The 72,089-nt window shown below is 39.3% G+C and overlaps 2 protein-coding genes and 1 pseudogene across 2 annotated transcripts; all 3 read right to left on the reverse strand.

The window, feature by feature from the left end:
- Nucleotides 1-17,325: 17,325 nt before the first annotated feature.
- Nucleotides 17,326-17,970, reverse strand: LOC110312124 (keratin-associated protein 26-1). Its single transcript, XM_021185675.2, has one exon. It carries the CDS (start codon nucleotides 17,968-17,970, stop codon nucleotides 17,326-17,328), a length of 645 nt encoding a protein of 214 aa, XP_021041334.1.
- Nucleotides 17,971-40,896: 22,926 nt separating this feature from the next.
- Krtap27-1 (keratin associated protein 27-1) lies at nucleotides 40,897-41,505 on the reverse strand. The gene has a single exon (XM_021184422.3). It carries the CDS (start codon nucleotides 41,503-41,505, stop codon nucleotides 40,897-40,899), a length of 609 nt encoding a protein of 202 aa, XP_021040081.1.
- A 10,342-nt stretch (nucleotides 41,506-51,847) lies between these two features.
- On the reverse strand, nucleotides 51,848-52,482 carry LOC110311937 (large ribosomal subunit protein eL13 pseudogene; annotated as a pseudogene).
- Between the last annotated feature and the right edge of the window lie 19,607 nt (nucleotides 52,483-72,089).

Here is a 72,089-nt window from a genome sequence, read left to right on the forward strand (position 1 = left end):
TTTTCTTTTTTTCCACTCCAGTGATCAACTGTTTAATCTAGAAAACAGTCATCATAAACAGTACATATTTTCCTGATTCTATAACATTGTCTAATATGTAAACCACAAATAAGTTAAATCTCCAGATGGTGGTTTCTCCATGTGTGCTGTGGGTTTGCTTACTAAATTTATCAGTAATTAATTAAACATGAAGTTATGCTGCTGTCACATTGGATGAGAAATGTCTTGGATTGTCACACCCCATAGCTACATCCACCATCAGAGACTCATGGCATAATTAGCTGGGCACTACTGTTAATAAGATAAACTTATCCCTTTTGTCATTCACTGAGTACACAGGTGTATGTTTGATAGAGTAAATAATGGGGATTTACCTATGATGTGCTGTAAATGTAAGTACGTCATATTTGTATAGAAAGACCTGTTTCCTAAATACCAAAAGAGGAAGAATGTTACTACCTCTGTCCCCTGAACCCAGCATAAGTGCTGGAATCTGAAAACAGAAAACAAACAGAAGCTCCTCTTAGTTCTCACTGCCTTCTAAGGATCAGTCCACTTGCATGGAGATGAACTTGCTTTGTGTGCATTGATCAGAACAGATGTAGAAGTTAATGTATAAGATTTGGAGAGGCTACATTTCCTGTTCTTTGGCATGAGAACATTCGGGGTTTTAGAAACAAAATAAGAAGAGTGGAGAAGCAAGACAGGGGCTGCTGTGGGAAAGGCCCACATGGTTCACTTGACTCTATGGCTTTAATAACCTTGAAAGTCTGGTGCCATTAACTCTTTTAGTGGGAGGGCCATGGTATGCTACACATAGCCTCTGGGTAGATGGTTAGTGAGCAAGTAACAGCAGGAATAGCAGTCACACAGGGTCTTAATTCCCAGAGCATCAGAAGAAACAGGATGGCATGGTTTTTATAGGATGGAGTGGTGGGGCAGGGTGTGTGTGTGTGTGTGTGTGTGTGTGTGTGTGTGTTGTGTCAGGAATCATAGTCAGTGGGAGCCAGGTGAGAGGAATACAGTATTCTACCTCCCACTGCAGTCTTATTTGGATTTTACGTCACAAATCTGAAAAGCTAGTAGGTTCCTGTATTAATGAATTTATCCTTTCCTGTTATTTTTCTGTCTGGATATAATGTTTCTATGACTGTCATTTGTGAGTCCTTTCCTCCCCAGTGTCTGGTCTGGTGAAATGACCTACCCTGTTCTCTATCTCAGTCATTGTAGTTTTATTCATGAAAGTTTGATCTAGGTCTCTCTTTTTACCTTCTATACCTTTACGTCCTATGAATATATTTCTTCTAACTCTGTAGGCAGAGTTAATCTTGCTGTTTTAATGGTTTTCCTACAGAGCGTTAGCATCCTCGTACTTTCTGCTTTGGCTTTGATAGACTCATGTTTAGGTGTAGTATGAACCTTATCTCCATGTTCCTTTGCATGCTTTGTAAATGTCAGTTTTACGCCAGGTGTTATTATTTAACATTTTGTCTGGTGCATATTTTTTGTCTTCCTATAACATTTCCAGCTTTGTTCTGGGGTAAGTGTGTTTTACACAGACACAATTTGATGCTTTTGAGTGTTGCTCTCATGGAACAGTAACAGAAACTCTATCAGTCTTGCATCTCTGACTATTTTTGCCTCAGCAAAACGTCCCTTTAATTTTCTGCTGTATCTGGAGGGAAACTAAATGATTCCCAGACACTTGAGCTCTGAGTTCCCTGGCTAATTCTATCAGGTGGCTTCTCTCCAACTTCATGAGGTTCCCTCTCCTGTGTGACTAATCATTAAGTTGTAATGAAGGCTTTGGTGAACTCTACAGATCCTTGTAGCTCTCGGCACTTGCTGCTTGCTCTCCAGGATCCACCCTTACCTCCTTTCTTTTGGTGTGCACCTTGAAAAGATCCATGTGACTCCTAACCTTTGTCCAGTACTGTGATTATTTCAACACACAAATGCTCCTACTATACCACTTTCTAGAGGCAGGAATCCAAATCAATTCATTAGAATCTCTACTTTCATAGGGGTAAATATCTGTTTGAGAAAAAGATATTTCTCCCTTTTTTGGAAGACAATTAAATACAAGCTCCATAATTATAGTCACATTTCTTTTAAAATGAAGAGCTAGTTTGTGCCCCAAAATTACTACTCTTATTTTATTTTAAACCTCTTTTCTCAGTTATATACATGTGTAGAACAGTTTATCAGAGTACACTTAAAGGAAAATAAACCATTTTAAAGCAAACAATCTCACTATTTTAAGTTTACTTACATAGATATATGCATATATATATATATATATATATATATATATACAAATAATTCTTTCAGTGGTTGATAAATTCAGCAGAATACTCATGAATTCAGCACAACATATAAAGGCCAGCTCACAGGAAATCTACATTGGTTCACTAATTATGACCAGTCTAAGTATCAATATAAGCTATTACTAATAGAGGCAGATTAAATTAAAATCTATATTACTTTTATAAGCTTCCTATAAATCTGAAAGAGTTCTAAAATATGTAAATGTGGACAATGGGCTACCTTTTAAGTATTAACAAATCAAAAAGATTTGTTTATTTAATGTCTTTATTAGTTTATTCAACTAATACTTAAGTAAGTTACAGGTTTCTACATTTTTGTTGTTGTTGTTTTGCTTTTGTTCTGTTTTGAGTCAGGGCCTGATATAGCCCAGACTGGACCAAAATGCACTATCTACCCAAGGCTGACCTTGAACTTGTGCTGCCTTGCCCAGCTTCCATGAACCTGGGATTATAGGCGTTGCAGCACCATGCTTGCTTATATGTGCACTCCACAAAAGCACACTTCCAACCAAGCCACGCCGCCATCATCTCAGCCAGAATCCAGTAACAATCTGTTTTAGCACCACCAAGCACTTTTCCATGTTTAACCTTATTTTATTTAGGGGAACTTACTGATGCAGATGCAGCTAGTTTTGTTTGTTTCTTCATCTATTTTGCTTTGTCATATGTTTTTAAATATGTTTCCCTATTGGAAAAATATTTAAATATTGGAAACATATTAAAAACTCTATTCATTCAAGTAACGGAATCTTTAAGAAGTAAACCCTGTCAGGACTGTAGAGATGGCTCACTCACTTGTTAAGTTCCCTGACGGTGAGCCTGACAGTCTCATCTCTAACCTTAGGGCCCATAAGTGGAAGGAGGGGACAGATTCCTATAAACATTTCTCTGACCTCCACATGTACATCCTGGCACAAGCACATGTAAGCACACACACATACACACACACACACACACACACACACACACACACACACACACACCCTACAAGAAGTAAAACAAATTCAGAGAAAAACAGAAAAGAACACACACCTTGAAAAATTAAAACATCTGTCTCTATCATGGTAGTTAAAGGATAAAATGCATGCCACTATGTTTATCAATATAAACAGTACCTTTATAGTTTATGAAAATGATGATACAATACCTTCTGACTTGATCACCCATTCTGCATATAACTCCATTCTCCCGGTTGTCTGGAGAATTTCTTCTGTTTTGTTATCAGGAAATGAAGGGAATTCAATATATTTCATGATGAGAAACCTTGTTACTACTTCTCTGTCTATCATCAGGCAGTAATCCAGGCGAAGGGTAGAAGGTATGGGGCAGTTCCGTGGTTCTATTTGCAAATCAGAAATGAAAGCCATACACTGTATTTGTGACTGTTTTCAATGTTTTCGTGACTTTTGTCATCTATTTCTTAAAAATAACATTTCCCTGATCTTAATAAGTTACAGAAAACCCATTCTGATCACAGTCACTAAAGGGGAGTGTAGGATTACTCTGAGTCCACTCATTCAGCTCATGCTTGCCGTAGTAGTCAATAAAATATTCCTAAGAACACAGCCATCACATTATATTTAAAATTAGAATGTAAGCATATTTATAATTGGAACAATTAAATCTTCTATATAAGTTTATCATAATTTCCCCAGCAGTAGTGAAGCTGATGGACTTCCATAGACCTTTGACTTCTGAGAAATTTGCACATGCCTTTTAGTGACCCATCTCTGATGACTCCACACCCAGACACACTGTAAGCTTACAGTCATAGCAACGGCTCAGATTTTAAGCAACAGAGCCAGGGGACTGGGATCAGCTGCCATCTTTAGGAACTATGAAAGGGTGGAGTTACATACAATTCTCTTCATTCACACTGGACTACCCTGGGGTAAGATTCAGCCACATTCAGTTCTGCCCACCTTGGTCTCAGAGAAGCATTGGAGACTGGTTCTCACCAGAATATTTTTTTAAAGGGAAAATGGTGTTAGGAGGATCAACACCCACAGGAACCTACACAAAATAGTACAGTATCTGGCATGATTTTGGAGATTAATTGGAAAATGGAGAGAAGTCTCTGTGGTTAAGAACACTGGCTGTTCTCCCAGAAGACTTGGGTTTGGCTCCTAGCATCCACAGAGGGAATCTCAGTCATTTAAACCTCCAATTGTGAGCTGCAATGTGGGTTGTGAGAATTGAACCTGGGTGCTCTGAAATAGCCACAGGTTCCCTTAATCACAGAATTATCTCTCCAGCCCAGTGGACATATGTGGCCAACTGCTTCATGTTCCTGCTGTCCTGACTTATCCACAATAATGGACTGTAACCTGGAACTGTGACTCCAATGAATCCACTCTGTCTTAAGTTGCTTTTGTCCTGGCATTTTCACACAACAATGGAAAATAAGACAAAGACATCAACTAGACACAGTTCTCTCTTTAATTAAAAACACCACAGATTTACTAAAATTATCAAATGGAAGTTATCAAAGGACACACATGTACAGCTCAAGAATGTACACTTACTGGCAGCTGGAAAAAAAAATTCTTACATGCCAGAAGGCATGCAAACAACAACGTGAACTAGAGACTAGGTTCTCCTGGAAAATTTCTTTCACTACTGGTACAAAGTAAAATATTTCTTTAGGGAACACTTTTACATTTTATTATACTAGATTACAGAAGACCACTTTAATATAAGCATAAATTGTACTAGGAGCATATTCCTCCCATAAATCTCACAGTCCATCTGCTTTGTGCCCTTCCCCACCACGTGTGCCCTCAGTATTTGAGAGTTCGTGATGTGATGCATAGCAAGACATTCTAGTATGAATCACAAATCCTATATCGATTTTGCTTAACTAAAAATTATTGTAACATAAATTTTATGCACTCCAAAAAGAAAAGAGAATGTGAGCTTTAGATCCCCCAGATGCCAGTCCCTCCACTTTAAAGGCATAGGGCAATGAAGGTTAGTGGTTGGACTCTGCTATTCAAATGGACAGTGTCACATTAGGGGACATAGATCAAAGGGAAGCCACTATGAGACATGTAATTCACAGGCTAGAAGACCTGGGAGTGGTACTGAAGGGTAGGAAGCTATTAACTGGGACCCTTAGGCATCTGGAGTAGACTGATGGGCAGACTGAACTGGGGCACAGGGAATAGCAGGAACAAAGTGAGCTCTTGACAGGATCTGGAAAAGGTTAGCAAGAGGTTACATGGCTGCTAGGTCCATGCTGCCCAGCTGGCGGCTGGCAGGTTCAACATAGTTCTCTGGGCAGCAATCCAAAACCTAGGCAAAAAGACACTATTGAATAAACCAAGATCCCATCTTTGGTACAGGGATCAGGACAGAGGGTAACACAAAGACAAGAAATTAGTGATAACTCCCAGAGTACTCCATGCCCTGGCCAGAGATGGGGTGGCCAAAAGATTCGAGATTAACAACATGAGCTTCCAAAAAGTCGAAGGCATTTTCCCAATGTGATTAGTGCTTGGTTGGTGCGCTTCCAGTTTTAATTCTCTGCTTCCAGGCATTCTGTGCATTCATTAATTTATTTGTTAAGTGTTTATTGTACCTGCAGTGACCCTTGATAGACATCCAGATATCAGGGAAAATGCCCTACAACCTTCTCATAGTCGAATATTGTTCTTATTCTAGTTACTAACCGGTAAACATAAAGGTTTTCTCTAATAACGTTCTGGAACCACAATTAATTAAAATCGAATTTCAAAGTTGATCCTGTTATCCCAGGCCTGAAAAGAAGGCTGAGACAGGAGATGCCAAGTTCAAAGCCAGCCTGGGCTACAGAGTACACAGCCAGCCTAAGTGAATTAGTAAGGACCAGTTGTATTAGTTTCTTGTCTAGATACTGTGATTCAAGTACCCTATAAAAACAACTTCAGGAAGCTTTATCTTGCTTCTCGGTTCAGGAAACATTCTCTCATTGGAGGGCATGCTTGAAGGATCAAGAGGCAGCTCTTCATATTGAGTCCAGTTAACAAGCCTTTATGGAAACTGGTGCTCAGTAACCTTTACCCTTTCATTCCTTCCAGGACTCAGTCAAGGAAATGGTGTTGCCCACAAATCTTATTCTTGTTTTGTCAATCAACCAAATCAAAAAAACAAAACAAACAAACAAACAAAAAAACACACACAGATATGCCTAGAGGAAAACCACATCTGCACGATACCTCTCAGGCATGCCTAGAGGATAACCAGGTCTACATGATGCCTCTCAGGCATACCTAGAGGATAACCAGGTCTACATGATGCCTCTCAGGCATACCTAGAGGATAACCAGGTCTACATGATGCCTCTCAGGCATGCCTAGAGGATAACCACATCTGCACGATGCCTCTCAGGCATACCTAGAGGATAACCACATGTACCTGATGCCTCTCAGGCATACCTAGAGGATAACCACATCTGCACGATGCCTCTCAGGCATGCCTAGAGGATAACCACATGTACCTGATGCCTCTCAGGCATACCTAGAGGATAACCAGGTCTACATGATGCCTCTCAGGCATACCTAGAGGATAACCACATCTGCACGATGCCTCTCAGGCATGCCTAGAGGATAACCAGGTCTACATGATGCCTCTCAGGCATACCTAGAGGATAACCACATCTGCACGATGCCTCTCAGGCATGCCTAGAGGATAACCACATGTACCTGATGCCTCTCAGGCATGCCTAGAGGATAACCAGGTCTACATGATGCTTCCCAGTCAGTCCTAGAGGTTCCTTTACTAGATGAGTCTAAGCCTCACATAGTTGCTGCTACAAGCTATCACACATCTTCAGTCGGCAATACTGTTTGTTCTACAGCCTGCTAATTTGAGCTTCGTTCCCAGATCCCATGGCAAAAGAGAACTCACTCTTAAACGCTGTCTTCTGACTTCTGCTTGCACACTAAGGCGTGCTTATACCCACACCCACATGGCTAACCTGTTAACATGCTGAGCCATCACCTTGATCAGTTCTCCATGATTGCTTAGCTTTCCAGTTTCTGTTTTATTGTTGGCCTTGTTTTTTTTAGCACAAGGGCTTGTTCCGTAGACGCCACATATGTTCCACAAGTACTTGACCACCGGGCTACGTCTATTTCCCTAGCTTTTATATCTTGACTTGTAAATTTTAAAACCATGTCTTAAATACCTCCTCTATAAAAAGAAGCATTTTTTCAAGTACCCAAAAGGAAATGAGCATTTTACGAAGGATAGTTTTAAAGGATTCCTTATTGTTGTGCCATATGTTGTTTTGAAAGACGACATAAAGACTTGATGAAGAGCAATGATGCACATAAGTGTGCCTATCAGTTAGTGGCTCACTCACACAGTTCTAATCGGATCCAACAAGCCAATTTAAAATGAGGATGTGTCTACAGAGCATAGTCCAGAGTATGCTGGATAAGAAAATTTGCATCTCACATTCCCAAGTATAAGATTACATAAAACATAAAAAAAATAACTATTTGTATTCTGAAAGGTAGTACTAATGGAAATTGTTTTTCCTTGGAATTTCTTCTGAAAGTCTATAAATATTTCATTTTACAGGAAAACGCCTCCTTTTCCTATCAAACTCGTTGTCACATACCAGGAAGAGATTCCAGCGGAGCACATTGTGTCCAAACTTCACTCATTTGCTGCTACATCGAAAGCACAAGCAGACTGGGACTTGCAAAGTGACTTTAGAAACACAAAGGATCCAGAGAATAGATGTGGAAATGTGCTTTGTTGGACTGTAGAAATGGTGTTCTGTGTTTAGCAGACATTCAAAAGTACTTTCTGAACAAATGATGCTGAATGAGAATTCTGGGGATTCAATTTTAAACAAAAGTATCAAATGTTTTACCAATGTACTTTCAGGCTCTGAGGCGCTGGGGTTTTGTTTTGTTTTTATTATATGGTTGTTGTTCTTTCTGTTCAAGCCCTAGTCTTTTCTTCTTTTTCAATATACATATCTTTTGTCATGGGTGTTGTTTAGAGATCTTTTACTTCCCGTATTCTTCCATAAGGAATTCAGCAAGAAAAGATAGGATGTTTTCTTCATACTCAGATTTCTGCCAGTATGATGCTTTGAGGAATTTCCTTGTTTCCTGTGCTTCAAAGCTGTGTTTCATTCTAATGATAAGGAAAGTGATGGAGAAGGGACTTCTCTATAGTAAACGAGACAGCAGGCTGGCTTTAACATATAGCCTGTTCACCCTGCAGTTGGTGAGGTTCGGGAAGGAATCAAGAGGTCCGTGTTACAGGTGTTTCTTGAAAGCCATCACCACCACCCCAGAGAACTGAAGGCATCTAGTGCTTCTCAACCCATAATAATTTCATAAGGAAAATACAAAGCATTTTTCTATTGCTATGAACAATGATGGCTGAGTTGCAGTTTGTGTGTGTTTGTAACACTTTCTTGTGTGCTCTTTTTTTCCCTACTGTGGAACTGGGTCTGACAGTAGAGCAATTTCCCTGGGATGTATAAAGGGATGTTTGATAGAATATGTGACAGCCAGAGGGATGCCTTGGGGTATAGGCATCTGCCTTTGAAATTATTAATCTTAAGTATCTAGACAAGGGCTCCTTACTAAGAAAATTTAATTTCTTCAGATCATGGAAATAAAATCATTTCAATGTTTTCCAGAGAGTTACTATGGAATTTAGTAGAGAACCTGGTTGGTTATCCTTCCTAAAAAATGATACATATTGAAGACCCTATTATTATTTTTTAAATAATGGATAAGGGATGGAAGCAGAGAATACAATGTTTATTTTAGAATACTCTAAGAAATTGCTAGTCTATTTTGGGTTTGGATGAGAATAAAATGAGTTAATGGGAATTCCAAGGTAAAGTCGCTGTGATCCTTCAGTCTCTTTGAGCAGAAACTAAGTTAATGGCTGTAGTAGCCACTGATTATGGTCAAACCAGACACCACAGAAATTAGTGGACCGACCCAATGAGTTCCCATTTTTATTTCTAGATCTTAATGAAGAGGTGTTTTCTATAATTAGTGAGTGTGAGTGTTTCCTGTGTCAAGGGACATGTTTCATATTGCTATGCAATTTCCCATGTATGTTATGATAGAGCTTGTCAGCATTGCTATAATTAGCTTAACACCTAACATAGCTAATTTGACATTTGTCGATGAGTATCATTTAGAAGGCTTGACGTTCTAGTGTTCTTTGGGGAAGGGTGAAATAATGATACAGTACCAACAATTTACCTTATAAGTCTTTAAGGCTTTAAGAAACTTACTAAGCAGGGTTGTAGAAGTCACTGGTATCGAGGCTATATTAAGCACCATACAAAATAGGTTTGTATTCGTCTGCTACTGAAATGGCTGTTGAACATGAGTTGAAATAAATGTATATCAAATGTTCATTTGCAGCACTGTTGCCCTGCACTCAAGTGGAGGGTCTTTATAAGACTGATGATAGGTTTGATGCTGTATCCGAGGTGCCCAGTGCTGATGGGCTGGTTCTCAGTCCACCCTTGTAGTGACAGGACATTTGTAAGTTTTATGATTTCTCATTAGCAGTATTTTTAATGCATGGTACATTTTGTCTGTACCTTATGCTCACTAACCTGTAGGTTCTTGCTGTTCTGGAGGCGTTGGTGTCACATAAAGGATGTTCACTTGTTAGAAAAGGTCAGCCTTCCAGAATATAAAAAATATTACAGTATGAACATAACGTACAGAATATAAAAATATTACAGTATGAACATAACGTAGACACACACTTTCACTAATACAGGGGGATTTTGTCTAATTATGTGTGTTTATAAAGGCATTTGATAGGACCCTCAGAGAATACGCAACTGTGTGCTTTGTAATAGACTTTTAGTTTCATTGCCAGGCATATCTTTCAACACAATTAAGATTAGAGGGAAGGAACATCAGTTTCTTGGTTCAGTGTACTCCCGAAACTTTGAATATTGTATTTTCCCAAGAAGGACAGAGAAATATTCTTTGTTAACATATCACCAATAATTAATATCAATTAATTATATAATTATTTATTAATTATTTATTAAATGTAGTAATTCTTTACTAAAAGAGTAAGGAACTCAGTTTAAAAATTGGAAATATATTATTAACTTTAAAGAGAATAAATGGCTGGATATTGAAGAAGATGAAGGAAATATTTAAAAACTACCATGGCAAATGTATCAGAAATATTTCAAAATTAAGAATCCAGTTTTAAATTTCATATGGATCTTATAATCAGGGTAACTTTCACATCCCAATGTATAGTTTAATGATTTTCTTACATTCAAATTGTAAGCAAGGCCTTTGCACGTTATTGTATGGATAGTTTTGTGCTTAAGTATGTTCCTCTGAAAATCTTCAGTCGAAATGTACACAAACTCCCAAAAGCCACCACTGTGTGACTGATGAATACATCTAAAATATTATCATTTCAAGTTGATCTCTGGAAGACCCAGTCTTTTTGTGTTTATGGACTCTGAATTTTATTATCTCAGCTAGATGCTATGATTTACAAGTCTCCAAGAAATTCTCACCCCTAATCTGACAAAGTTTACTCTATTTTTGGAAAATCACCAATGCTTACTACACACATTGTAGACGTACCCAATGGGGCCGACCCTGCTGTTGGCTACAGGATATGATACACTGAACACAGTGAGCAAGGTCTCCAGCAATATTCTTCTCTCTCACTTCCCTCTGGATGTACCAGCCTCAGATTGTTATGCATTGTCTGCAAGTTTCTGCATTTGACCTTGTTCTCCAAGCCCAAGCCTTGGCCTTTAAAGGTTTCTTGCCCTTACCTTGGACCGTTAATCACATGGTATTCTTTTTGAATTCTGTATACAATTCATTGTCAGTATATATCTATATCTATCTATCTATATATATATATATACACACACACACATACACACACACACACTATACATACTGTATAGTGTGTGTGTGTGTGTATGTGTGTATGTGTTTGTGTGTTGTGTGAGAGAGAGAGGGAGAGAGGGAAAGAGGGAGAGAGGGAGAGAAGGGGGAAGGGGGAAGGGGAGAAAAAAGAATAAACAAAAAAAACTGGGGGAAGAGGTGAGGCTGTGATAGGGATGTAACGTGAATAAATTAATTGGGAAAAAAGAAAAAACTGTAGGGTGAAAAGAAGAAAAGAACAAGTAATAAGTAAAAGTAAAAATAAAAACTAAAAAAGATATTGTAAAAAGATAAGAAAAAAAGAAAAGACCCTAATTTGAGTGTATGATGTGATTATGAGGTAAGGAATCCTCAAAGAGGCCTTTGCATTGGCTTTCTATTGGCCATCTACTGCTGGGCCTGCAGCCTACCCTTAAGGGTAGTTTGTTTAGCAGTGAGACTCTTGAGGAGAAAAATAAAGTTTTGTTGACAAGCATTTATCATTTGGAGATAGCCCCTGGGTTAGGAATGTGTCTTGTCTCCTTTTAGTTCTAGCATGCCATATGATACAGACTCCCACAGACCCTGTGGACACTTCCTCCAGCTCTGTGAGTTTGCCTGTGCCTTGATCCTCTTCCTGTTCTCCATTGCCTCTGTCTCTTAAAGATGTTTCTGCCTCCTCTTCCTTGGGGTTGCTTGAGCCCTGAGGGTCAGGATTTGAGGGTGTCATCCAGGCTGTTCCAGGTACTCTCTCTGTGTCTGTGTGTCTGTGTGTGTGTATGTTTGTGTGTGTGTGTGTGTGTCTGCATAATGTGTGCTGTGGGTCTCTATTTGTTCCCATCTGCTTCAGTGAATCTAAATTAGAAGACTTCTTTCCCTTTCTCTCTTGTGGAATAATTTGAGGAGCTCTGGCATTAATTCTTCTATGAAGGTCTGGTAGAATTCTGTGCTAAAATCATCTGGCCTTGGTTTTGTTTTTGGTTTTGTTTTTTGTTTGTTTGTTTTTGTTTTGTTTTTTGCTGGGGAGACTTTTAAATACTGTTTCTTTTCACCAGGGGTTATAGATATGTTTAAATTGCTTATCTTTCTAATCTTCATCTTAACTTTGATAAGTAGTATGTATGCTGAAAATTTCTTCTTTTTTAGATTTTCTAATTTTCTGGAATACAGGTTTTCAAAGTATATTTCTATGATTCTCTGGATTTCCTCAGGTATATTGTTATACCCCGTTCCCTCTCCCTTCCTCCCTCCCTCCATCCCTCCCCCCACTCTGGTTTTTGAGACAGGGTTTCTCTGGGTACCCTTGGCTGTTCTAGAACTCACTCTGTAGACCAGGCTGGCCTCGAACTCAGAAATTTGCCTGCCTCTGCCTCCCAAGTGCTGGGATTAAAGGTGTGCATCACCACACCCAGCTCTTTCTCTAATTTTGTTAATTTGGATATTCTCTCTGTCTTCTAGTTAATTTGGATAAGGACTGGTCAATCATATTGATTTTCTCCAAGAACCAACTATTCATTTTATTGATTCTTTGCTGCTGCTGTTGTTTGTTTTGATTTCGGCCCTGAGTTTGATTATTTCTTCCCATCTACTCCTTCTAGGTGTGATTTATTCCTTTTGTCCTACAGCTTTCAGGTGTGCTGTCAAGCTACTAGTATGAGATCTAATTTTTTATGTATGGACTTGGTACTTGAAATGAACTTGCCTCTTACAACTACCTTCATTGCATCCCATGTGCTGGGGTTAATGTTTGCTTTTCATTTTCACTAAATTCTAGAATCTTTAACTTCTCTGTGTCTCTGTTTGTCTCTGTTTCTCTCTCTGTGTCTCTCTCTGTCTCTGTCTCTGTCTCTGTCTCTGTCTCTCTCTCTCTCTCTCTCTCTCGACAGAGTTTCTCTGTGTACCCATGGATGTCCTGAACTCACTGTGTAGACTAGGCTGCCCTCAAAATCAGAGATCTACTTACTTTTGCCTCCCAAGTGCTGGAAATAAAGGCATGCACCACCACCTCCCAGCTTTGACCCAGATTCATTCAGTAGTTGGTCACTCAGTTTCCATGAGTTTGTAGCTTGCTATTGTTTCTGTTATTATTGATGTTGAGATCCAGCTTTGATCCATGATGGTCAGATAAGATGCAGAGAGTTATTGCAATTTGTCTGCATCTCTTTTATTTATTCCTTTTTATTGTTTGTGTTTTCAAAGATTTATTTAAGGAATCTATTCATTTTCTCTTTAAGAACTTCTGTAATATTTACAGGGGATGCTTTAAGGTCTTTTTCTTGTGTGTCAGCTATCTTGGGATAATCAAGGTAGGGTTGCTGGTCTCTACCGGAGACATCCTGTCCTGGCTGTTATTATCTTTTTACGCTGGCATTTAGGCATCTGGGATGATTATCATTCTAGGTGCTGATTTCTAGTATTGTCTTGGTTGGTTGTGTTTTTTCTCCCTTGTTTTATGTTGCCCATTCTGGTTCTTGAAGGTTTTGGTGGCTATGTGTTCGCTAGTAGGAAATTCTGGGAACTTGCCAGGTGTGGCCGTTCAGGTTCTATGTACAATGTGTTCCTAGGCATTGGGAACTGACACTTGGGAATTGGGGTGTGCTGGTGGGGGGTAAAGAAGTTCCCAGGAGGGAGGAAAGCCGGGTGTACCACCAGGATATGTTTAGTTTTCTGGAAATAAGGGCAAAGGCTGAGAAGAGGCCTTAGTATATAGTCTGCTACCGAGCTGGGGATGAGACTGGGGCATTGAATTTATAGAAGAGGAGGGAGCATCGAGATCCGAAGCTTGCCTATCTATTGCTTCACTGGCCTAATTGTTGCTCTGGCAGGCCTAGCTGGCAGGTTCCCAGGGAATGCCTTTTAGAATTAGGGGTTAGGACAGAGAACAGGGTTGGGAGGGATGTTGGCGAAGAAGATCCTTTTGATCTGCTGGAGATAGCAGCAGAGGGGAAAGGGGAGGTCAAAACAGATGACCTGGTGCAGAGCTCGGGGTGAGATTCAGAGGAGAAGTGACCTCTGCAGTAAGCCTGCCTGCTCCTCTCAGTCATCAGTCTTAACAACTTAGTACTTGTGACTTTTCTAAATGGAATCAGCTCTCTTTGTTATAGCATTTCTCACTGCCTCTTTGTACGACATAATACACCCTTACGTCATTATGTTTGTGTCAGTATTTACCATTTATTTTCTAGCCCTCTCTATGATGGAACTGTTTATTCTAAAATCCTAGCACCCAGAAGAGAGTTTGGCATGATGCGAGGATCTCTTGTGTGCTTGGAAATTTATCATGCTGAAATACTTTCAAAATATACAACTGTATTAATTAAATGAAGCCTTAACACACTATGTTATCAGGCTGAACAGTTAATCTTCTTAAAAAGACTTCTCTGGCTATTTCAGGGATCAGAGTCCGGCAAAGTAAAATAATTTAATGATTTAAATATGAATGTGACTATGATGGGCTATGATGGGGCTGGAGAGTTAGCCCAGTGGTTAAGAACACTGGATTGTCTTTCTGGAGGACCAGAGTTTGATTCTCAACATCTGTGTTGTAGCTCAAAACCATGTGTAACTCTGGTTCCAAGGGATACAAGGCCTTCTCCTGGCTTCAGGGCCTATCAGAGACGCACGTCATATGAAGACTCATTAATACGCATAAAATAAACTTATATAAAGAGAATGGAACAACATGAATCATATTAGCACACCCAATTAAAATGTTCTGTTGTAGTTGTAATTTCTGTAAGGAAGTTTGTAGTAGGTTATACCCTAGTTCCTTTGAAGAGAAGAATTTCTGTCTGGTTTCTGTAGTGTGGAATGGTATACTCAATCTCACGTCCTTTTTCTTAATGTTTTTATTTTCGGTTATTAGTGCCGACCCACTGTATGAGCTTGCAGAATTTCTGGTCTCATGTTTTTGTTTGTTTATTTTTGTTTTACTTCCGTTTTGAAAGTTCTTGGCTAACACTTATGTTTTTCTTTTTTTCTTTTTTTTTTTCTTATTTTCAGTATACCAGAGGCTTTCTATCTTCATGCTATTTCACCTTCAGCCTGTAGCAATTTCTTGAAAGTATTTTTTTTTCTTAGCCATTATAAGTTCAGCATCGTTTGCTCAAGGGGAAAAAAATCAAAGAAATAGTTTATAGAAGTTGGAAGAATGTCACAGGATTCTTAGTAAAATGATCACATGATGTGTTTTGAGATGATACTTTATAATTTCTTCTTGAAATTCAGAAACAGGTGAGATGAGGATGTCGACCAGTCATCAGAAGGACAGCGCCATCTTTAGTACAGAACAGCCTATGTATTATAGATCTGTAGTCTAATTTTGAAATGACATCTTTGTAAGAAATTTAACCAAATCAACTCCTGCTGCATGTCTCACTTAGAGACAGATGGCTTTTTTTTTGTGATGTGGTCTGGAATTTGTCTAGGACAGGGTTCAGATACTGAAGATGTGGATTCCATCTCCTCAAAAAAATCTAGCAAGTGGAGTTTATGACAGCACTGGGAACATGATAGAAGCTGTGCTGTTGTTCTGGAGCTAAGGCTGTAGTGCAAAGGCAGAGCTTTTACATCACACACAGGACACTTTAGTTGAACACCCAACATTGCAAAATAAATAAATACTTGTTTTTTAAGGAAATCCCTCATTTTCTGTCAGTTCTGGAAACTTTCTAGGTAGGATTGTAACTGTGAAGCAGAGGAACGCGCCTCAGCTAGGAGAAAAGGCTACAAGTTAGCCTCTGCTTTTCATTATTTACCAGGCCAAGTTTCTCTGCATAAATATGGCAGAGAAGGTGGAAATGTTCTGTCATCTCAGAATTTAGCTGGGACTTGTAAAGGATCTATGTCCTTGGTCTGCTAACTCACAAGTGCTTTTAGTATTTTAAAAATCCTTCCATTGAATCTCCATCCCTCTGTTTTACTCAGTTGATTTCTGATCATATCTCTGAGAACGCACATGAGAGTAATTTAGAATCCTTTTCCGATTATCCTAACCTCTATGTCACACTTGAGTCTGATTTTATTGTTCTTCTTCCTCTTTTAATTTTTGCATTTGAAGGTGGCCATTTCCAGTATCTGAAAAAGATGAGCATTGACATACTTAAAGAGTTCAGCTTTATTTAATTAATGGGATTTAATTAAGACGTATTCCATAGTGTATGACTTCTGGCAAGCTCTGATAGTACATATCAGACTTCCTTACATCTCTGTCTCTTCCGTCCAACACACACGACTCTACAATCCGTGAGTGTTCAATCGTTTCTTAGTTTGTTTACATCTAAAGTTAATTAACGAATTTGAACTGTGTTGTGATATTTCCAGCAGATGGAGAAGGTCGAAGTGTTCTTGACAATGGCATAAATAAAATGGCGATGATTATTTTTAAAAGGATACATTTATGAGACACCATATGTCAGACAAGGGTGTGGGTATACAGTACTTGCAATACTAAGTAGAAGGGGATAAATTGAGAGACGAAGCCAGGGCAGCGGCATCAAAGGAAGCACTTATGTCTTATGGGATCAGATCAAAGGGAACAACCTAGGCTCACAAGGAAGATTACTGCAGGGTTTGTAGTTAGAGAATAGTCTGGAGGATGTGTGTGCAATAGGAATCAGAGGTCAGAGATGAGAGTTGAGCTCTCCTTTTGACCCTAACTTTGAGAAAGGTCATAGTTTGCTCCCCCATATTGTTCTGAAGCCATTATCCTCCTAAATAATAAACCATTGCCTAGGTTATCAGGTAGCAAATACAATAGAACATCCCCTGGCAACCAGGTGAGGCTGCTCGTTCCTGCATTACAATGAAGTCATGAACGAAAAATCAACGCACTAGATTCTTAATTCTGAATTAATCTCATTTATTATAGCGTGGATCACATCAGGTACACAGTTCTCCTGCCTAAGCAACACTAGCAGCAATAGAAGCAGGGATTTTTACAACAAGGGAAAGATAAAAGCAAGTCACAGCGTGAAAGGAACAGTTTGCATTAACATAGACACAGTGCGAACAAGAAAACGCAATCGCTACTCAGAAAGAAGCAAACTGCCAGAGTGTTGCAATTTTTATCCTGAGTCTTCATCATTGCTTTTCACTGGAACAAGGAAGCTACTGGCCTCCTTGTGCAGAGCAAGAAGGACGACAAGTGCCAAACACAGGGATCGATGGTTGGCAACCACCGCAGGCAGGCTGCAGAGGTCTCAGGCTGTTTGACACAATGTGAATGGTCTGAGGGCCGTAGGTCACACAACCTGAAGGCCTGCATCCATAAGTGACAATGCCCAGGGGTCGGCAGCTATTGGAGGCACAAGGGAGTGGGCGGTATCCACCGGACACACAGCTTACAGGACGGCAGTTGTTCATGAAAGGACTCACTGGCCGGCAACTGCTAGATACATAGCTCACGGGCCTGTAGGATGCTGGGAAGCAAGAGCCAGAGATGAAGGAAGACGCAGGAATATAGCCAGATCCTTGGCAGTGTCTGGGCACACAGTATGCCGAAGAGCAACAAGAGTTTTCAAAGCCGCTGGCTTCACGGCTGGGTGGCTGGCCACTGAGAGGTTCTGCAAAGGTCTCTGGGCAGTTGTCCATGAACCAGGTGTGATCTTGACAGCTGCTGGGGACGCAGAAGACCTCGCCACAGCCCATGTTTGTAGAGCAGAGGGCAACGGAGTTGCTGGCTGGGATGTGGCAGGTATTTCTGAGCGATCCAGAGCTGCAGTTGCCGGAGGAGCAGTTGTTACGGCTAGCCATAGTGAACTTGAGAGAGTGGTAGTGGTCTAAGAGCAGCTGGGAGCACGTCAGGAGTGAGTCTGACCCTCATTCGTCTTGTCCCTTTATATATTCTCAGAGAGTGGCAGTTCTTTCTACAGACTCATCTTCCTTGTTGTCTGAGGCTGCATCTGAACTCTCTCATACCCAGGAAGTAGCGCTCCTGCCTCCCATAAAACTGGATGATCCCTAAAATACCTTCCATCGATTGAGTATAACCATAAATCAGTGTGTCTGGGTTTTCATAAGGCCCCTGGTAAAGTTATCCAACCCAAACAGACACTTTGTAAAGTTATGGACTCAGTACAGTTCTAGTCACCAGAGCACAAATATTTTTCTTAGAATTCTCCCTTGGAATTGTCTTTGAAATTTGAAGCAAACTACTTTGAATAGTGGCAAACTACACATAACTAGCTGAGAAGTAATTTTATTCTCTTTGTAAAATGGGTATATATATATATATATATATATATATATATATCTCAAGAGGTTTGCAGACGAAGATAAAAAAATCTTACAACTTTTATGATGAAAAGAATTTTAAAGGCCATCCTGGGAAAGACTCCTGCATGTTTCCCTTTATTTCACCATCTGAATAGAAAATGGTTTCCCATGAAAATATGTTTATTCAGAAAATGAGTGCTCGCTTCATTAAATTCTATAGATGAATAAACAGTCATTTGAGATTGTGCTTTGCCTGTGATGGTTTAGAAATGTAGGTAATGAGATGTCATTCAGTTAAAACGATCGACTCCAGGTTGAACAAGAGCAAATTCATAAAGAGGGTTGGACAAAATGGCACTTATCATGAGTCCAGCAAACATATATTTCAGTGTCATTCATATTACCACTGAAATCCATCATTCTAGGTAAGAAGAAGAAAACCTTTTATGATGAGCATGGCAGTATTTATTTCCTACATCTGATCTCAATTTCCAAAAGGGATTCCAGGCCTTGGTTGGTATAAGTTCTTACATTAGAGTATATGCAAACTTTCGCTAAGTTTGAATACTTTGAAGGCTATTTAAAAACTTGTATGTCTATGTCTCTACTTATGTGGTTTAAATACATGGAAGTGGCCAGTCTCCACGATCCACTGCCGTTTTCACAGACTGGCATATCCAGTACCTCCAGTGGCTATTTTAATGGGAATTTAAATTATCTGTCAAATCTCAATTCCATTCCCTTTGGCTAGAAATGCAATTTAAATCACAGCACTTTCTTCTATTTTAATGTTCAATGGTCATGGCCACACTTATCAAGTCTCTCTCTGCCCAGGAGAGTAGAAAATATGAACTAGCACATTGGTTTCTCTGCAGCAATGCAGGTCTCTTTTACCAGGAGGGATATGCGTGAAGATAAAGCCATATAGGCTCTGAGGTCTTAAGCTTATGTGCTAAATTGAGCTCAGAATATGAGGTAGGAGCCATTACTCTTTGACAGTCTGTGCCTGCTGTAATTAAGGAACCCATTCTAGGACCTCATCCCCAGATAATACTTTGTGTGCAGTAGTTGGAGTCTTCTTGTGCAATCTTGGACACATCTGCTGAGTGGCATTAGTAATAGGTACAGCCATATTTAGGTTAATGTTTATCAAATTTATGTGTTGACGCTCTTTATGTGTGCTTATCTCTAATATAACCAAGAGCCCAGCACCTGTGTCATGAGTCCACCACTGAGGCATATACATGCTCATGGGTTCGGTATGTGTTCTATGTATGGGTATTTTTTTACCTAAAGGGGAATGTTACAGAATTATAAATAATTAGAACTTAGTCAGTACTTCATGAAATATCTGGTGGCATGGTCATGCATATCTCTGATGTCAATTCATAATATAATTTTAGAAGGCAAAATATTACTCTTTTAAGTATTTGTATCTGAAATACAGAACATTAACATAATAGACATAAAGAAAAGGGTATAAACACAAATTCCTCCATATCTCCAAACATTTTTATTTAATATTCTAAAATGGAATCACAGAGAGATGAATACACACACACATTATATATATATATATATATATATATATATATACACATACACACACACATATATATATGCTTTCATCTAACAACTACATAAATCTGGGAATTAATTAATTTATGTATCCCCTGCCACTGTCAGTATCACTTTTACCTACAAATATACACACAAAATACCAGACATTCAGAAAATATGAGTCCTGAAGGTTATTCCTATGTCCTAACAGCTATGTTACTATCAGAGTGTATTTGGTCCAAATATCAAGCACCTTACCTGCAGGCTCCTATAACTTACAGATAAGCAGGCTTATATCACCCTAGATTCCAGAGAGTCCACAATAATGAGAAATCATGTACTCCACCAAATTAACACATATTGTAGCTTTTTATCCAATGATCAGGGCCTTACCACTCCAGGGAAGATTGTGAATATTTCTATCTTAGATGAACAATCCTTGCCACACTCAACCATGAAAGTGTGCCAAGACAAGAGACACCCCGATTATTTCACACATTTGTTAGTTTAGAAAATATCAAGTATTTCAGACATATACCACAGAATAAGAGAAACAATAACAAAAGATAAAAATGGTTCTTGTCCCAGGGACCCTTCATCAGTGGACAAGACAGAGCCCTATAAGTCTATAAGTCCCCCACAAGGTCTATAAGTGATGTGATGTACAGAGAAGGCAAGGAGAATCCATTATGCTTGATTAAAGTTGACACATTGTACCAACTTTTATGGATAGAAAGACAGGGCATAGGAATCTGGAAAACAAGGAAACAAGTCAGACAGTAGAAATACACATAAACACCAAAAAAATTGACAACAGGATTTTTTGACTGGAAGATTCCAATGGTGTCTCTAAATTTCAACTGGCTTGCTAGGTGTCTTTGTGTTAGTAGGTAATGAAGTAATGTTCTTTACTAAAGGAATAACTACCAAGTATCTGTTTTTAGAAAAGGGTGATAATAGTAAAGGAAAGGGTAGACTGGAAAGTGACCTATGATGTCTTTCCGTTTTCAGGCCTCTATGATCATGCATTTCATCTATTCCTAATTCTATAATCCATGCCATCATTTACATTGCCCTTTGTGAATCCCGTATCTGTGACTCCTAGCCCACTGTCTCCCATGCTACCTGAATGTTGGATTTAGAATTGGACCCTGACGTTAATTACATCATGAAACTCTACCCAAAACAAAACTGGTTTCCAGTTGCCTGCACAGAACAAGCCAGGCACTTGGCCAACCTCTTCCTGCTTCCCAAAGACTTGCAGAGACATTCTTGGTTTGCCTGCTCCTGTCTAGAATCACATCGCTTCCTCTTTCCATGTCAACTGCTGGATGATTACCACTCCCATCCTGTACTTGGGGATAACTGCAATTTTATTGACTCTAAGTAATTTAGCTCCTTTTTCATAATTACTTTTCTCAGACCATTCCTGCCAAACTGGATTTCTCTGGTCTTTAACTACACATAATCACCATCCCTTTAACTTCCTTTTCAAGCTGGATTGCTCAACTCCCTGCCGCCTGTGTCTACCTGGTTTCCTCTGTTGTATGCACTGCTCTCTGTCCTAACAAATACACACACACACACACACACACACACACACACACACACACACACACACACAATGCAGCTACTTCTCAAGTAAAACACTGCCCATCTTATTTCTTAACTGTAATATAGGACCTGCAGTGACTACCACTTACTGTGGCCTTCCTATTATTATCACATACCAGACACTATTTTATATGTTGTACACTTATTATTTAATTTAATTCTCACCACATTCCTACTTGAATAGGCATGATCACTATGGGGGAACTTAGTCTATTGGCAATAAATATTTCTAATGAGCATCATAGAAATCACGAAATATGACCTTGGTTTTCTTTAGCAAATAAAAGTTAACATTTACTTGTGTAACAATCTCTTTCATGTACTCCATTTTTATATATACCTGGGAAATTAATTTACTAAGAATATAACGAACTTGAAAACAGGAAGAAAGTGTCTCCCTGTTTGAGAAACTTATACGTATCATAAGCACTGTTTGTTCCTTAAGTCCACCTATTATATCTCTGTCTCTTTCTCCTCTCTCTCTCTCTCTCTCTCTCTCTCTCTCTCTCCTGTCCTCATTAACACCCATGCTTAAATTGTTATTAAAACTGTTCCTTGGTGAACTTCAACTTGCCTTAAAAAAATAATAAAACACAGAAAGAAAGCAGGAGGGATTCATAGTTTTTGTCCTGTTTCTCATCTGCATATTCTAATATTTCTGCCAATAGTCACCTTAAGCTTGGCTTAGAGAAGCATCACATGACCTACTTAAAGCACCTCCTGTTCTGTGTCATGTATAAAAATCACTGAACTGTGTCCGGTCACACAGTGCACACCCTACCCAGCACTTTGTCAGAATTTGGAGTCAGTTTTTCAGGATATAGTGTATTATTAACTGAATTTTTGTTGTACTTACTATAGCACTATTAAGTACAAAAGCTAGAGTTTACACCAAATATGGTGGAGATTCATACTTTTGTTTCTAATTCCTCCACATACACTAATGTGTTCCACAGGATATACAAAGCCTGCTCGGCTTAAATCACACATTCTCTCATAATTTATTAAAGACACTAAAGGTAGAGTAACTATTTTTTCCATTCTCATAAGTAAACCCTTGAACTGTGTTCTTTGGTCGAGAATAGGTCTTGAATTTTTTTATTTACTTATATGCTGATTATATTAAATGTAAAGGGCTTTTATTTAAAATTTTCAGTTTTTTCCCAAGACAAACCTGAGAAATAGGAACTGTATGTGGTTAACATTTACAATCTGTTTTTTTTTTATTCCACATATCCACTGTAAAGATGCAACAGCAATCAAGCAAACCATTCCTATTACCCAGTAAGCATTTTTGTTTTTTAAAGGTTATGCTTTAAGAATTTAATAGATGTCTTTTAATCATTCCTCCCTAGTTTCCCATGCTAGTCCCCACAAACTCTCTCATGGTGTCCCCCTCCTAACCTCATGTGCTCTTTTTGTGTCTTCCTGTGCCCAACCTCACTGTGACTGCATAAGAGATCCTGAACACATTCTAACTAACATCTATGCATTTTACCAACCACCTAGGCCTGTACAACCAATACTCTGAAAATTACTACTTTGAAGGAGACAGTTTTGATTCATGTATGTGATATTATTCAGTGTACATATTTCTGCAAGGTCATATGATCCCACTATAGGAAAAGCTTAGTAAGGGCAGGGAGCTTTCTATAGTGTTTGCTCTAACTAGCATTATGAGTCTTCAATTAGTTCAAACTCAAATTCTATTTCCTAAGGAACTCTGTTTCCTACTGGGTAGCTTCCATGTATTTATTATGTCAATTTAATCTCTAGTAGTTTTAATCGATTTGCTCTTATTGGTTTCCATCTGGCTAACCTCTCCAGTGGTAAAAGAATGTGTTAAGTCCCCTAGTGTACTTGCATTGTTAACCAAAAAGCCTGAGGTAATCAGTCTTCAGGTTCCCCCTTTTTGTGACATATTCTATTCTTTGGGCCTGCATATCCCACAAGGATACTAGGATTAAAGAGGCACACAGAGAGCCTCTGCCAGAGCTTGACAAATACAGAGGCAGATGCTCACAGACAACCAGAGCAGAGGTCCCCTATGGAGGAGTTGGAGAAGGGACTGAAGGTTTTGCAGCTCTGTGGGGTTGGGGGGGGGGACAGTGTCAACAGCCCAGATACCCGGGGGCTCCCTGAAACTGGACTACCAACCAAAGAATACACATGAAGGGACATGTGTGCTGTTTGCATATGTGACAGAGGATGGCCTTGTTGGACATCAGTAGGAGGAGAGGCCCTTGGTCCTGAGGGTGCTATATGCCCCAGTGTAGAGGAATGCCAGGGTGGGAAGACAGGAGTGGGTGCGTGGGTGGGGGAGCACCCTCATCGAGGAAGGGGGAGGGGAGATAGGATAGGGGGTTTCCGAGGGGGAGATCTGGAAAGGGGAAGACATTTGAAACGTAAATGAAGAAGAAGAAGAAGAAGAAGAAGAAGAAGAAGAAGAAGAAGAAGAAGAAGAAGAAGAAGAAGAAGAAGAAGAAGAAGAAGAAAGAGGGAGAAAGAGAGGGAGAGAGAGAGAGACAGAGAGAGAGGGAGGGGGAGAGGTGAGGGAGAGAGGGACAGAGAGAGAGAGGGAGAGAGACAGAGGGAGAGACAGAGGGAGAGGGAGAGACAGAGGGAGAGGGGGAGGGGAAGAGGAGAGGGGAGGGGAGAGGGGAGAGGGAGAGAAAGAGGCACGTGGGGTAACGTCTGGCATGCCATCAGTTCTGGAGTTTTGACAAGTCATGGCTGTCTTAGAAGAGAGCACCAAAGAACCTTATAAATAACTAGGCAAATCTGAGGGGATTTCATTGGAATCAATAGTGCTCACTTTGAGCTGGGCGTGGTGGCGCACGCCTTTAATCCCAGCACTCGGGAGGCAGAGGCAGGCGGATTTCTGAGTTCGAGACCAGTCTGGTCTACAAAGTGAGTTCCAGGACAGCCAGGGCTATACAGAGAAACCCTGTCTCGAAAAACCAAAAAAAAAAAAAAAAAAAAAAAAAAATAGTGCTCACTTTGACTAATCGGAGACAATATATACCCCTTCCATTTATTGTCTGTTAATAATAAGGAATCAAGGAGATGATTAATACTCAATTCTTGAGGAAGAGGTGCAAAGGCAGCTGAAAATCAGTGTTCAGGGTAAGCATCTTTGTGTTAATCAGCTTGCAGTTTGCCACATCAAATTACTAATTCAAAGATTTACCTGGATTGGTAGAGGGTACCTCTGGGAGGATTAAGGAGATCTTTCTGCACATGTGCTGATCTCAAAGTGTGGAAGATTCATCATTGGAATAAACAGGGTCCAGTGACATTGTTACTCAACAGTGACATTGTTTAAGCTTTCTATGGTTCTCTTGGGGACAGGTGTCAGTGACCTTCTTCCGGTGAAGGATGGAAGGGAACTGTCTGTCCATCTCTCTGGTTTTAGCTTGAATGTAAGTTAGCTTGGGAAAGGACTCTAGCAGTTATATTGAAACTGGGTGACTAAATTTTCTGCATGTTGAGGTACTCTGTGCTTGAGAAAAATGCAAGGTGAACAGGAACAACAAACGTGCTTCTTGCTGTGTGTCTGTTAACACCCAAAAGGAACAAACCTGGTGCTGCAGCAAAGTAGGACCTGTGAGTCAATTCATTGTTCTCTCACATAAACATTTACGATGTTGCTAATGTCCATGGGATGACAAGAGGACTGAAAATACTAGAGGTTTGATGTAGAGCTGTTAATGGGTGTTTAAAACCTGGGACAAGAAACCAGTACTGCCTCCCCTCCCCTCCCCTCCCCTCCCCTCCCCTCCTCTCTCTTCTCTTTCCCTCATGCATTAGCCACTGTCAGACGATGATGCCTCATATTATCTCCTTGTCTACTGAGAATGTATCAGCTTATTCTCAAATATACTGGGAGATTTCGAAGAAAGAAATGCAGAACTTGTGTTCTTTGGTTACCACTGCCTAAATACACGAGTCAGTTAGCCAGTTCAGAACATTTATGCCCTTGTTGTTGTGTGCCCATACTTGCCCACCAGTAATTTACAAAATGGATTCTCCTGGTGGCAAAAAACAACTACATATCAAGAAGTGACAGTGCCTGTGGAACCCTTTGAGCCACAAGTCACTTGATGATTTTTTTTTTTTTTTTTTTTTGCTGAACCTTTGGCAAACAGAGGCAGCCTCTGTCTCCTGAATGATACTGGAGTTATAGTAATTTTACTGAGCCCTGAGACTTCAAGAATGGATTGAGTACAGTTTACTAATGGCAGACTCTGGGTGGTCAGTTGGCTGGAGCATAGACACGTTCATCAAAGCAGTGCAGGGTAGAGATAATGATTGGATGCTGTCGGGAGAAAATGTTCATCAGGAGGTAGTTGCATTCTGGTTTCTAGTGAAGACCCACCAATTGCTTCTGTTTTGAATTATCTTTTCCAGCATGCTTATGAAGTAAATAGGACAATAATAGTGTTTTATCTCTGGGGCAAGTGCCAGGCATACAGCTTATTATCGTATCCATGGGCCAGGGCTTCTGTAAAACAGGACATTGTGAATGCAGCTGCACCCGGCCTGGAAGAACTGGGGCTCATGGAACAGCAGCAAAGGCTAATACCATGGCTTCTGCTGCTGCCATGAACAATAGCCATCTCCTTCTCTGACAGAGTGTCTCATGTCTACTGCTTGCATTTGGGAAGCTGTGACGGGTTACCTTGTTACCACACACATGGGATAATGTCCCTGACTTTTCACAGTTCCTAAAGTCCGTTCTTTCCCACAGACGGATGTTTGCTCCTTGGAATTATGAGACACCTCTCACTTTCATCATTATAAGGGCTTGATTTTATGTTATTTTGACAAGTTTTTAATAACAGAAATATAAGTAGTGATATAATAGTTATAGTAACAAATAACAATGGAGAATTTCTGAAGAGATAACTAGTAATAATATTTAAAGTTATTAGAAGATAAAGAAACAATGCCACCTTGAAAGTACATCTGACAGGCTTAAAGGGTATTGAAAGAAAAGGAAAGGGAAATAGATATGAGCCACCGTCTGCTTAACAAATTGTCTTAAGGGTAAGACACAGAGCAATAAACAAGCTGATCATATTTGTATATGTGGGGGAAGGATGTGTGCGCAATTGTGTATTTGTGTGTGTGTTTATACACTCATGCACATGTGTGCATTGTGTGTGTGTTTGTGTGTGTGTGTACTAGTGATCATGTGTGAATTTGTGTTTGTGTGTGTGTACTCATGCACATGTGTGCATTTGTGTTTGTATGTGTGTACTTATGCACATGTGTGCATTTGTGTGTGTGCACTCACACACATATGTTCATCTGTGTATGTGTGTGTCTACCTGTGCCTGTGTATATTCATAAGCCAGAAAAGTATGGACTGATTTCCCATTCAATCACTCTCCATCTTGTTCCTTTGAAAGAGCATCTCTCACTGAACCTGGAGCCAGGTTGGCAGCCAGCAAGATCCAATAATTATCTGGTATCCATGCCTCCCACCTCCCCACTTTTGAAAACACAATAGTACTAGGGTTGCAGGTGTGTGTGTGTGTGTGTGCAATACATCTGATTTTTATTTAGGAACTGAAAGTTATGAGGGATTATTGAAAGACAACAAACAAACACAGAAGTGGATGCTCACTGTCAGCTATTGGATGGATCACAGGGCTCCCAATGGAGAAGCTAGAGAAAGTACCCAAGGAGCTAAAGGGATCTGCAACCCTATAGTTGGAACAACATGATGAACTAACCAGAACCCCGGAGCTCTTGTCTCTAGCTGCATATGTATCGAAAGATGACCTAGTCGGCCATCAATGGAAAGAGAGGCCCATTGGACTTGCAAACTTTATATGCCCCAATACAGGGGAATGCCAGGGCCAAAAGAATGGGAATGGGTGGGTAGGGGAGTGGGGGGCGCTATGGGGGACTTTTGGGATAGCATTGGAAATGTAATTGAGGAAAATACGTAATAAAAAATAAATAAAGAAAAGAAAAGAAAAAAGCAATGTGGATGTCAAGGCCAAAGTGGCTGAGTAGGTAACCCAACTGTCAACATGCAAACACAGTCCACTAGAGGTCAGCAGCTGCTAACTCCCAATCAGGCAAAAGACACATGTGAGCACATCTGACCATTGTGAGATCTGGGAGCATTCATTGCCATCTGTCCTCGAAGTCCAGTATGTTGAGTGCAGGTTTCTAAGTGCCACAATCTAAAGACATAGGAAGAAAATGCTGAGGATGATTCTGTAGACGTGCCACGGGCAGAGTCTGGTACAGCGTGTTTCACAAAGGCTGGGTTACACTGTATGCTGGCTGACAGCTGGCCATTCCCTTCTGGAGTCTTGGCCATCATTCAGGAGCAGGGTTCTCTTCCATGACTGCCACTGGCTTTTCAGAGGGCACCTCTGGAGCTCACACGGAGGAAAGGGCTATTTAGAGGAGATGACACAAATATGGCAATAACCCCTGAGGGAATGACAGATGCAGTTTTCAGATAAGCAATTATTGAAAGACAAGATGACCTTAGTTTAGACTTTAAGCAAAGTTCCTACACTAAGTGGGGGCTAGCCCCTTTTCTCTGCTATGGCCTCAAGAAACTTTCAGTGGTAGACGGTAAGATCCAGTGAAGGTGACAAATGTATTCCAGCCATTTAGCTGGAAGGGATGATGGCAATTTACCAGCAGAAATTGCTGAATCTCTGAAACAAAGAGCCAATGGTCTTATTATCCACACAACAAATGCTGAATTTATAAAAACGATATTCCAACTTACATTAAGGGATATTTAAAATTCTGTGAATGAAATTATGTATATTAAACAAGATAATTCACATTTATGATCGAATAAAGATTATTTTATCTATCCTATAGAGTTGGAAGTGTATATATAGGTCTCATTAAAGAATTCTATGGTTAATACATTTTTTTAATTAGGTATTTTCTTTATTTACATTTCCAATGCTATCTCCAAAGTCCCCCAAAACCCACCCACTCCCCTAACCACCCACTCCCACTTCTTGGCCCTGGCGTTCCCCTGTACTGAGGCATATAAAGTTTGCAAGTCCAATGGGCCTCTCTTTCCAATGATGGCCAACTAGGCCATCTTCTGATACATATGCAGCTAGAGACACGAGCTCTGGAGGGGGGTACTGTTTAGTTCATATTGTTGTTCCACCTATAGGGTTGCAGATCCCTTTATCTCCTTGGGTACTTTCTCTAGCTCCTCCATTGGGGGACCTATGATCCATAAAATAGCTGACTGTGAGCATCCACTTCTGTGTTTACTAGACCCCAGCATAGCCTCACAAGAGACAGCTATATCTGGGTCCTTTCAGCAAAATCTTGCTAGTGTATGCAATGGTGTCAGAGTTTGGAAGCTGATTATGGGATGGATCCCCGGGTATGGCAGTCTCTAGAAGGTCCATCCTTTTGTCTCAGCTCCAAACCTCATCTCTGTAACTCCTTCCATACGTGTTTTGTTCCCAATTCTAAGAAGGGGCAAAGTGTCCACACTTTGGTCTTCCTTCTTCTTGAGTTTCATGTGTTTTGCAAATTGTATCTTGTATCTTGGGTATTCTAAGTTTGTGGGCTAATATCCACTTATCAGTGAGTACATATCGTGTGAGTTTTTTTGTGATTGGGTTACCTCACTCAGGATGATGCCCTCCAGGTCCAACCACTTGCCTAGGAATTTCATAAATTCATTCATTTTAATAGCTGAGTAGTACTCCATTGTGTAAATGTACCACATTTTCTGTATCCATTCCTCAATTGAGGGGCATCTAGGTTCTTTCCAGCTTCTGGCTATTATAAATAAGGCTGCTATGAACATAGTGGAGCATGTGTCCTTCTTATGAGTTGGAACATATGGATATATGCCCAGGAGTGGTATTGCAGGGTCCTCCAGTAGTACTATGTCCAATTTTCTGAGGAACTGCCAGACTGATTTCCAGAGTGGTTGTACAAGCTTGCAATCCCATTAACAATGGAGGAGTATTCCTCTTTCTCCACATCTTCGCCAGCATCTGCTGTCACCTGAATTTTTGATCTTAGCCATTCTGACTGGTGTGAGGTGGAATCTCAGGGTTGCTTTGATTTGCATTTCCCTGATGATTAAGGATGCTGAACATTTTTTCAGGTGCTTCTCAGCCATTTGGTATTCCTCAGGTGAGAATTCTTTGTTTAGCTCTGAGCCCCATTTTTTAATGGGGTTATTTGATTTTCTGGAATCCACCTTGAGTTCTTTATATATATATTGGATATTAGGCCCCTATATGATTTAAGATAGGTAAAGATCCTTTCCCAATCTGTTGGTGGCCTTTTTGACTTATTGATGGTGTCTTTTGCCTTACAAAAGCTTTGTAATTTTATGAGGTCCCATTTGTTGATTCTTGATCTTACAGCAGAAGCCACTTTCTCCTCTATAAGTTTCACTGTTTGGTTTTATGTGGAGTTCCTTGATACACTTATATTTGACCTTAGTACAAGGAGATAGGAGTGGATCAATTCGCGTTCTTCTACATGATAACCGCCAGTTGTGCCAGCACCATTTGTTGAAAATGCTGTCGTTTTTCCACTGGATAGTTTTAGCTTCCTTGTCAAAGATCAAGTGACCATAGGTGTGTGAGTTCATTTCTGGGTCTTAAATTCTATTCCATTGGTCTACTTGTCTGTCACTATACCAGTACCATGCAGTTTTTATCACAATTGCTCTGTAGTTCAGCTTTAGGTCAGGCATGGTGATTCCCCCAGAGATTCTTTTATCTATCTTTTGCTATCCTAGGCTTTTTGTTATTCCAGATGAATTTGCAGATTGCCCTTTCTAATTTGTTTAAGAATTGAGTTGGAATTTTGATGGGGATTGCATTGAATCTGTAGATTGCTTTTGGCAAGATAGCCATTTTTACAATGTTGATCCTGCCAATCCATGAGCATGGGAGATCTTTCCATCTTCTGAGATCTTCTATAATTTCTTTCTTCAGAGACTTGAAGTTCTTATCATACAGATCTTTCACTTCCTTAGTTAGAGTCACACCAAGGTATTTTATATTATCTGTGAATATTGTGAAGGGTGTTATTTCCCTAATTTCTTTCTCAGCCTCTTTATCCTTTGTGTAGAGAAAGGCCATTGACTTGTTTGAGTTAATTTTATATCCAGCTACTTCACTGAAGCTGTTTATTAGGTTTAGGAGTTCTCTGGTGGAGTTTTTAGGGTCACTTATATATACTATCATATCATCTGCAAAAAGTGATATTTTGACTTCTTCCTTTCCAATTTGTATCCCCTTGATCTCCTTTTGTTTTTGAATTGCTCTGGCTAGGACTTCAAGTACAATGTTGAATAGGTATGCAGAGAGTGGACAGCCTTGTCTAGTCCCTGATTTTAGTTGGATTGCTTCCAGCTTCTCAGCATTTACTTTGATGTTGGCTACTGGTTGGCTGTAGATTGCTTTTATCATGTTTAGGTATGGGCCTCTAATTCCTGATCTTTCCAAGACTTTTATCATGAATGGGTATTGGATTTTTTCAAATACTTTCTCAGCATCTAATGAGATGATCATGTGATTTTTGTCTTTGAGTTTGTTTACATAATGGATTACGTTGATGGATTTCCATATATTAAGCCATCCCTGCATCCCTGGAATGAAACCTACTTGATCAGGATGGATGATGGTTTTGATGTGTTCTTGGATTCGGTTAGAGAGAATTTTATTGAGTATTTTTGCATTGATATTCATAAGGGAAATTGGTCTGAAGTTCTCTCTGTTTGTTGGGTCTTTCTGTGGTTTAGGTATCAGAGTAATTGTGGCTTCATAGAATGAACTGGGTATGGTACCTTCTGCTTCTATTTTTTGAATAGTTTGTGAAGAACTGGAATTAGATCTTCTTTGAAGGTCTTATAGAACTCTGCACTAAACCCATCTGGTCCTGGGCTTTTTTTTTGGCTGGGAGACTATTAATGACTGCTTCTATTTCTTTAGGGGATATAGGACTGTTTAGGTCATTAACCTGATCCTGATTTAAGTTTGGTACCTGGTATCTGTCTAGAAATTTGTCCATTTCATCCAGGTTTTCCAGTTTTGTTGAGTATAGCCTTTTGTAGAAGGATCTGATAGTGTTTTGGATTTCTTCAGGAAATTCCCTTTTCATTTCTGATTTTGATAATTAGGATGCTGTCCCTGTGCCCTCTAGTGAGTCTGGCTAAGGGTTTATCTATCTTGTTGATTTTCTTAAAGAACCAGCTACTGGTTTGGTTGATTCTTTGAATAGTTCTTCTCGTTTCCACTTGGTTGATTTCACCCCTGGGTTTGACTATTTCCTGCTGTCTATTCCTCTTGGGTGAATTTGCTTCCTTTTGTTCTAGAGATTTTCGGTGTGTTTTCAAGCTGCTAGTGTGTGCTCTCTCTAGTTTCTTTTTGGAGGCACTCAGAGCTATAAGTTTTCCTCTTAGAAGTGCTTTCATTGTGTCCCATAAGTTTGGGTATGTTGTGGCTTCATTTTCATTAAACTCTAAAATGTCTTTAATTTCTTTCTTTATTCCTGCCTTGACCAAGTATCATTGAGAAGAGTGTTGTTCAGTTTCCACGTGAATGTAGGCATTCTATAATTTATGTTGTTATTGAAGATCAGCCTTAGTCCATGGTGATCTGATAGAATGCATGGGACAATTTGAATATTTTTGTATCTGTTGAGGCCTGTTTTGTGACCAATTATATGGTCACTTTTGGAGAAGGTACCCTGAGGTGCTGAGAAGAAGGTATATCATTTTTTAGGATAAAATGTTCTGTAGGTATCTGTTAAATCCATTTGTTTCATAACTTCTGTTAGTTTCCCTGTGTCCTTTTTTAGTTTCTGTTTCCACGATCTGTCCATTGATGAAAGTGGTGTGTTGAAGTTTCCCTGTGTCCCTGTTTAGTTTCTGTTTCCACAATCTGTCCATTGATGAAAGTGGTGTGTTGAAGTCTCCCACTATTATTGTGTGAGGTGCAATGTGTGCTTTGAACTTTACTAAAGTTTCTTTAATGAATGTGGCTGCCCTTGCATTTGGAGCATAGATATTCAGAATTGAGAGCTCCTCTTGGAAGATTTTACCTTTGATGAGTATGAAGTGTCCCTCCTTGTCTTTTTTTTTTATAACTTTGGGTTGGAAGTCGATATTATTAGATATTAGAATGGCTATTCCAGCTTGTTTCTTCAGACCATTTGCTTGGAAAATTGTTTTCCAGCCTTTCATTCTGAGGTAGTATCTGTCTTTTTCCCTGAGATGGGTTTCTGGTAAACAGCAAAATGTTGGGTCCTGTTTGTGTAGCCAGTATGTTAGTCTAATACTAAGAGATATTAAGGAAAAGTAATTGTTGCTTCCTATTATTTTTGTTGTTAGATTTGGCATTCTGTTCTTGTGGCTGTGTGCTTTTAGGTTTGTTGAAGGATTACTTTCTTGCTTTTTCTGGGGCATGCTTTCCGTCCTTGTATTGGATTTTTTTCTGTTATTATCCTTTGAAGGGCTGGGATCGTAGAAAGATAATGTGTAAATTTGGTTTTCTTGTGAATTACTTTGTTTTCTCCATCTATGGTAATTGAAAGTTTGGCTGGGTATAGCAGCCTGGGCTGGCATTTGTGTTCTCTTGGTGTCTGTATAACATCTGTCCAGGCTCTTCTGGCTTTCATACTCTCTGGTGAAAAGTCTAGTTTAATTGTGATACGCCTGCCTTTATATGTTACTTGGCCTTTTACCCTTACTGCTTTTAATAGTCTATCTTTATTTAGTGCATTTGTTGTTCTGATTATTATGTGTCAGTAGGAATTTCTTTTCTCGTCCAGTCTATTTGGAGTTTTGTAGGCTTCTTGTATGTTCATGGGCATCTCTTTCTTTAGGTTTGGAAAGTTTTCTTCTATAATTTTGTTGAAGATATTTGCTGGCTCTTTAAATTGAACATCTTCATTCTCACCTACTCCTATTATCCATATGTTTGGTCTTCTCATTGTGTCCTGCATTTCCTGAATGTTTTGAGTTAGGATCTTTTTTGCATTTTGCATTTTCTTTGATTGTTGTGCCCATGTTCTCTATGGAATCTTCTTCACCTGAGATTCTCTCTTCCATATCTTGTATTCTGTTGCTGATGGTCGCAGATTTCTTTCTATCTCCAGCGTTGCCTCACTTTGGGTTTTCTTTATTGTATCTACTTCCCTTTTAGGTCTAGTATGGTTTTGTTCATTTCCATCATCTGTTTGGATGTGTTTTCCTGTTTTTCTTTAAGGACTTCTACCTGTTTGGTTGTATTTTCCTGTTTTTCTTTAACGACTTGTAACTCTTTAGCAGTGTTCTCTTGTATTTCTTTAAGTGAGTTATTAAAGTCCTTCTTGATGTTCTCTACCATCATCATGAGATATGCGTTTAAATCCGGGTCTAGCTTTTCGGGTGTGTTGGGGTGCCCAGGACTGGGTGAGGTGTGAGTGCTGTGTTCTGATGATGGTGAGTGGTCTTGGTCTCTGTTGGTAAGATTCTTATGTTTGCCTTTTGCCATCTGGTAATCTCTGGAGATAGTTGTTATAGTTGTCTCTGGTTAGAGGTTGTTCCTTTCGTGATTCTGTTAGCCTCTATCAGCAGACCTGGGAGACTAGCTCTCTCTTGAGTTTCAGTGGTCACAGCACTCTCTGCAGGCAAGCTCTCCTCTTGCAGGGAAGGTGCACAGATATCTGGCGTTTGGACCTGCTTCCTGGCAGAAGATGAAGGTCTGAAACAGGGCCTATCTCAGAAGTTGTTAGCTTCTGTAGTCCATACTCTCACCTGTGCAGACTAGTCTCAGAGGGATCCGGGAACCAAGATGGCTCCCCCAGGTGCTCAGGCAAAGCCCTCCTGGGTGGGGTAGACACCTCTCCTCTGTCAGGGAAGGTGCCCAGATGTCTGTAACCCGAAAGGGGTCTGCCTCAGAAGCTGTTCTCTAGGGACCTTGGGGATGTCTGCTGACTCCGTGCCCAGGTGACCCGGTGCTGGCACATACTGAAAGGGACCTGGTTAATACTTTTTAAAATTAACTTCCTATGAATGACATTGTGAGACACAGCCAAGGGAACAATAGAATGAGAGTCACATAGCTTGGGTTCTAGCACTAACTCTGTGGGCAATGAGCTGAATGGAGTTGAGTCTGTCACTTAATGTTGGCAGGTATATTTGTTCTACAGTGATGCCCACTGAAAACATTTTACAATAGAAGCAACTATCTGATTCTGTGCAATTTTAACTATGAATAAAAGTGATGTAGTATATAAGGAAAACATTAAAATAATCCTTTGATCTTTGTTGTGGCTATATAGGCCATAGGCATATCATTCAGCAACCAGAGGAAGAACTTGAAAGCACTTAATCCTAACTGGACATCTATCAGTGTGAAATATAGCATGGAGTAGTGTTTGTTCTCCCAGGAAAGTTCAATGGCCCTCAGTGCAGAATATTGTTTTTTGATTGCTTAGCATTCCATTTACAGCCTCAGGGTCCCAGAGCACTGGCCTCATATTAGAAGCCCCTTAGGACTAGTCTCACGATCAATGCTCTGATCGCTACAGTCATTCGCTGCAGGAAATTAAACCAGACTCCTGGGGACCAAGTTACCATCAGCTACAGCCCTGGGGACTTGGGAAACCAGGAACAGACACACTATAGACATCCTCCCTAACAAATAAGCTTGAAAAATGGAAAGCACCTTGGTGTCTGTTTCTATTTTTTCAAAAAGATATACTTCTTTCCAACAGAAGCACCTGATAGCTACTCTTAAAATCAGGGCAAACCTTAACTGAATCTTACTATAAAATTAACCATTTTATAAGTGTATTACAATGTAGCCCTATAAACATCAATTGAGCAAATATTTATAACTATTTCACTTCATGCTAGAGTTTAGGTAAATATGCAGTCTAGGAAAATCACTTTGTTCTTGAGGATGTTAGCAGACACTATTAAATAAGTCCAAAAGGACTGAGTATAAAAGTAGTAAGCATGTATAGTCCATGTCAAAAGGTCAAACAAAACAAAACAAAACAAAACAACAACAACAATAAAACCATCAGTGAGCCTGTGATCACTTATGCAGTTTGTAAAGCAAGTTTGTCATTCAGGTATCCCAGTAACACAGTCAGTATCAGGAAAGAGAAAGTATCTATGAATGGTGACAACTTGGTGCACTCTCAGGATGCTGTTACCAAGCTTCCCTTTGATTTTCAGTCTCCTCTCATTACCTCTGTCAATTAGCAGGTATTGACTTCCTGCAGGAACATTGACTCCATATTGGAAGCACTAGCACCGTGAGCAATAGAAGAATAGAAATTGGCTTCACTATTTCAGCTATTTACCCTCAAGGTCTCTCTGTTCTTATGGGCAGAGGCAACAACATTGACTTTGCCTTGGGCTCCCAGGAACGACTCTCTTTGAATCTCATTAGAGAGTTTGCTTCCACAAAACTAGAGAAAGTTTTATTAAAACGTCAAGCAAATTGCTTGCAACTTTGCAAGAGCAAGAATGTTTTGCTTTAATTTAGCTTTATATGTTTACTGTACCAGCACCTGTCAGCCTATTGTGCAATTTATTGCTTATCAGCATCAGAGGAAGACCACGGGAATTTAGAATCCACTGCTCTTAGTTACCTCGGAGATATGACTTCAAAAGGTTCAATGGGATGGTTCTAAGTTGGGTGTTTTTGAACAATTCTTTTTAGATAACTATTTTATATGCAAGTAGAAAAGCTGAAAACGTTTTACGTGAAAGAATTACAAGCTGTGGGTATAAATGGGACTCCTGAATATTCACATGAAGCAGAGTAAGGAAGCTGTTGTCAATGGAAGACATACAACAGAAGGCAACGAAAGGTTCCATCAGCGTGAAACCAAGTCCTCCATCCAGGTCCTTCATGACTCCAGTGACAAAGTTTACACAATAAACTTTATTTAGATAAAGTGGGAGGCACCTATCATAGTCATATTTAGTGCTCTGAAATTCCTCTCTATATCTTCCCAACGATTAATCAGAGTGATCATTTTCAATGAAATTATTTTATTGACCTTGTATACAGCATAAATATCCCTTACACTTGAAATTACTCTGATTCCTAGCAATGCGATATAATTTATACTTTCAAATGCAACATGTGTGAAGTAACTCCATTATGTATTTATTATATACCTCTGACACCTCCATTCATGTTGCCTTCATCTTTACTAGAGAATAGGCTAATAAAATAGTGATTATTCCATTCAGTTATTAAAAATAAAACATATATTCAATGTTTGATAAATACTAAATGCCCAGGTACTAATATTTGGCTGTATGGCTACTTGCACATTAATATAAAGGCAAACATATGGTTCTGATATTTAATATAGTTGACTTTAAGCAGATAATCATGGAGTTAAGATCCCTGTGTTTTGATGACTCTGATACACTAATGCATAGATCATATTATACTTTCTGCTTAGAAAGAAAGGTATCATTTGACTTACAGAAAGTGTTCTGAAATATATAGAATGTGAATTCTCATGGCATAACAGGATGCAACACACTGCTTCAGTCCTTTCCCAAGCAATAGAAAGCTTCCATTGGTCTTTGCCCTGTGATTTTAGTACAGCACACTCAATCATAAACTGAGGTGGAGCCCCAGGAGCCAAATAGCAAATGAAGTGTCAAATGATACCTGGTGTATATTGCACACTTGCCACGTGTTAAACACTCCACTAAGCATTTAATTGGCACTTTATCATTGAGCTGTCACAATCATCTACTACATTAGGCACCATTTTATCCACTTTACAGCAAAAGAACAGAATCTCTGAAATGTCAAACCATCCCATGACACAAGGCTAGTAATTGACAGAATTTGAAATTGAGCAAGATCTAGTCATAACCGGTTTCATGATCTTCTCGTTATGGTAAATTTCCCTCCAAGGTCTCTTCCTGCAGTCATACCATTTCGTACTCAAATATCAAAAGTCTCGTATTTGAGGTCACAGGATTCATCTGCGGGAAGGTCTTACATGTGTTTCATGTTGGGTTATATCATGGACTGGCCCATTCTTCAGAGACCGTTTTAGGGAAGTGACCAAGCTCAACCTAGAAAGAATGAGTAATTCCCTTAGAGTGATAAATAGGACAGACATGAAAATAAACCTTTCCTCAATCCTCCCTTCTCTCTCCAAGCATATATAATTATTATTAAGTAAAGCCGATTCTTCCATATAAGTTATATCAATTACAGGAACATACATGTGGAAGGCTCATGCAGTAAATCGCATTCAAATAAACTTAATTCATCGCTGGGGATCCATTTAAACTTCAGTAATTATCTTTATTGTGGAAAAGAAATCCATCCATGCTGACATGTTGCCTGGATTGAGACCCTGAGAGACCAGTGTGAGATGAAGTATTTATTTATTGTTTACAAAGCTATGTTGCTAGCACTTTACAGCTGTGGCCAGATACTATATGCCAACATCTGACTTCAGAAATACTCCTCTATAACAAGGATCAATGTGCTCCCATTGATGAAATCAAGTAGTCATTAGCCTTTCTTTCTCAGATCTCCCTCTGGTTTCCTTCAAGCCACACCTCAAAAAAGTGTCTGAACAAATGTGGGTTTAAAGAATCTAAATTCAGGGCTTCTTCTTTGTTTCAATATGGTATTAATCAGGGTTATTACAAAGAACAGAAGTAAGTCTCATTTTTAAACTGTAATTATGAAGACCCAAATTTCACATAGCTCCTCATATAGTCTCATATAGTCACCGACTGTGACAAAGTTGTCCTATTCATCTGTTTTGTGTATCTTGGCTATCCAAAGAAGACAATGGTCATTTTGATCTAAGTCTGAAAGCCTGGGAACCCAGGAGACAAAAGCTGAGAGAAGACTAAAGTTTGAGCTCAACAGAAAAGCAAGAAGCATGTAGAAATCCTTTCTCTCTCCATGTTTTGCTGTACTTAGGTCTGTGGTGGGCTTATAAGGAGCATCTGCCCCGAGAAGGGTCATTTGCTAGGTTCGTTGATTTCAGTTCCAGTCTTATTCAGCAAACCCTCACAATCATCCGGAAATGACTTCCCCCTGGGTTCCAAACACTCATCTGCAGACTGTCTGGTCACGTTTAGCTTTGTCTTCAAAGGTAATGGCCTAGTCTGCTTCAGCTAGGTACAGTGTGTAGGGGTGTTGCTGTTGCTAATTTTGGTGTGGGTGTTTTGCTTGCATACATGTTTGTACGCCTGGTGCCCTCAGAGACTAGAAATGTGCACCACTTTACCTGGCACCAGAGTGACACATGCTCTTGAACAACCATTTTGATGCTAAGAGACTAAGTATAGGTCCTCTGAAAGAATAGCAAGGGCTTTTAACTGCTACAGCTCTTCAGCCCCACATCCCCCATTGAAATATGTATCTCTTGATATTTTCCTTTAAAAAATTCTAAAGTATTTCTTTTCTGATCTTGATGATGAGTTTCCGTCATTTGTCATAGATCCTTTGGTTTGTTTACAAATCTCCATTATCTGCAACCTGCTGTGTCTCTAAGCAAGGCTGCTTGCTGGACTATATTGAGCATCAACTACACACAAAATGACATACACACTACACACACAAAATGTCATACTCACTACACACACAAAGTGACATATTGAGAATGTTTGATGTACTTACTTTTAATCCTCACAGTGCTGGATCCTTGTAATCTCGAGTCTAAAGTTGAAAACCTTTTTTTTGTTTGTTTGTTTGTTTTGTTTTGTTTTGTTTTGGTTGGTTGGTTTAGTTTGGTTTTTGGTTTTTCTAGACAGGGTTTCTCTGTATAGCCCTGGCTGTCCTGGAACTCACTTTGTAGACTAGGCTGGCCTCGAACTCAGAAATCCGCCTGCCTCTGCCTCCCGAGTGCTGGGATTAAAGGCATGTGCCACCACCGCCCAGCCTTTTTTTTTTTTTTAAGAATAGTTAAATAACTTGCACCTAATCTCCTAGTTAGGGTTGACATAGCCTTCAATAAACATAAGATTTCAACTTAACGGCCCATAATTTTAACAATCAAATTTTTTCCTTGAAAATGAAAGATCTATTTAGGACTGACCCCAGAGCTTGTAAATAGCCAAGAATAAATTATTGCAGTTCAAATATTCATACTCTATTCTGACTCCATTTTTTATGGTCTTTAATTGAGTGTTTTTATTATCTCTGGATTAACAACCAAAAAATGTGATATCATTTTCTAGCTCTTTTCCTTAAAAGTGTGGTAAGAGAACATGTTCTTCTTCTTCTTCTTTTTATTTTTTGAATTTTCAAATTTCTTCTATTTTTATTTCATCAAAGCATCCTTCAAAACTATAATATAAAACTCACAGCAAGGGGGCTGGAGACATGGGTGGCTCTGAACTTAAGATTATGTGCTGCTCCTCCAGAGGATCTGTGTTTGGTTCCCATCTTACTCAAGCAACTCCCTTAATTCTTAAACTCTAGCTCTAGGGACTCTATCTGACTCTCTCTCTCTCTCTCTCTCTCTCTCTCTCTCTCTCTCTCTCTCTCTCTCTGACACACACACACACACACACACCCCTTTTAAAAATTCTCACAAATATTCTTGAAGAAAACAATAGTGTGACAACTATATTTATAATAAATGTAATTTATTTAAGGACAACAACCAACATTTTTTTCCACCCCCAAATCACTGGAAAATAAAGATGAGACAAAGAAGAACGGTGAAAACTGTTTAAAAGGCTACCAAATACTGCCTTGCTCTGAGGTCCATGCAGGTGGAATTCAAAATTCTCACATGTTTCAGGTGAAAGACTCTATCTCTGATTTACAAGTGTCTTGATTCAGTTACTGAGTTGACCCAATTTTATAGTAATATTTCTGGTGTTATGAAATAACTATTTGTTTCTGGTTGAGTTGAGCCTATCAGAAATTGTAGGACATCTTGAGCTTCCAGAGTAAGTTATATCATCTCACGGATTTCTGGTATAATCACAATAGCTAATAAACTATACTTTTGCTAAATATTTTCATACATAGTAGTGAAAATTTATCTTTTTAAGGAACAATGGTTATTCCATGGTAAACAGTAAGTAGTGTCCTAGTGACCTAAAATGAGTAAAATGCTTTGTGGCCTCAGCTTACCATCAGAAATACCCGAAAGGAAAAGAAATCCTTCTTTGACATTGGAAAAAGTAATATAAACACGTATGTACTTTTTTCACACAAACACATTAATTTAAATTTAGATAAATAGAGTTCCCAAGTATTCAGAAATCAATTCAACTCCTCCATACCCTTTTAAATTTCTTCACTTACTAGGCACTTGTGAACCACCAGTCACACAGCATGTTGGCTCATAAGTGTTGGAAGATTCCACACGATGTAGCCCAGAGACAATATTGCTGGAGGAATTACAGGACCTGCACTCAGAGACCTGAGAGCAGCATGGGCTGGATTCAAACTCCAGAGTTTGGCAACTTTCAAACGCTGTAGACTTTAGTGGGCAACACTTGGTCATGTAACTTGCAGGTTGGTAGCTCTGGGCTACAAAACCCACTTGCTTATAATTCCTTGATTGGCAGGTTTGAGAAGCACTCTCTGGTACCGCTGGAGATATTTCTCTTGTTCTTTCACAGGTCTTGGAATTAGAACAAATTGTTTGTTCAGCTCTGGAGTTCCGGGAACTTTGCACACAGGGGTCCACTTTGCAGTGGTGCTGTCCACAATTGGCTGGTAGGCAGGTGGAAGTTTCACTGTAGGTTTCTTGAAAGTTGTCCAGGAGCCAGGTTCTGCTGTGACAACTGCTGGGCAAGACAATGCCATCTTCAAAGCTTTTAGGATTAGAGTTGTGTGTGATGGAAGACAGTGACGGAGCTTTACCCAAGCTCCTGAATGACTGGCAGTGGCTATGAAGCATACTCCCCAAACCTTTAATTGAAGTTAGTTAAAAAGACTCAAGATGTCAAATGTTAGGTTTAAAGACATACACACTATGTCTTTGCTGGGGACATTATATAGTACTCAGAAAGCTGGGTGTTGCCTTTAATTTTCAAGACTCCTTTGCACTTCATTGCTTAAGCTAATTTGAAAGAGAACATCTTATTAGTGCTTTGCTTCATTCTATATGAAATGGTGTCTTATTAACAAGATGCAAGTCCAATTGTTAATCTTCAAAATAGCTTTCATGTTGTTGCCATAACTGAATCATAAGGGTGAGGTTTGGCAAATACGAGTCCCCATGTGTCACCCAAGCTCACTATTATGGCTTTTTATACTGGTAAATGGACAATGAAGAGTATAGGTGTAGACAACTGAATACTGATTACCCTCAATCACTGGGGTTTTCAGTGTACCGATCTATCCAGAATGAGATAAGATGTTGTTAATTTCTACTTAAATGTAGATCCAGTGAATCCCACCATCAGATATTGTCCTCCAGTTGATCCACGTATAAATAGGATGTACAATAGCATCTCTTCTCATTATTTACTAAAACCATTAAATGTTTTTAGTGGATGCCCCTAGCATTCTTTTTCTCTATTCTTCTTTAAACATTTGACTTCTTTTCAATGGTGTATATGCATGTATGTCTGGGAGTACAGTGTGTGTGTGTGTGTGTGTGCGCGCACGCACTCTCAGAGGCAAGAAGAAAATATCAGATCCCCAGAACTTAGATGTAGTTACAGCCTGGTGTGAGAAACCCAACATGGGTCCTGCAGACCAAGCTCAGTTCCCCTATAAAAGCAGAACTCACTTTCAACACCTGATCCATCTCCCCACCTCTAGCTCCTCCCTGCTTACCTGATTCCTTGTCCCCTTCATCACCTTGACTTCTTCACCTGAAATTTGTTTCCCACTTAAAGGCTCTTGTTTTAGCTTCTGAGTCACTAGTGCACTATTTTTATTAATGAAAGGTGTCTAACGTCCCCCTTTTTCTTTCTCTTTGCATACATTTCGTAATCTTTGACACTGAAGGTGAATTAATATCAGAATAAAGTAATAAAAATGTAAAAATTAGATAAGCAAATACATAAAATATTCATCTATAACATTGGATCAGAGGTTATAAAAATGTGCAAATTTTCATTGCACATTTCATACGGACATGATATTTGTACATATTTATGGGGTGCCGTGTGATAATTAGTTTCAAGAAGGCACTGTGTAAAGATCGTATTGGAATAAGTAGCATCTCCATTTCTTCCAATGTTTATTGTCTCCATATGTTCGAAATCACTGTGCTCTTATAGAGCTTGAATCACATCCTAGATTCCTGTAGACCACACTTGCCCTACTGTGCTAAAGAAGAGCAGCACAGACTCCCTATGTCTAACTGTGTTTCTCTTTCTCAGTCCCCTCCTCTCATCCCAGCTCCTCCACATCTTTCCTACTCTACTGATGCTCAGGGCAATCAATTTCCACCTTTCTATTCTGATTGACTCTCCACCAGGCAGTGGCCAGGTGTGCTCATGCTTCCTAATGGTTAGTATTGTCTTCGCTATAGCAAATATAGTCCCAATGTGCTCTTCAGTTATATTTTCTTCTCTCTAGTAAAAGCAAGTGCTCTTAGGCATGGGTCCATCTCTCCAGCTCTGTTTTGTTTTGTTTTGTTTTCAGAGTGGACAGATGATCCACTCCTACAGTTTTTTGCACCAATATGCTCTAACTAGCAGCTTCATACTCACAATACTAAGTCTGCCAAGAAAGTTCTTTTTCATATTAGATCTTTTCTTTATTTTCATTTCAAATGTTATCCCCTTTCCTGGTTTCTCCTCTGAAAACCCCCTATCCCTTCCCTTCCACCCCTGCTCACCAACCTACTTACTCTAGCTTCCTGGCATTCCCCGACACTGGGGCATAAAGCCTTCACAGGACCAAGGACCTCTTCTCCCATTGTTGACCAACAAGGCCATCCTCTGCTACATATGCAGCTGGAGCCATGAGTCCCTCCATGTGTACTCTGTAGTTAGTAGTTTAGTCCCTGGGAGCTCTGGGGGTACTGGTTAGTTCTTATTGTTGTTCCTCCTATGGGGCTGCAAACCCCTTCAGCTCCTTGGATCTTTTCTCTAGCTCCTCCTATGGGGACCCTGTGCTCAGTACAATGTTTGGCTGTGAACATCCACCTCTGTATCTGTCAGGCAAAGCCTCTCAGGAGAGAGCTATAACAGGTTTCTGTCAGCAAGCTCTTGTTGGCATCCACAATAGTGTCTGGGTTTGGTGACTGTACATGGGATAACATATCCTAAAATTTACTTAGCTCAACTAAAGAGTAAACAGAAAGGGAATATATTATTAGCACACTATCCCAGACTCCTATATATAGGTCTAAGACTATTCAGGAATTGTGAGAAACTCTAATGAATAACTATCCTCAATATTTGAAAGACTAGGAATGTTACAGAAAATTTACAAGACACATCTGAAACCATTGTAACAAATGGATGCTGTTTATTGTTTAGAGAAAAGCACTCATAAATTCTGGATCCTATTATGTTCTTCACATGAACATTACCTGTACAATAAGCCATTCATTTTTTTATGCATTCCTTCTAGTACTTATTTGATCTTTTGTTTTTCACAGTGGCTTCTATTGGAACTTGTGATCATTGTGTGTGTGTTCACACATATGGAGGGGCATGTATACACATATGTCTGTGTTTGGAGAGTATAGAGATCAGTGAGGTTGCTTAGACACACCCCACCCTACTCTTCATATAAGCATGTCCCCTGCAGGTCAGACAAGCAGAGCAACATGATCTGCCTCACCGATTGCTGGGATTATACGCACATGGCACTCTACCTCATATTTAAAAATGTGTTCTGGGAGGTAACGTTGATCCTCATTTGTGCACATCATCGACTCACGATTGGCTTCTCTTTCCAGCTCTGATTCTCCTCCTTGAAGTAATAAAATTAATATCATTGCAATTAGAGCAAGATCTATTCCCTTAATCTTGTCTGTACTATCGTACGAGCGCTGATCTACTTTTGTAATTCAAACACTTGTTTTCACCCTCTGCTCAATGTGCTCCAAATTCAATGGTCTTAGCTATGCCCGGCGGATATGTCTAATCTTCCTTTGACTCATTGTTCAGCAGATTCAGCAAGACATTGTGTTGACTTTCATTGTTTCCTTTCTGAGGGCTTAGTTTTCTTATATAGAAAAATCTCTACACACCTTTAAAAAAATCTTAGAATTATACAGTTTCTTGACTTTGCTACTACCCTGTGTCTTTTAAGGAAGCAAGACATATCTGATCTTTCTCACTATCAGTTCCCCACCAATGAGTCCCCCAGTGACTGGCTGCTGTATAATAAGATCTTCATAAATGTACTTGGAAAATTAACAAACGGGAAGGAAATGTGAAAGAAAAATGTGCTCAACGTGTAACTGATTTCATTCAGCATAGAGTATGTAAGTCTCCCTGTACCTCAGGGTTCAGGAACTGCAATGGGTGCTTAGTTTAAATAAAAGGAAATAATTATGTTTTCTTATTTGTGAAATGGGGATAAAGTTATTATGGAAGTCCCTTATTAGGCACAGTCTGAATCAGTTATTCTGGGCTAATGCTTGGTTCTCCATGGGCTTGCTTCTAAAGCTTTTTACCATGAAAAGGTCTCTATTTTTCACTGCCAATGAACTGCCCTGTTTCCAAAATGCATGGACAATACTGGGAATCATATAGATTAGACTTCACACCTGTGTCCAGAAACCAGCATTCTTCTTTCCCTCCCACCATGTGGTAAATTAGTGAAGACCCACGCAGTTACCGACTACCTCATGTTAGATGGAGATGTGAGGTTTGCCACTGGTCAACAGGGTTATTCTATGAATTTTCTCTTTGGGAGCAAGTATTGGCTTGCATATTCAATTGAACTGAGTGCTGAATTAATGGGTGTTTCAACATATAATTTCCATTCAATGAGCTGCTACAGATTTCAGTCACTGCAGAATTTATAGAGGGAGTTACCCAGCCTATTACAACAGAATGACGTAGCGTAGGCTAATAAACTGATCACCTTGGAGTTGCTTTTACATGGCCCACTAAAAACTTGTTTTAGCTTTGCAGGCCGTGGTAATTATGTGGCATATTTTAGGGCATTCTTGAGAAACAGAGAGAGATATTTAGTTGGTTTTGGTGACTGCATACTTTGTTGCTGAGTGGGAGAGCACCCCCCTACTTTACCTAACATCGAAATTCACAAATGGCACCAGAATGTGGGTGGCAATTAACATCTGGCTTAGGCAAGCATGCTAAGAGTAAGTCAAGCCTTAAAATCACAAACGTCAATGCCTCTGTTTCTTCATTTTTAAAATGAAACTTACATTTGTTTACTTAATTATATTGAAGTATATGCATACATAATTATTGGATTATTTGACTGAGTGACACAAAGGAATCAACATTTTTAGAATTGGTTTAGAGTCTTTACATAAAGCCACGTCTCATCCTCTTTTTTTTGTTTGTTTGTTTTTTTTCGAGATAGGGTTTCTCTGTATAGCCCTGGCTATCCTGGAACTCACTTTTTAGACCAGGCTGGCCTCAAACTCAGAAATCTGCCTGCCTCTGCCTCCCAAGTGCTGGGATTAAAGGCATGCACTATCACGCCCGGCTACATCTCATCCTCTTAATATGGGATTTATACAAAACTGTGAAGCATCATGAATGTTTTTAATACTTAGAGTATTATTTGTGCATACAGTTTTTCATGTTCCATTTATTTTCTTATGAAAAGTGAGTTGTACTTTTCATTTCCATGAAAGATGGAGTCTAGGCTTGCTCTCTACCTCTCTAGGGCTAAACTCTGAACTGATTTATATTGATTCTGTTATATTATTGGTTCTTTTATGTATGATGATTCTGTCACTTTATATGTTTTGCTTCATATAACCTGTTCAGTTGAACTAAGATAGAAAATTATTAGACACTTAGAATCACCCCCATATTATGAATTTACCCTAGAACTGCTATGATTTTTTCTTCTTCCTTGACTGTTTTTCCACTGATGACTGAAATTAACTGTAACCCTTTTCTGTAATTATAAAGCCTTTCACATAGCAACATGGGAGACCAGTATAGCAACACTCTTCCCAGAGGCTCAAAAGATGTGGCTTCTGGCTCTGCTGCTTCCACTCTCTTGAACACACCCCTCTGCCTTCACACGAGGAGAGTCTGAATTAGCAATTAGTACAGTCTTCTCTAGGTAAATCACTCTACACCTCACCCTCAACATGGTGAACCCGCAGGGACAGGAAGAACACCGAGTACACTCTTGAGGGGTCCATAAGTAAATGAATTCTTTACATTCATTTAAGGTTGTTCATTCCAGATTCATCTAAATTCAAAATTATTAGTTTATAGACTATCAGTTGCCATGGCTGTAAGTGAAACTTCACAACTCTATAATAACTAACCTAGTACTTGAAGGCTACACCCAAGAATAGACAAATCTATTTCTCCTGTTATGTGTTGATCTACACGGCAGAAATTTGCTGAAAGTATATTAAGTTTAGCTATACATGAAATATTCTATGAAACAAGGGAAATACCCTCTCGCACATTATGATGTCTAAACATGATAGGACTTTAGGCTCTGGGACACTTCAAATTTGTGATATTGTTTAAATATTGGTATTTTTCATGCTAGCATTACCTGTGTCTACATATAAATAAACCATTTAGCTTATACAAGTAGAGGAAAGAAAGATGGATCAGGGAATTAAGAGCTTGTTCTGCTCTCACAGAGGGCTAAGTCCAGTTTCTAGCACCCATATTGGGCTGATCACTACTGCCTGTAACTCCAGCTCTAACAGGATTTTATATCATTCTCAAATGGTATTCATTTGCACATAAAGGCATATACATACAGATGCATGCAAATGTGCACAAATACACATGCATACACAAATACACATGCATGAGCACACACATTTAAAAAATAAAATAATTCTTAAAATTAATATAAGTGCAAAAGGAGTCACAAGTAGTGCCATTTTTTCCCTCAAAGACTATCTTTAAAAATGTTTTTCTTGTTCAATTGAAAGTTAGATACACCTAATTTTGAAAAACTAGGATAACAGAAAGAAAGTGGAAACAGGAGAGCAAAATCAAAAAAATAGAAAGAGGAGGAAGATGAGAAGGGAGAGAACTTGAAAGAGGGATAAGAGGGGAGAATCAGAAACTAGGCAGTGGTGGTGTACACCTTTAATCTCAGCACTTGGGAGGCAGAGGCAGTGGGTTTCTGCATTCAAGGCCAGCCTGGTCTACACAGTGAGTTCCTGGACAGCTAGGGCTATACAGAGAAACCCTGTCTTTAGAGAGAGAGAGAGAGAGAGAGAGAGAGAGAGAGAGAGAGAGAGAGAGAGAGAGAGAGAGAGAATATGAATAAGGGAAAGACAACCATAAAGACATAAATGCTTGTTTTGTTTTGAGTGGGTTTAATGTGCTTATTTCATGGTGTTGTAGCCCAAGTTGCCCTAGAACTCAACATGCTTCTGCTTTAACCTCTTGAAAGTTAGGATTATAAACCTGTACTACAAACATTTCTTGTCCTCTGCTTCCCAGATAGAACTCTAACGGGCTCTTCTAGGACAGACTTTTTGGGTTATATTTGAAGATCCTTGTTCTGAAGAAGCAGTTTAAATCATGCAACTTATATTTTACTAATAAAACTTTATGTCGTCAAACAATGCATTTTTACTGTCTATAGTCTGAGAAAGAAAACTACCTGAGACTCCTGAAAGTTTGTTCAATTTTACAACTTCACAAGATTCCCAACCCTGTCTTCATCTTCAATGCATATTGCTTACTTAATAGCAGTCCCTTTTATGGAAAACAACTAATTGCTAATTCACAAACAAGCAAGCAAACAAACAAACAAACCAAGCACCTCTAGGCATTATGCCAGTAAATATATAATGTGAAATTTTGAGTGTTCATAGATTTCGCAACGAAAATTCAACACTATAAATTTCATTTGCAATACCACCTAAGACTTCAAGTTAGTGTGTTAACAGAGTTCTCAAAGGACGTCCATCAGTCAGAATCAGGCCAGAGAGTAAGTAAGGAATTGGAAATCAGGGAATTCGAGGATACTTCTTCCTATTCAAAGGTTAGGAATTCAAGAGTGGGTGGCGGTGTTCAGTCACCCACTTACTAATTGGAAATTAGTAAGAAGATCAGTAGAATGCAGATTCAGTGACACAGGGTGGGAAATACCCTGGCAGGTCCTATAGGGCACATAGGACAGGTGGAAGAATCTAAATTCTAAAACCTCTAGATCCGTCAATCTGTGTGTGAGTCAGAGTTTTTAGACCCATAAACCAGAGAGTGTCAGCTGCCAGACCCAAAACACTGAGAGGCAGCATATGTGGTCCTGCAGAAACCTCAGAAGCTGGAGACCCTGAGGCTTTAGCAGAGCCTCTGGCAGAAGCTGTGCATCACATGGGAAGTCTGGCATCTGCAGGGCTGGAAGCAGTTCAGATGACAGATGTTGCAGAGAGAGGGGCTCAGGTTTTAGGGGAGCAGAGGTTAGTGCTCTGGACTAAGAGTATGACGAGCCATACAGTGAGAGTAGGGCAGGTTACTGCCCACAGGAGCAAGAGTAAAAGTTCCCATATCAGTAGTTGTGCATATTTAGAGGAGATATGCACTGAGCTGAGTTTCGGCAGGCAGGATTCTCTGATGTTCTTACCTTATCAATGCATATATACACTTCCTCTGCTAGATATGATGTAGCATTAGAGACCCTGCCCTCCCCTTGCCTGTGATTCATTAAATGACCAATGAGTTCCCATCATAATTATAACAACAATTAAGGTGCCTTAATTATGGTTTAATCACTCTTGATTCATGGCAGCTACTTGAATTCTTTTCTCCCAAACAAGGCATCCTTTAGTTTGAACAACACTTGTTAGAATGCATATGAAGTGGAAGACACTTAAGGCTTCATTGGAGAGTCAGTTGTATGGTGTTTTGCTGGGTCAAACATGTGAAGGAGCATTTTATTAAAGTGGACACAGGTGTGAAAGACTAAGGCAGGCATCTCACTGAGGCAGACACAGGGGAAAGGATGTTCTGCTAAAGCAAGCATGTGAAAGGACACGTGATGAAGGATTCTTTGCTAATGACAGGCATGTATTGGTCCACCTTACATTGTGTAGTTGAACTCCATTTGTCGAGACGCCATAGAGAAAAACATGCCAAACGCCTTCTGTAATGTACTGCAGTTTTTGTCACTTCTGCAGACTCAGGCTGATTGGATGCACGTGCCAAGGCAAAACCTACGCTAAGACAAGGCATGTGGAGGACAAATGATGTTTAGAGGATGTTTGTATGACTAGGACTCAGAGGAGTGATGGAGACAGAGCTTGGCTTGCTGGTACAGCTAGCTGGGCAATGCTTGTGTGTCTGAGAGAGGCAGAGGCAAGAACTTCTCCTGAGGTTCCTGTTTATTTCCTCCTGTGGAGGCTGAGGCCTGGCTGCCTCTGCTAGGTAGTACCTTGCCTCGCTGCTGATTCATGCTTGCTATCCTGACTCTACCAAACTGGAGTCCTCATGAACCCATGAAGTTTATGAATGGATCGAGCTGTTGTTGGCTGCTAACCTGTGGAATGTGAACTGAGCTGCCAATTTCCAGGCACTACAGATAGGAGCTGCTCCAAAATAATCCTTTCTAAACGGGTCCAGTTCCCCCATCCCCCATATCCTTCCTCTTCCACTATCTCTGGTTAAAGGTAGAGAGGTTAAAGCATTTAAGAATAATCATTAAAAATAAGGTTTGAAAAAATTGGAGGTACATGCATATCCTATATCTCCATTCTTCACAGACGTTTATGATGGCTATTCTGACCATAAGCGTGTATAGTTCTCACTAGCGTTAACAACAGTCAGAAAACCATCCCTGAATTGTTAGTATATAATTTATTGACTTTTAAATATTTAACATTTAAAACAGGCCACGATTTAATATTTGCAATCATCTTAACATATAAAAGTTATAAAAATTGCTGAGATAAGAATACAGGAATGGAGTCATAGGGACCTGAGGACGTTATATGTACTCCAAGTAACAGATCAAAGGAGTCACAGTTCAGGTGTGTCTTACTCCAAAGCAGGCAGAAACCACATGTTATATTGACAACCTGAGAAGCTGGTCTTTTCTCCTCCCAGAATCACCAGTTTGCTTTAGTTTATACACATATGGACAATTAAGTGTTACAAAAAGTTTGAGTGCAACTACATGATATCTGCTGATAGTCCATCAGTGATATCAATTTTGGGTGTGTGGATGAAATCCCCAGTTCTATCCACTGAAGACGCAATTTCTTACTTGCCTTTGGTTTATTTTTTCAGTCTTCAAAGTTACCCTGGAGATGCCTGTTACCACTGATGCTCAACTTGCCCTTTCATTTAGCTGATCTTCCTTACGCAACTAAAGTCTTATTCTCTGGGGAGTTTGCTTAGTTATTGTCCAGGTCAGACAGAGAATTCCTTGGCAAACACTTTTATCACTAGGGAAAAATGGCTGAAGACGGGTACACCATTCTTGAGCTGAGGACCGATGAGACATATTAGGAAAACTTGAATTTTAATAATATGTTAATCTTTGTCAGCTCAGCTGGGAGTGAGAAATTTGGCGCCTTAGAGAGAGATCTGTTTCACTCCCTGCTGCGTTTCTCTTTGTCTTCATCCTTCTAGACAGACAAAGCAGGATAAAATTTACTCTCACAGTAAATACTTAAAATTATCCTTATCACTCCAAAAACTGGCTATGTGAAGAAGAAATCTGGAACTCATAGTGTCTTTCTTCCTACCTGTAATTATATCCAACTCCAGCTTTTAAACATCGTTTAGACCAAGAAGCAAAAAGCTGTTTATTTATATGATTTAAAAACCTTAATTTTTTTCATAGACAAGCTTTCCTCATCTCCTGTGGATTTGTTGTCTTCCAGTGGAGTATTCTGTGTGCTGACTGCTTACAAATTTTTGACTAAATGCATTATTACTTTTTTTTCACGTTTGTTAGAATTTTTTTTTGTTTGTTAGAATTTTTAATCTTTGAAATTATAATATAATTACATCATTTCTCCCTTTTCTTGCCTCTCAGCCATCCCATAAACTCTTCCTTGTTCTTTTACAGATTCATGGCCTAATTCCTATTAATTGATGTTACATCAATACAGGTACATGTATATAAATATATTCTTTTTTTTTTTTTGCTTTATGGAAAATTTATTGTAACTCTCCAACAGCGCATTATTTTTTCTTTTCAACGTCTTGCTCTGCAGCTTCCTTCGCCCTTTTTGCTCGGATGCCAAAGAGTTGGACATTGGCACGGGCCATTTGGAGACTGGCAAAAGCCTTAAAGTTCTCCTCTTCTCCTGTGATGACTCTGGCCTTTTCCTTTTTGTACACATTCCGGATGGGCATCACGGGTCCTGTCAGTTGGGTGGCCAGCTTACGTTCTTCAGCAGAACTATCTCCTTTCTTCGGAGCAGAAGGCTTCCTGGGGAACAGGATGAGCTTGGAGCAGTAGTCCTTCAGGCGCTGCACGTTGGCCTGCAGTGACTCCGTGGACTTCTTTCGCCTCCTCGGGTCCACAGAGATGCTGATGGTGCGAGCCATTTTCTTGTGGATGCCAGCCACCCTGAGCTCCTCCAGGCTGAAGCCCCTGCCAGCCAGGACCTTGGTGTGGTATCTCACTGTAGGGCAGCTCACCATGGGCCTGATGGGCGGGACACGGGGCGAGGGGCAATGCAATGAGCTTTCGCCTGCTGGGCCTTGCGCCTGCAGATCTTGTGAGCCGGCTGGTTGAACCAAGTGTCCACTCGCTGCTGCCAATCCTTGTGGAAGTGGGGCTTCAGGATCAAGTCATTCCGGCTGGGCGCCATGGCTGCCTCCTATACTGGAGAACGGCCGAGCAGAAAGCTATAAATATATTCTTAAATATGATCTGCTCAGAGTGATCATCTGGTATTGGATAAGCAGTTGGTGTGATGCCTGCCTAAACAAGAGCTGACTAAGGACAGCAGCAACAGCCCCACAAAATGAACCAGAGATAGACCACTAGTCCTCAGCCACATACAAAGAACTACGGACATCATGAAAAGGACCAGACATAGACCGCCAGACCTCAACTATATACAGAGGTCTCCAGGCAACACAGAAATACTCTCCCCCAAATTAACTCTGTCGTCCCTGTTCTTCAAGCTCACAATCACACTCCTTGTGCTTGACCACACAGACAGCCTTACCTACAAGAAAACCAAGTTTCATGAGACAGTGGTACTGGAATTTTAGGGTTAAAATCCAGGACTCCAGCAGCCTCAAAAGCAAAGCTCTGCCACCCATTTTCACACTTCAGATAAAGAGATGAGGAAGGATTAAAAATTAGACAAAGAAGGTTTCTTCAAGGTTATTTTGGGGTCACTTGCATGAGGTTTAAGTAAGTCAAGGACGAATACGAGTAGAAGAGTGAGAGTTGTGTGTCCGGAAGCCTTCAAGGTCGAGGCTCATCGTATTGATAGTTCTCTTGGTTCTTATTCTTCAGTGTGGTCCAAAGAGGTCACTATCTCTGAAATAACATAAGGATCGGTCTAGTTGGAGCAATGGTTCCAGGATTCAGTCTTACTTTCCAGGATAATTAGACTTAGGCAGGCTAATTATGAGATAATTAAAAAGACTAATATTTGTGTCCACAACTTATCTGTGTCGTCAGCTAAAGTAAAGAAGGGATGCAGCATTCAGGCAGGTTTTAGGATTGCGCCCTGCTTTCAGATTCATTGTGTGGCTCAGTGATGACCCCATACCTTTTACAACTCCTGAGTCTCAGCATTGGGGTTTGGTTTTGAGGCTCAGTCCATTGGGGTTTGGTTTTGCGTATGCACTTACACATAGAAACCATATGGGTTCCTTTGTACACATATGCACATCTACACCATGTACACATTTAGAGACAGACATAAATACCATGCATGCACACACACACACACACACACACACACACACACACACACACACACACTGGATGAAATGCAAATGACCCCTACTGAAATCCATCACACATGTTAGCAGTATCTCAGATTGCAGGAGGGCAACATGCCTGCAAGCAATACACTTTTTACAGAAGCTCAGCGAAGGCCGCAGCAGCGTTCTGCTCTTATCTGTAATTCAGCCCCAGCAGCCGGCACCTATTACGGGCCAGCTGACATCTGTAGCCCAAAGAAAAGCGTACATGAAGAAATCATATTTTTTTAAGTTAATCTTTTCTTTTCCCAAAAATTGTATTACATTTTCTTGTGCATGTTCACATTTGAGTGATGATGTGCACATGTCACAGGAGATGTTTGGAGGTCAGAGAACAATTTGCAGGGATCAATTCTCTCTCATGTGAGTCCCAGAGACTGAATGCACGTCTCCACACGTACTTAACGGCTCTTTTCCTCTTATGCCATTTCACCAACCGCAGAGTCATCTTGAATGCAGTCTGAAGTGCATTTGCGTTTTTCATAAGTATGTTATCCCTGGCTAATTGTAAATACTAATACAGGCTACTGCATCACTCAATCACCTAGAAAGTGAATCTGAAGATAGAAATTTAAGGTAGTGTTGCTGGCATTTCTTCAATGATTTTTAAAGTTTTAGCGTGTGAGAATTTACTTGTTAATTTTTTTCATTATGCAAAGCAAACATCAGATAAACTGCAAGCAGAAAGTTGTTTGGCTTGGCTAGAAGTATATACACAACCTCACAGCCCAGGAGCCCCTGCATTATGGCTTTTTCCTAGCATGCAGCAAATTCCCCCCTTACACTAGCCAGATCCTTTCCCTTACATCAAACTCTCAATCAGAACCATCATGTAACATTTTCCAAAGGCATTTTGGAACCAGAGTGTTCATCCTTCTGATTTTCGTGTAGATTTTTGGGGTTGTTATTTTACTTAGCCATCCAGCAGTTTCCTTGTAATCTCTCCATCTTCATACTTTAAAAAAAAAAATCTTAACTCAACTTTCAAAAATCAAATATTTCCAAGATGTTTTTGAAAAAAATGAATAGTATTCTCAAAATATGTAAAGTTATATTGTCAAAGAAACAGTAATTTGTCACACAGATTTTGTTGAGGTGATGTAACAGATTTCAGACCTTGCAAACATAAAACACCACTTCTTTAATATTTAAACTGCAATCCATGCCCCTACAAATGTCAATGCATTCATTTTATCATGAATGTAAGTGTGTGTGTGTGTGTGTGTGTGTGTGTCTCCTCAAACTTAGAAAAAAAATCAGTGCCAATTTTGTACCCTTAGTCAAATAAAGAATTTTGCCAAATCTTTCCCGGGCTTCATAATGCCTTTTGATGAAGATGTATTGGTCTAAACATGTTCTCACAGATTCCATACTAAAGCTTCATTGCACACGTATGACACTGTTGAAGGTCATGACAGAAAATAACTATTGGGGGTATGGGGAAGCTGCAAGCTGGAGCAGGCAAGCTGTGCATTGGGAGAAGAGAGTGCTCAATGACTCTTCGGGTTCTTTTTCCTACACAAACCTCAAGAGACCATTTGTTTTCTCTTATTCCTTCCACCAAACATCTCACTTTTCAGGGTATTTTTCAAAGTAGTGTTTCCAGGTTTCGACTTAAAGGTCTTGTTTGAAATGTCTAATCTTACTCGTTTTTATTAGGCGTGTATGTTTTCAAAATCCCACGTTCTCGGAAATGTTGGCTTTTGGAAGGATGCTTGGGCTTTGCCCCCAGCTGTACTGCAGATAAAAAGTCCTGTAGAGTCTTCATGTCCTGATCCTTCTTTCTCTCTCCAATTATGTCATTCTTGAGAGTTCTAACAGAACTCAGCCTTATCCCATATTGACCCTTTTCTGTTAAGAAGCTTAAATCATGTCACCTTCTCTGTGACTACATAACTTCTTTTTCTTTTAACTCAGATTCTCTAGCATTAGACAACCAACATTTCATCTCTCTCTCTCTCTCTCTCTCTCTCTCTCTCTCTCTCTCTCTCTCTCTCTCTCTCTCTCACACACACACACACACACACACACACACACACACACTGGATTCCTTTCAAGACCCACCACATTTCTATCTGTGTAACATTTTTTGTCATTGCCCTGGGTGCTTAGTCAAGGCTTTGATGCTGCCAAACATAGCTGTCATCTTGCACACTATGGTAAGTGAGTATTTAGCCACACCAGTGGCAATGGCTAGATCCTCAATTTTGTGTGACTGTGCCCTTAACGCTGTAGCATGCTAATGTGTGATCTACTTTCCAAGGTGTGTTTTTTTACCCAATTCTCCTGAATTTCTTCTTAATTTTGGTAGGTTCCTCTTAAAATCTTCCTGAAGATTTTAAGATGCTTACACACACACACACACACACACACACACACACACACACACACACGATGTATGTTATCAGTTTGATCTGAAAATTCTCCCAAATACTATTCCTTTGTTTAAGACTTGTCTACAGCTGCTGGTGGTATTGGTGAAAATTTACAAAGTGGAGTCTGTTAAAGGAAGCAGGACACTCCAGGTATGCCTGTGATGGTTGGTATGTTGATATTGTTTTTCCCTGACATCATTAAGCCTTTCTTTACTTCCTACTCACCACAAACAATGATAAATTGGTTTCCTCTTTTATAAGTTCTTATTCCTACACTTAATTTTATCATTTTAAAACATATTATCTTCTGTCTTTTAATCTAGAACATGGCTACTTGAACAAGGTAGTCCGTAACTGTTTCCAGGCAGCATTACTAAGTAGTTAGTGCATGTCAACAACAACTAAATGGATACACTTCTTCCTTTTCTTTCTTTTTTTTTCTTTTGTTTTCTTTTTTATTAGATATTTTCTTTCTTTACATTTCAAATGCTATCCTCTTTCCTGGTTTCCCTCCCAAAAAAAACCTATCCCTACCCCGCTCCTAGTCATGTCTTCCTTTAAAAATCCATGCATGAATAAAATTTTAGCTATAATGCGTCACTCAGTGGATAACATCATTGAATCACTCTGATCTAAGATCTACTCTTTGAGAGTGTATATCTGAATTACAATCAATAAGATAGGAGTGTTGGGCAGACAATACCTCTGTTCTGTTTTCTTCAATACCTTGTCTTTACTTCAAAATAAGTTGAAGTTAATAGATGTACCTCAAGAATTACTTTATATAATTAAGGAAATTGGTAGATTTATTATGAAGTATTGTTTTCTTTTTCTCTTGGTTTCTCCAAAACAATGTTGGATGTTTTACAACAGTCATTAACTTCTTTGCTGTTCTCTTTCTCAGAATTATGTTGCCTCAACTTTCTTCTTTTGCTTAGTATCCTAGCGCCTTGTGCACTCTGTGTGATTCTGCACACTTGATTCACAGAAGATAGCATCACTGACTTGAAACCTTAAGCTAGAGCAACTGTAGACTGTGTAATGCCTCTAAAACTTGTTGAGAATAATTGCTTTCTTGGCAGCTCTCTTGTATGGTTCTATTTAGTTATTTTGCCTCTGTAATTACTAGTTTCTTCAGTGTGCCCTAAGTAATTTATTTTACCCATCTCAACACTATTTCTTTAGTATTTCTCAAAGATTTTATAACATCTCCATTTGTCTTTTTAACATTACTGTAATTTCTTAAGTATCATATATGTCTTGGGCAAGGTTCTCTAGAGAAAGAAATTTAACAGCATATACCTATATATATTATAAAATTTACATATTATACGTATATTTTATATTATACATCATATAATGTATATATCACATATATTTTATAATATAAATATACATTTATTATACACATAATTAATAGAATTTGTTGTATTATATAATATGCATGAAGAAGTTCAACATGGCCAGCTGCACTCTGTAGAGGCAGAGCACACAATAAGTTTTCAGATCAACAAGTTCGATGTATCACTAGTTGAATCTTATGATAAAATCCTGGGTGTTCCCTAGATAGAGGTTTGAATGCACACTGAAGAGCATTCAAGTTATTACTCTTAGAAAATGTTCTCAAACAACACTAGAAGTGTGTTTGCTACTCTAGTTGACAAACCATTCAAATGGATTATCAATACCATCTTACACTCTGACCTCCAGTTTATAACTCTATGCCTGTCTTAGTCAAATTTACTATTGCTGTGATGAATCACCATGAACAATGCAATTTGGAGAGGAAAGGGTTTTATTTGGTTTACACTATATCACTATCCATCATCAAAGGAAGTCAGGGCAGAAACTCAAGCAGAGCAAGAACCTAGAGGCAGGAGCTGATTCATAGGGCATGGAATGGTGCTACTTGCTATCTTGCTTATCATGGCTTGCTTATCTTGCCTTCTTATAAAATGTAGGACCACCATCCCAGAAGTTGTGCCACCCACAATGAGTTGAGCCTTCCCCAATAAATCATTAATTAAGAAGATATCCTGCAGGTTTCTCTATAGTGCAATCTTACTGGAGGCATTTTCTAAATTGAGGTTCCCTTCTTTCTGATAACTCTAGCTTGTGTCAAGTTGACATAAGACTAGTCAGTACAATACCCGAATTTAATATTAAAACATACCTTGTTGCATTGGCTTAGGCAATACTGAAAGCCAATAAGTACTATGTCAAGCAAAGAGCTTCAAGTTGTGCATCAAGAGAATCTAAGGTGAAAAACAGAAACTTAAAGAGGTAAAAAAACAGAAAGAAAAAAAAAAGAGAGACAAATGCCAGATTACAGTGGGACTGGAAGCCATAGTGAGTAAATGAACTTTTTTCTGAGACAAAACAAAGAGAGAAACAATAACACCAACCTCCTCCCAAACTTCCAAAAATAACTCGAAAAACCAAAAGTGTTTTAAAATATATTAGTAGTAAAATATGACACTACTTACTCTCTCCTGAAAAGTATGCACATTTATATTTTACATTAATTAGTGCATATGTCTATTTTTTTGCCAAGATTGATCAATATTTTTGATTACGATGTTATCTTAGATAGCTCTGGAATTATTAAATCATGTGTAGTTTATATGTTATATATTCTATGTAAAATCTGAAAATCTCTAGTTTCTAAAACACTCTAAATTCTAGATTCTAAATCTCTATGTTCATCCTTTTAGTAAGAGAATCTAAATCTAGCAATGATAACACATTTACCAATACTAATGCCATGATTATTAGATCAAGCTTACCCCACAGAAGAATATGGTCCTAGCAGAAGTGTGGAAAGTAGATGAGAAACACACATCAGATCAAGCATTCGTTCTAAGTATAAATCCCATCAGTGTGATATCATGAATAGCATTCTTTGCCACAGTGCTGTGTGGTTTCCTATAATATTACAGGAAAATCAGAAACATAAGTACCATTTTATCTGGAGAAGACATTAAGGTGGTTCTTTGAGAAAAATCTTGAACTAAAGAAACTGTCATGGGAGGAGAGGCCAGAAAATGTTGAAGAAGGAGTCGGCAAGGGCAAAGTCAACTTAAAACTGTAAAAAATACAAGAAAGTTGTCAAAAGTATCCAGTGTGAGATTGTGGCCATGTTAGCTCTCCTCACTGGATTTAAAACAACTGGGTACTCATTATTATCAGAATCCTCTCTCTCTCTCTCTCTCTCTCTCTCTCTCTCTCTCTCTCTCTCTCTCTCTCTCTCTCTCTCTCTCTCCCAGTTTAGTTTGTCTCTCTTCATCTAAGATGAACTGAAGTAGAGATGTGGTGATGATGTGGGGTGACTAAGAAACACCAGTATCATCTCCCAATTTGTCTCTGTAAAATGAGAAATCTATTAAGATAAGTGACTTTAAATTAAAGGATGTCATTAGCCATTAAATTTAACCACTTTTGCGAAAGATTCTTGTGCCAACATGCGAAGCTGAGTAAAGTCTTGGATTCTTAACCTCTCTAAAGAATTTTAAAATCTAGTAATGGTTTATGTGAGTAATAATAATTGTATGTTTATATGGTATATTAGATTGTATGATTTTTTTCTGATTCTGCAGACATCCAGCCCTTAGTGTGATTTATAGATAGCTTTTATAAAGCTAACAAAACCAAATGAAACAAACAAAAAGCAAAACTATACCAATAGTAATTTGTCATACTCAAAAGTGTGACCACTAAGTTAATAACTAACATATCAAGGGAAACTGCTTGTGTTCAAAGTCTGTAAAAGGTAAGTTTATTAAATAGAAAAAAAATATTGCTGTTTTGTAGAATACACAAGTGGCTAGATGCTCCTATGAGCTTGATGGAGGCAATTGGAGGATGATTTGTAAAAAGCCAGACTTAGAAACTAACCTACAGTAATTTGATAGCCTGTCTCTAGTCTGGAATGTACCATGGCAAGAAGGTGAGATTTTAATTCTAGTTTTGAAACCACTAGACATGCAGTGTAGAGATAGGTACACATTGAATTCGTACTGTAGGAGCATCCTCTGAGGAAAATAAGGTTCATTACTGGTTTCTAATGACCTGAGAATAGAATGTCTGAGAACCTTTACCCAGCGACTAATTTTGGAGAAGCTCAGAAGAAGTGAGGTGATCAAGGTTGACAAAGAAGCTGAAATGAGAATTGTCTGAAGATGAGACTGAGTCCCCTAGGACTTCTGTAAGGGAAGAGGTAGTAAATTGTCCAATGCAGCAACTCTTATGTACACTCACCATGTTTGGCTATTCTGCAGTCAATGCTGAAGGGACATGAACACTAGATGCCAACGTAGATGTGGGTGTGCTTTCATGCTGTGGGTTTGATTCTCTCAACATCCTATTTTGATGCCTTTGCCTTTGTGTATAGCTTGCATGAAAGTTTGTTCTTTCTGTTGTTGTCTCACTTCAGCTGACTCAGTCATACATATGGGTACTTAGGCTTCGGATCCAAAAGCTAGTCCACTGCTCTTTGCAGATGAGTGTAGCTTACTCAAATCATTTGACCTTGGTTGTCAGTGACAACTTAGACTGGAACTGGGAGGTCTGATAATACATGGTGAGACTGAGTCCTTTGCTTTCTTTGCTTACATCATTATATCATACTGAACCCTTTTCTGTCATTCCTAACATGCTTTGTCACATTATAAAATACATGCTTGATTATCAACTAAAGCTGTGTTATAGATGATGCATTAAAGGTGAAGCTATCATCATATGATTAGGATGCACCATAGGAATCAGTCAAGCTTTATGGAAAAATAATTTGCCTGACTCCTTTTGTCTGTTTATTATGGAACGTGTCATGTAAGTGGACTTAAATTATATCAGCTAAGAAGATGGAAACTCTGGCCCAAATACTTAAGGATGTAATCTGCTATCAAATTTATAGAGTGTGAATTTTTAATGGCTCCTCAGGGGCTGTGTTTATAACCAGTAAAGCAAATATCAAATTATTTTCAAGTGCCAGGAAAATTACTGAACAAATAAAAAGTCCTGAAATGACTATGGACACAGTCACATTCCAATACCATGTGGAGTACACAGTGCATCTAGAAATGAAGTGATAGGTAACCAGTGTGTCCATGTCAGGAGAGCAGACACTGATCAGAAGCCGAGTTCAGACAACCCAAAGGGAACTCAGGCTAAGCGAAGTAGTTTTACAAATGGATGAGCTAGTTAGAAGGTATATTAGATGATGGGATTCCTATGCAAGTTTTAGAGAATGTGTCAAGGTAGAAAGAAGGGAACCACTCCACAAATATATCACCTTACCTACACATGTGGACCATGGTGGGTACGCACCTGAACGTGTTCATGTTCTCTCTCTCTCTCTCTCTCTCTCTCTCTCTCTCTCTCTCTCTCTCTCTCTCTCTCTCTCAAACACACACACACACATCATAAACACATACAACAAAAATACTTCAGAAAGTGACAAAAAGTATTAAGGAAGCTGATCAAATGGCTCAGAGCATACTACTACTTTATACCAAGGCTGATGACCTGAATTCAATTTGTGGGACCCACATGGTGGAAGGTGAGGGCTCACTTAATCAGAAAGTGAGTGTGTGCACACACATGCATTCATGTGCACAAATATACAAAATGAATAAACACAATAAAAATACACTAAGGGATACGTTAATTAGATTACATCCAGGACATAAATTAAGAAGATTAAAACATGTATTTATGGGCTGGTGAGATGGCTCAGTGGGTAAGAGCACCCGACTGCTCTTCCAAAGGTCCAGAGTTCAAATCCCAGCAACCACATGGTGGCTAACAACCATCCGTAACGAGATCTGGTGCCCTCTTCTGGAGTGTCTAAAGACAGCTACAGTGTACATTAGATTACATCCAGGACATAAATTAAGAAGATTAAAACATGTATTTATGGGCTGGTGAGATGGCTCAGTGGGTAAGAGCACCCGACTGCTCTTCCAAAGGTCCAGAGTTCAAACAGTGAGACAGCTACAGTGTATAATAAATAAATAAATCTTTAAAAACAAAAAAACAAAAAAACAAAAAAAAACATGTATTTACATTTTTGTGACACTTGGGAGTGAGTGGTATGTTGTATTCTATGCTTCAATTGATATTTAAAATGCTGGATTATTGAGGAATAATATTTAGTCATAAAATGCATAGAATAATTTATCTATGGCTCATCCAGAGGACCAGGTCAAGGCATTCATAGCATTCAAGTTTGGCCCCAAGTTATTAACATTTACAGTCTACCAGCAGTTAACATTTATAGAGAACATTTATATTTTATGAACTCTCTGAGTTGCATCATATTTTCTCATAATATCTTGTGATATAAGTATTATCATTACCTTCATTTTACATTTCCAGAAATTAGATTTTTGTAACATTCCATAATATGCGGGAGACATATGCCATAAGGCTGGAATTGAGGATTTACAAATACATTTCTTTTTGTACTCACATGCTTGGATGATTTTAATATGTTCACTCAGGGCAGACAGACTTATGTGCAAATAAAATGCAAATACATCTTATTTACATGCTTAAATCATCAAAAGAGTAAACCTAAGTAAGGCACATAATCTCACAAGTTCCAATAAATAGAGAAGCTGAACTAAAGACCCAGGATATGGCATTCTGATGGTCAAACATTCTGTCTTCTAAGGACAACATAGGAACTCAGATATCATATATGTTAGAGATTAATACACCAAGGGCCCACACTCATTTCACTTTTTGTGGCTGGATTTGAACACACTATGTGTCTTAGTTAGGGTTTTACTGCTGTGAAAGACACCATGACCAAGGTAACTCTTATAAGGACAACATTTAATTGGGGCTGGCTTACAGGTCCAGAGGCTTAGTCCATTATCATCAAGGCAGGAACATGGCTGTGTCCAGGCAGGCACGGTATATAGGGCATGTTTTGAAAGCAAACAGAAGAAGACTGGCTTCTAGGGAGCTAGGATGAGGGTCATAAAGCCCATGCCCACAATGACACACTTTATCCATCAAGGTCACACCTACAACAACAAGGCTACACCTAATAGTGCCACTTCCTGGGACAAGCATATTCAAACTTTCATACAGTATTTACTGAGAGTGACCCAGTGCTGTTTGTATTTGAAGGAAGGAGGAATTTTGAGCAATCGGTTATGCACCATCAAGGACTCCCAGCCATGTGGACATCATGTGCCCACATTCAGGCAGGGCTGCTTTGGACCATATGGATGTGGGCGATATGAATGCTACTTGATTTTACCAGCTCAGGCCAACGTGTATTCATTCTCTACTCATGTTAATAAAACTTTAATATTTGTTAGGCAAAGAGTCTAACAATGCTGCAGGTTCATCTGGAGTTTAGGAAATTATGATAAATGAAAAATGGGTTTCTGGTAAGTAGCCTCTGCTCCAGGGAAAGGCTCTATAGACAATTTGATTAAGACTATCTTCATGGAAACTTATAAAATCTGAAGTGATTCTGGATCTGTCTGCATATATTCCATGACTCAATTTAGCCTTCTATATGTGATTTGGTTTTGTTTTATGAGACAAACTTTCCGTATGCAGGCCAGACCAGGCTGCTGATAAACTGATGGATCTCTTGTTCTTTTTCTTGTTAACAATAGATTAAGTGTGACTTTGCCACACACACATATATATTGCAGTGTGTGTGTGTGTGTGTGTGTGTGTATGCAGGTATGTGCACTGTGTTTCTGTGTGTGAATGCATGTTCATGTAGCAGGGATGAAGACATATATGGAGACCAGAAGACAACTTCCAAAACATTTATTCCCCAGGAGCTTTATTTACTTACTTGTTTTTATTTTATTTTGTTTTCTTTTCATGTGTGATAGAGTCTCTAAATGGGACCTGGTACTCACTTAGTATGATAGGCAAGATAACTAACACGTGTTGGGGATTCTCCTGTCTGCATCTTCCTGGGATTAAGATCATATTCTATCACATCTAACTTGATGCTAAGAACTGGGTGTCACACTCAGGATATACACAATGCTCTTTATGGATGAAGCTATCTCCTCAGCCCTACCACCTACCACTACATCTTTTGCTACATAAACAAGAAGAAATAAAACAAAATATATAATTTAAACAAGTTTTTATCAATATAATAGTTAACATTAAAGTCTTTAGCATTAAAGAAAGTCTTTATCAATAAAATAAGAAGGAAATTGTTGCAGTAATCTCCAGCTTCCATAAGCCCTTGTAAGAAACACACAACCCAGTCATTACATTGATAAGCTGTACACCTAGACTGGGCAGCTTCACCGCTACACTAATCTCCCCCCCCCCCCGCCCCCATCAGCTATGAGATCCCTTGCTACTTGGGGCTTCTCTGGGCCCATGTTGTTCTGCTCCATCTTCCTTCCACCTATTCTTCCTCTGTCTTTCCCCTTCCCTTCCTCCACTCTCTAAGACCTCCAGCCCCACTTTTCCCCTTCCACTGCCCAATAACAGGCTCTAACTTTTATTTGGCCAATTAGAATGGGGAGAAGGTTCACATAAAATCCCCTGAGTACATGATTCACTCTTCCTCAGGGCAGCCCTTCCTGAGGAAGCAGAATTATCCAAATACAAACAGCACCAGGAAAACCCACATTTCCTCTTTTTGTCCAATTAAAAGGCTGTTTTCTCGAAGATATAAACTGAGCACAACCATTACAATTATGCAAATTGTAAAGCATAGGATGCAAATAACACCCATTTCATCCTATTTGTCAATTTAGGTAAAGCACTCTACCATCTAACCTAACTTTAAGAGCTTACAATTCTATACATGAATTATGTTCTGATTTTATCTTACATTACCATCCAAAAGCCATTCTCCCAAATCTATATCATCTCTCTCAATGCTAAACATCTTGAGTTTGACTATGAGACTATAACTAGTCTTCAATCCTGTCAGAATTTCAGAATTCCGAGAATGACTTCAATATTACCTGAACATATAGGAAGCACAAAATATAACTTCCAATGTTTAACCAATGTGTAGAGCTGGCTGACAATCTAGACAATCCCTTATTCCTCAACCTGGAGCATCAGTGTTCAGCCTGCTGGCCCAGGGTCAGCTGACAGACGTTAGTAAAGCAGAACTATGAAGGAATGATTACCCTGTTTTGGCAGAGCTATCAATCAACTATTCTGCATAGTGCATCTTTTTTCTGGAGAGTATTTTTGTCTGTATAAGGATTAAGGCAAGAGTGGCTCTCTTGCCACAACTGGAGCAATTCCACTGATGCTCAATTTCTTCTTTGAACAAAGAAGATAGGGGTGCTGTCACGAGCAGACATGTCCCTAGTCAGATGATCTTTAATAATGAGATGGCCTTAAATGTCGTCTTCTGTGGGTTTCCGATGCTTTTGAAGACTATCTCTGTAAAGACATCACATGAAATGTGCAGGGTGCAAAGAGCAGTTAAGGAAGATCAATAAACAAAGATGGCTGCCTTTCTTTAGAGGTTAGTTTGATCACATAATCAAACTATAATAGAAATGTCCATTCATTTCTTTGTAAAACACAAAAACACAGAGGGGGTAGGGAGACAGACAGACAGACAGACAGACAGACAGACAGATGTACACACACACACAGGGGGGAGAGGGAGAGAGAGAGAGAGAGAGAGAGAGAGAGAGAGAGAGAGAGAGAGAGAGAGAGTGTCAAATGAGTACTAAGCCACAAAAGAAAAGCCAGGTCATTTTGTAATCTAAGTATATTTTCCCCTTTCAATAATTTCAAAATGAAAAAGGTACCGAATAGAATTCTATTCTCTAAGTTAAGTAAAAGAAGCTTTGCTGCACAAATCATTCCTGTATTTCTGTTGACCATTAATTAAGAAACTGTGTCCGGGGATGGAGAGATGGCTTAGTGGCTAATAGCACTGACTGCTCTTCTGAAGGTCCTGAGTTCAAATCCCAGCAACCAATTGGTGGCTCACAACCATCTGTAATGAGATTGGATGCCCTCTTCCTTTGTGTCTGAAAACAGCTACAGTGTACTTACTTATGATAAATAAATAAATCTTTTAAAAAAAGTTTCCATATCACTCTTCCAAAATAAATTTGCTGCTCCCGAGGACGTATTCAGTATGTTTTGACTGTTTGCTCCTCCTCTTTCTAGTGAGCTAGTAGACCACAGAATATCACCCTAAAATTGGTGAAGCTAAAGCATTTTTCAAATTTGGCTTATAAGTTGGAGACTATGGACAAGCAAGAACACCTCTTCACCTTACAGTATCTATAGGGCATGAAAGTGAAGTCTCTGGAATTAGTTTTACAATCAAGACATTCACCACTGTGGTCATTTGCCCAGCAGGAAGACTGAGCTGTTAAAAGCACAGAGTCAGCTATTACTCACTTCTTTTTATGATCGCCAGTGTGATAACAGCTTCCCAGTCAATTACATGACTAGAACTATTTCGCTGATAAAGTACCAAAAAGAGAATTGTGTAGAGACAAATTGAGATTTCTCTCCCTTTGCAGAATATCCCTGAAATGAGAATAACTCATGATTTTGAATATGGATTCTGATTAAATATTGATTTTAACTAAAAATTACAATATTATCTGGCTCTAAGAGACCAGAAAATTTAGTAGTAAATGTTTCAACTTCATTGTCTGAAAAGAAGAGAAAAACAAAAATGTAATATTTTCTGTTTTTTTTTTTTGTTTTGGTTTGGTTTTGGTTTTTGGGTTTTGGTTTGTTTGTTTGTTTGTTTGTTTTGTTTTGTTTTTTTCTAGGAAATTCGCAAAAGAGTAGCCCATACTTTTAAAAACTTCTTTAGATAGGAGAAAACTAGACCAGATAAACTTGGCTAATCAATTATTAGGAATTTAAGTTGAAATGTACACCTAATACTGTGTAATATTTCTAAGTAATTAATGCTAGAAAGTAGTGTTGGTTGTGTGGAACTGGTGCAAGCAGGTTTAACAATTCCATCATAAAACAACTCTTAAAGGAGAATCTGCACAGTCTGTAACACGTGGCAAACATGGGAGAAAGTAATGAGGACTTCCTCTAAGCCTAACCTTGAGGGTTAGAGATGCTGTAAGTCAGTGGGAACTATGTCCTCTCAGCATAACCAATGGAATTTAGTCCCCAGAAATATGCCCCCTACAAGCATTATAATACACCAGCTTTTATTCTCAACCCATGGTTACCTTTCTTTAAAATTTTATTTTGGAATTATTATATTATACAGTCTCAGGAATTAGCATAGGGAGTTTATCTCAACTCTGCACCCGTTTTTCTCCACTGTTCCCATATTTTCTAACCTCCACAATATCAACTTAGAGAGCCAACATTGACACAACAATATTCCCTGAAATTCAGAACTCCTTGAGTTTTTAAAGTCTATACACGCATGCTTCTGCGTGTATTTACACATACATGAGTGCATGCCATTTATTCTATGGTTAGATTAGTGTTGCTACTGTCATGGTCTGCCTAGAGAACTGCTCCATTCCTGGTCAACTTGTCAGTAGAAAAATTTAAAAACGGAACTCTCCAAGTCATTTTCATACTGAGTGGATCAAATACCAGGCAATTATGTCTCAAATATTTGAAGACAAGAATGTCAATACCGAGGTCAGGGTTAATTTGGTTTCTGTGAGGGGCTGCTGCCTGATTTGCCAGTGTGTATCTTCATGCTGTCACTTTGAATGGCAGAAAAAAGAGCTCTAGTCCCCTCCCCTTCTCCCAAGAGCACTAAGCCCATCTTGTAGGTTCAGCTTTAACCACCTCTCTCATCTCACTCACCTTAATTTCCCCCAGGGGCTCTACTGCTAAATAGCATTACACTTGGAATTGAAATGAAAGAATTTCTGAGGTATACAAATTGCCATTCTATACTAGTTATAGATCAAAAAATTAAGCTATGCATTTTCCGTGTTTACTATTGTGAAATATTGTTTAACGTTGTCACTTGTGAACTTTGAGAGAGGGCCTAGAGTTAGTTCCATAGCTGAGTGCTTACCTACTGTACATGAGGCTCTGTGTTCAATCCTTAACACCGCACTCAAAAAGGAAACACACAAAAGACAAAATACAACAAGAGTCATTTTACAGAAATTGAACCCCCCCCCACACACACACACCATGGCATCTGATAGCTAAGGATCAAAACAAAATGTCGTATCTGTGTAGAATAATACCCCTTTCCCCTTAAGTCACAAGCTGGTGCTGTAACAGCAAAGGAACATAAAATCTGAATGGTTTCTTGGGAGCAGAATGGTAAGGCAAGTCAGTCATAGACACAAAGACATGTATGCCATGGTCTTATGCAGAATCCGAGTCACACAGAACTCATAAATGTGGAATAGCTTAGTGGGTTCTAGTGCTTGGAGAAGGGGTCTGGCTGCTGGCCCCTGTTTCTAAACTGGCAATTTCAGGGCAGGCACATTTGATGACACACAGAGCAGTAGGGACCACTGCTCGGCTACACTTCAATTCTGTCACAAGCAGAAGAACTAATGTTTCATCGTGGCAATATACAAATAAATACGTTTCTAGTGGAAGCTGTGAGATGGTGGGATTCTTAATTAGTTTGCCCGTGATTATTTCACACCGTTTGTGCTTCTGTATCCATGGGGAACAGCTCTGGGACACTGGCAGTATCCCACATTCATGTAATAAAATCTTCATATAAAATATCACAGTGTTTGCATGTATCCCTGACCCAAAAGCGTTTATGCTTTAGATCATCTTGCAATTATTAAAATATTGAAAACAATGCCATTGCTGCAAAGTTAGTTATTACTTCTTTTAAGTGTTGCAGAAAATATTTAAAAAGAACCGTTATGTTCCCGTGCTGGTAACTCTCAGCCTCGGCGGCCTAGCCAGCCATGCACTGGCGGGCAATGGACAACCTGTTTTATTTCATGGAGACTCTCTGGCCTGGAGCTCCTGAAATATCTCTACTCAGCTCGCTAAGTTCCCACTGATGGGTCGCTACCTCGCCAACATCATGTTTCAAATCCCCCATGGTCTTTGTGGTGCACCTTAGGCAAACTCACGCTTTGCTGCCTCTCTTCCTCCATCCAACCCAGAAGCCCCTCCTACTCACCCAGTGATTGGCTCCTTTATTCATTAGGGGATTGGTTCACAAGAACAGCATCAGACCTATCCACAACATTTAAGTTCATAACATATCATTTTCCCTTTCATCCCTTCTAACCTTTCCATGTATCCATGATTGCTCTTTGAAATGCATACATATGTTAATTGTTATTACATGCATACCTGTGTATGTATGTGTATATAGGTAGATCTATATGCATATATATTTCTATATCCAAACGGGGTCTTTATAGTGTTACTCATATGTTTGTTTACAGGGCTGACCATTTGATACTGGGTGATCGGTGGGAATAATCCTTGCCCTAATCACAGAAAGTTCTCTTTGCAACAGAATTACTTTTTATACTGTATTATTGAGATAAATAATGAGGAGAATGTCCTGTACATTTTCAGCTTATAAGCAATGTTTCCCATATATTTCCAGTCCATAGTTGAATGAAACTATGAAAATGAAACTTGGGGGTCACCCTAAGTACACGTTTTCTCAACATTGTATTCTTTAACTGTTACATATAATTATATAATAGTTGTAACCATCATGCTTCAGAAAACTGGATTAAAACCCCCCAAATAGCCTATTACATTTTTTTCTGTTTGCATAAAATAATCTACTTTATATAATCCTGGAAAGGATTTACCTTCAAATGAAAATTTATTAAAACTTAAGACAAATTTTAGCTTATTAGGAAGTGGAGAGATAAACAGATAAGGATGTCTTTTACTTCTAAACAGGCACTTGTTTATATTACCTATGTAATATCTTCAAAAAGTCCATTTGATGAAGGAAAAGAAAATATCATTATTTGACAATGGCTAACTGTGCAGAGAGAACTTACCTTGGCAGACATTTTACCTTTGCTCTGAAATCTAATAATCCGTGTGGCAATTTGGCACGTAATCAAAATATAACAGGATGTCTGGCAAGCCTCCAAATAATTTTCAGAAGAAAATAAGCTAGGTTGTAAAAGCAGAATCAATACAGGGAAAATTGCAAGTGTCCTTTATGGATTGAAAGTGTCCCCCACAAAGCGGGATGTCAAGGGCTTCATTGCTCTCCTCTGGGGCCATGGGAAGCTGGTAGATCTTAGAAGTTCACAGGAGGAAAATTAGTGGTATGGGTCCTGGTCCTGGATGCTCACCACACAAAAGCCAATCATCAGGAGGTGAGCTGATGACTGGTAGGGAGCTCTCTGAATTTAACTATGAGCTGCCTTCTTGAGAAAATGGAGGGGCCACTACTTTTACTGTAGACTTTTGTAGTGAGGCAAAGACAGTGGTATGAGACTCCTGCCATAAAATAGAGATTCTGAGTAGGATCTTCAACATCTAGGACACATCTGCTTCCTTCTTCTAGTGGGCCCACCCAAACGGCTTGGATGTCCTAAAGTTTCTGTAATTTTAAAACAAACATTCTGACTTTTTAAAAAGTGAAACCTCACAGGAAAAACAATATAGTCCTTGTGTTAGTTAGTGAGCAGAACTAATAATTCTGTGCTGATATTATCTGAAGGCCACCAGATGTGGTGGGTTCTGTAAATCTAAAGAGAAAATATAACAGATAAAAATCTTAATTGGCTTTGCTTCAGAATTCACAGTCCCAGGCAAGAAAGGGAAAGTGAGAGAAAACAATTCAAAAGTAGCAGCCACTGGGACTGTGACCCTTGGAGAACGTGGTGTTGGCCACCCAGCCCCACACCCACTGCACCCCCATCCCCTCCCCCAACTCAGCTTCCTGCAGCTGTTGTGCCAGGTGCAGCTCTTAAAGTGAAAGCTTTTGACAGTGAAAGTAGAAGTCGAAACTTGGCAGACATTTCACAGATCAGGTCTGTTGGGTTGGGAAATCACACCTTGTTACAACTGCCTGTCCAGATTTTACAGTTTAACAAAAAAGAACGTGTAAAATCCTGCTCATGAAACCCACACAATTCCCTCCTAAGTCATTGTGTTCCTTGCACAGTAAGTGCTTACCACACCCAGACACTAGGAGGGAAATGTGTTCTTCTCTCTAGACATGAAATGATTCTGTAAAGACAAAAATGATTGTTTGGCTAAAGATCTAGCTAGCATTTTTCACAAAAGGACCTGAGGCGAAGTTAAAAGTCAAAACATACGTGAGGAGCTGAGTTCAGAACAAAGAGCTCTCACAACAACGCTTGAGAATTAGTGTCAGAGTAGGAGCCGATCACTTAAATGGGTTTGAAAGCATCTTTTCCTGGGTGATGGATCCATTAGATTCCTGTCACCATCATCCAACCAGCTGCCGAACTAATAGCACTCTAGAGCAGACAGGGAGGACGCAGGAAGTGAAAACATAAGAGAGAAGTGAGAGGTGATGAGAACATGAGAACGGGAGGGAGGCAGGGGTTGATTTACATAAAGTAGCACTGAAAGAAAAACAATTCAGAGAAAACCCTGCACAGTAGAGGGCAAATGAATGTAAACAGAGTCACTAGGTAGTTATTAGGCAGGGACCAGAGGACACAAAGTATCACTCTTTTGTCTGATATCCTGAAATCCAAATGTAAAATTATTTAAATTAATATTCTCAATTAATTATATTATTATTTAAATAATATATAAATAATTATATAGTCTTAATTAATTAACATTAATTATCTCTTAAACGGGTAGTTCCGCAAATAACCACACTGAGACCTTTGAATATTTCAAAATTTAGTCCTTAGCTGGGCAGACTCCCAACTAGCTCATCTAAGTTAACCTCACTATCTAGTTCCATCCAGTCACATGGCTAGCTGTACCGCCCAGGCCCATAGTCATGACTTGCTCTCCCGCCATGTCTCCTGTAGAAAGACACTCTGCTTTCATCTTCCCAGAGTTCCTTTCTTCCTTCCAGGATGTCCTGTCTATCTATCTCTACTGCCCACTCACAGGCTTTAGCCTTTTTTTTTTTAATTAGATATTTTCTTCATTTACATTTCTTTTTTTTAATTTATTTTTTATTAGGTATTTTCCTCGTTTACATTTTCAATGCT

This window comes from Mus caroli, unplaced genomic scaffold (genome assembly GCF_978045245.1).
Source record: "Mus caroli unplaced genomic scaffold, Mus_caroli_1 scaffold_17, whole genome shotgun sequence".
Classification (NCBI taxonomy): domain Eukaryota; kingdom Metazoa; phylum Chordata; class Mammalia; order Rodentia; family Muridae; genus Mus; species Mus caroli.

Excerpts from the sequence above, each read along its gene's own strand:
- Krtap27-1 (XM_021184422.3), bottom strand. The coding sequence starts at position 41,505 with ATGCTTCATAGCCACTGCCAGTCATTCAGGAGCTTGGGTAAAGCTCCG.
- LOC110312124 (XM_021185675.2), bottom strand. The coding sequence starts at position 17,970 with ATGGCTAGCCGTAACAACTGCTCCTCCGGCAACTGCAGCTCTGGATCG.